The 71,184-nt window shown below is 43.5% G+C and overlaps 2 protein-coding genes and 1 pseudogene across 6 annotated transcripts; all 3 read left to right on the top strand.

Moving 5' to 3' along the window:
• The first annotated feature begins 12,236 nt into the window (after positions 1–12,236).
• On the top strand, positions 12,237–19,859 carry Cyp11b2l1 (cytochrome P450, family 11, subfamily b, polypeptide 2 like 1). Its single transcript, NM_001420024.1, is given in 9 exon segments — positions 12,237–13,408; positions 13,779–13,934; positions 15,296–15,495; positions 15,610–15,813; positions 16,086–16,237; positions 17,538–17,704; positions 17,941–18,019; positions 18,107–18,295; positions 18,545–19,859. Coding segments are annotated over 9 exon segments (1,500 nt in total). The 5' UTR covers positions 12,237–13,169; the 3' UTR covers positions 18,659–19,859.
• A 17,205-nt stretch (positions 19,860–37,064) lies between these two features.
• Positions 37,065–41,136, top strand: Cyp11b1-ps1 (cytochrome P450, family 11, subfamily b, polypeptide 1, pseudogene 1; annotated as a pseudogene). The gene is made up of 8 exons (XR_015624421.1): positions 37,065–37,397; positions 37,776–37,932; positions 38,510–38,679; positions 38,925–39,104; positions 39,834–40,000; positions 40,237–40,315; positions 40,403–40,591; positions 40,951–41,136. The product of XR_015624421.1 is annotated as a cytochrome P450, family 11, subfamily b, polypeptide 1, pseudogene 1 (transcript).
• A 6,351-nt stretch (positions 41,137–47,487) lies between these two features.
• Positions 47,488–70,943, top strand: Gml (glycosylphosphatidylinositol anchored molecule like). 4 transcript variants are annotated; one of them, XM_087556508.1, is made up of 4 exons: positions 47,488–47,617; positions 50,999–51,154; positions 51,749–51,856; positions 54,414–54,851. In XM_087556508.1, exons 2-4 carry the CDS (start codon positions 51,034–51,036, stop codon positions 54,707–54,709), a joined length of 525 nt encoding a protein of 174 aa, XP_087412634.1. In that variant the 5' UTR covers positions 47,488–47,617; positions 50,999–51,033; the 3' UTR covers positions 54,710–54,851.
• Positions 70,944–71,184: the final 241 nt, after the last annotated feature.

The raw sequence follows: 71,184 nt of genomic DNA, 5'->3' as shown, positions 1-71,184 counted from the left end.
GAGTTCTTTGTATATTTTGGGTATAAGCCCTCTATCAGTTGTAGGATTGGTAAAGATCTTTTCCTAATCTGTTGGTTGCCGTTTTGTCCTGACAACAGTATCCTTTGCCTAACAGAAGCTGTGCAGTTTCATGAGATCCCCTTTGTCCATTCTTGATCTTAGAGCATAAGCCATTGGTGTTTCGTTCAGGAAATTTTCTCCAGTGCCCATGTGTTTGAGATTCTTCCCAACTTTTTCTCCTATTAGTTTGATTGTATCTGGTTTGATGTGGAGGTCCTTGATCCACTTGGACTTAAGGTTTGTACAGGGTAACAAGAATGGATCGATCTGTATTCTTCTACATACTGACCTCCAGTTGAACCAGCACCATTTGCTGAAAATGCTCTTTTTCCATTGGATGGTTTTGGCTCATTTGTCAAAAATCAAGTGACCATAGGTGTGTGGGTTCATTTCTGGGTCTTCAATTCTAGTCCACTGGTCTATCTGTCTTTCTCTGTACCAATACTGTACAGTTTTTTATCACTATTTCTCTGCAATCCTGCTTGAGTTCAGGGATAAAGATTCCCCCGGAAGTCTTTTTATTGTTGAGGATAGTTTTAGCTATCCTGGGTTTTTTTCTTATTCCAGATGAAAATTTGCGAGTTGTTCTGTCTAACGCTATGAAGAATTGGGTTGGAATTTTGATGGGGATTGCATTGAATCTGCAGATCGCTTTTGCTAAAATGGCCATTTTTACTATATTAAATCTGCCAATCCATGACCATGGGAGATCTTTCCATCTTCTGAGATCTTCTTCAGTTTCTTTCTTCAGAGGCTTGAAGTTCTTATCCAACAGATCTTTTACTTGCTTGGTTAAAATTACACAGATGTATTTAATATTATTTGGGACTATCGTAAAGGGTGTCATTTCCCTAATTTCTTTCTCGGCTTGTTTCTCTTTTGTGTAGAGGAAGGCTACGGATTTATTTGAGTTAATTTTATACCCAGCCACTTTGCTGAAGGTGTTCATCAGGTTTAATAGTTCTCTGGTGGCACTTTTGAGATCACTTAAGTATACAATCATATCATCTGCAAATTGTGATATTTTGACTTCTTCCTTTCCAATCTGTATCCCTTTGATCTCCTTCTGCTGTCTGATTGCTCTGGCTAGAACTTTGAGAACGATATTGAATAAGTAGCCTTGTGCAGTCCCGGATTTTAGTGAGATTGTTTCAAGTTTCTCTCCATTTAGTTTAATGTTAGCTGCTGGTTTGCTGTATATGGCTTTTACAATGTTTAGGTATGGGCCTTGAATTCCTGTTCTTTCCAGGACTTTTATCATGAAGGGGTGTTGAACTTTGTCAACTGCTTTCATGGCATCTAATGGTATGATCATGTGGTTTTTATCTTTTGGTTTGTTTATATAGTGGATTACGCTGATGGTTTTCCGTATATTAAACCCTCCCTGCATCTCTTGAATGAAGCCTACTTGATCATAATGGATGATTGTTTTGATGTGCTCTTGGATTCAGTTTGCAAGAATTTTATTGAGAATCTTTGCGTCAATATTCATAAGGGAAAGTGGTCTGAAGTTCTCTTTCTTTGTTGGGTCTTTGTGTGCTTTAGGTATAAGAGTAATTATGGCTTCATAGAAGGAATTCAGTAGCGCTCCATCTGTTTCAATTTCGTGGAATAGTTTGGATAATATTGGTATGAGGTCTTCTATAACAGTCTGATAGAATTCTGCACTGAACTCATCTGGACCTGGGCTCTTTTTGGTTGGGAGACTTTTAATGGCTGCTTCTATTTCTTTAGGATTTATGGGGTTGTTTAAATGGTTTATTTTTTCCTGATTTAACTTTGGTGCCTGGTATCTGTATAGGAAATTGTCCATTTCCTCCAGATTTTCAAGTATTGTTGAATATAAGCTTTTGTAGTAGGATCTGATAATTTTTTGAATTTCCTCTGGCTCTGTTGTTAAGTCTCCATTTCCATTTCTGATTTTGTTAATTTGGACACACTCTCTGTGTCTTCTGGTTAATCTGGCTAAGGGTTTATCTATCTTGTTGATTTTCTCAAAGAACCAGCTTTTGGTTCCGTTGATTCTTTGTATAGTGCTTTTTGTTTCTACTTGGTTGATTTCAGCTCTGAGTTTGATTATTTCCTGCCTTCTACTCCTTCTGGGTGTGTTTGCTTCTTTTTGTTCTAGAGCTTTTAGGTGTGCTGTCAAGCTGTTGATATATGCTCTCTCCTGTTTCTTTCTGCAGGCACTCAGAGCTATGAATTTTCCTCTTAGCACAGCTTTCATTGTGTCCAATAAGTTTGGATATGTTGTACCTTCATTTTCATTAAATTTTAAGAAGTCTTTAATTTCTTTCTTTATTTCTTCCTTGACCAGGTTATCATTGAATAGAGCATTATTTAACTTCCATGTATATGTGGGCATTCTTTCCTTATTGTTATTGAAGACCAGCTTTAGCCCATGGTGATCTGATAGGATGCATGGGATTATTTCTATCTTTCTGTATCTGTTATGGCGAGTCCTATTTTATGACCAATTATATGGTCAATTTTGGAGAATGTACCATGAGGTGCTGAGAAGAAGGTATATCTGTTTTAGGATAGAATGTTCTATAAATAACTGTTAATTCCATTTGGTTCATGACTTCTCTTAGTCTTTCTATGTCTCTGTTTAATTTCCATTTCCATGATGTGTGCATTGATGAGAGTGGGTTGTTGAAATCTCCTATTAATATTGTGTGAGGTGCAATGTGTGCTTTGAGCTTTAGTAAAGTTTCTTTTATGTATGTAGTTGCCCTTTTATTTGGAGCATAGATATTTAGGATTGAGAGTTCATCTTGGTGAATTTTTCCTTTGATGAATATGAAGTCCTTCCTTATCTTTTTTGATGACTTATGGTTGAAAACCGATTTTATTTGATATTAGAATGGCTAGTCCAGCTTGCTTCTTCAGACCATTTCCTTGGAAAGTTGTTTTCCAGCCTTTTACTCTGAGGTAGTGTCTGTCTTTGTCTCTGAGGTATGTTTCCTGTAGGCAGCAAAATGATGGGTCCTCATTGTGTATCCAGTTTGTTAATCTGTGTCTTTTCATCGGGGAACTGAGTCCATTGATGTTGAGAGATATTAAGGAATAACAGTTGTTGCTTCCTGTTATATTCGTGTTTGAATGTGAGACTATGTTTGTGTTTGTCTTCTCTTTGTTTTGTTGCAAAATGATTAGTTTCTTTCTTTTTCTAGGGTGTAGCTTGCCTCCTTGTGTTGGGCTTTACCATTTATTATCCTATGTAGGGCTAGATTTGTAGAAAAATATTGTGGAAATTTGGTTTTGTCATGGAATATCTTGATTTCTCCATCTATGTTAATTGAGAATTTTGCTGGATAATGTAACCTGGGCTGACATTTGTGTTGTCTTAGGTTGTGTGACATCTGTTCAGGATCTTCTGGCTTTCATAGTCTCTGGTGAGAAGTCTGGTGTAATTCTGATAGGTATGCCTTTATATGTTACTTGACCTTTCCCCTTACTGCTGTTAATATTCTGTCTTTGTTTTGTGCATTTGGTGTTTTGACTATTATGTGATGGTAGTAGTGTCTTTTCTGGTCCAACCTATTTGGAGTTCTGTAGGCTTCTTGTATGTTTATGGGCATCTCTCTCTTTAGGTTAGGGAAGTTTTCTTCTATGATTTTGTTGAAGATATTTACTGGTCCTTTGAGTTGGGAGTCTTCACTCTTCTTCTATACCTACTATCCTTAGGTTTGATCTTCTCTTTATGTCCTGGATTTCCTGTATGTTTTCTGTTTTACATTATCTTTGACAGTTGTGTCGATGATTTCTATGGAATCTTCTGCTCCTGAGATTCTCTCTTCTATCTCTTGCATTCTGTTGGTGATGCTTGTATCTACGGCTCCTTGTCTCTTCCTTTGGTTTTCTATATCCAGGGTTGTCTCCCTTTGTGCTTTCTTTATTGCTTCTATTTCCATTTTTAATTCCTTCACCTGTTTGATTGTGTTTCCCTATAATTCTTTCAGGAATTTTTGCATTTCCTCTCTATAGGCTTCTGCTTGTTTATTTGTGTTTTCCTGAATTTCTCTAAGGAAGTTTTTTATGTCTTACTTGAAGTCCTCCATCACCATGATCAAATGTGATTTTAAATCTAGATCTTGCTTTTCTGGAGTGTTTGGATATTCAGTGTTTGCATTGGTGTGAGTATTGGGCTCTGATGATGCCATATAGTCTTGGTTTCTGTGGCTTGGCTTCCTGTGCTTGCCTTTTGCCATCATGTTGACTCTGGAGTTACCTTGTTCTGCTATTTCTGACAGAAGTTAGCCCATCCTATAGGCCTGTGTTTCAGGAGTGCTGTAGACCTGTTTTCATGTTCTCTTTCAGCCTTTTATGGGATCAGATTGTTTTGCTTTCAGGCATGTAGTCGTTCCTGTCTCCTGGTCTTCAGTTGTTCCTGTGGGTGTGTGTCCTCAGTCCACCAGGCAGGTCACTTGGAGCAGAAAAGTTGGTTTTACGTCTAGTCTCAGGTGTGGAGTCACTTCTCACAGCCAGGTTTCAGCTCTGCATGAGGGCAGCATCCAGAAGGGCCTGTCCCAACTTCGCTTGGGCCCCTGTGCACAGGGGGCCCAGATGGCACTAGGTGTTTTCCTCTAGAGTCAGAAATATGGGCAGAGAATAGTCTCCTCTGGCTTCCCAAGCATGTCTGTCTGTCTGAAGGTCTAGCTCTCCCTCCCATGGGATTTGGGTGCAGGGAGTTGTTTGACCGGGTCCCTTCAGATCCGGAGGGTGTCTGGACCCCAGCATTGATTCTATCTGATCCTGATTTAAGCTTGGTACCTGGTAGCTGTCTAGAAAATTGTCCATTTCCTACAGATTTTCCAGTTTTGTGTAATATAGCCTTTTGTAGTAGAATTTGATGATTTTTCAGATTTCTTCAGATTCTGTTTTTATGTCTCCCTTTTCATTTCTGATTTTGTTAATTTCAATAGCATCTCTGTGCCCTCTGGTTAGTCGGACTAAGGGTTTTGTTGATTATTTGTATAGTTCTTTTTGTTTCTACTTGGTTGATTTTAGTCATGAGTTTGATTATTTTCTGTTGTCTACTCCTCTTGGGAGTATTTGCTTCTTTTTGTTCTAGAGCCTTTAGGTATAATGTCAAGCTGCTAGAGTATGCTCTCTCCAGTTTCTTTTTGTAGGCACTCAGAGCTATGAGATTTCCTCTTAGCACTAATTTCATTGTGTCCCATAAGTTTGGGTATGTTTTACATTCATTGTTACTAAATTCTAAAATGTCTCAATTTCTTTATTACTTCCTTGACCAAGTTATTATTGAGTAGGGCATTGTTCAAATTCCATGTGTACGTTGGCTTTCTGTCACTTTTGTTGTTATTGAGCCTTAATCCATGGTGATCTGAAAGGATACTTGGGATTATTTCAATTTTCTTGTATCTGTTGAGGCCTGTTTAGTGACCGATTATATGGCCCATTTTGGAGAAGGTACCATGAGGTGCTGAAAAGGCATACTGTTTAGTTTTAGGATGAAACCTTCTATAGGTAACTGTTAAATCCATTTGGTTCATAACTTCCCTTAATTTATCTATGTCTCTGTTTAGTTTGTTTCCATCATCTGTTCATTTCTGAGAGTGGTGTCTTGAAGTCTCCCACTATTATTGTGTTCTTTGAGCTTTAATAAGGTTTATTTTTATCAATGTAGCTGGTCTTGCATTTGGAGCATAGATATTCAGGACTGAAAATTCATCTTGGTGGATTTTTCTTTGATGAATGTGAAGTGTCCTTCCTTATCATTTTGACAATTTTTGGTTGAAAGTTGATTTTATTCAACATTAGAATGGCTACTCCCGCATGTTTCTTGGGACCATTTGCTTGGAAATCTGTTTTTCAGCCTTTTACTCTGAGGTAGTGACTGTTTTTGACACTGGGGCATATTCCTGGTATGCAGCAAAATGCTGGTCCTCTTAACATATCCAGTATGTTTGTCTATGTCTTTTTATTGGGGAATTGAGTCCACTGATGTTAAGAGATATTAAAGAATAGTGATCATTGTTTCCTGCTATTTTTGTTGTTAGTGGTGGAATTATGTTTGTGTCACACTCTTCTTTTGAGTTTGTTACAAGAAGGTTACCTTCTTGCTTTTTCACCATATATTTCCCCTCCTTGTGTGGAGTTTTCCATCTATTATCCTTTGTAGGGCTGTATTTGCAGAAATGTAATTTGGTTTTGTCATGGAATATCTTGATTTCTCCATCTATGTTAATTGAGAATTTTGCTGGATATAACAGCCTGGGTCGTCATTTGTGTTTTCTTAGGGTTTTTTTACCTTTGCCCATGATCTTCTGGCTTTCATAGTCTCTGTTGAGAAGTCTGGTGTAATTCTGATAGGTCTGCCTATATACGTAACTTGCCTTTTTCATCTTACTGCTTTTAATATTCTTTCTTTTTTTGTGAATTTGGTGTTTGGACTATTATGTGACAGGAGTAATTTCTTTTCTGGTACAATCTATTTGGAGTTCTGTAGGCTTCTTGTATGTTTATGGTCATCTCTTTCTTTAGGTTAGGGAAGTTTTCTTCTAAAATTTTGTTGAAGATATTTACTGGCCCTTTAAGTTAGGAACTTCATTCTCTACTATACCTATTATCCTTAGGTTTGATCTTACCATTGTGTCCTGGATTTCCTATATGCTTAAGGCTAGGAGCTTTTTCCGTTTTACATTTTCTTTGACAATTATGTTAGTGTTTTCTATGGTATCTTCTGCACCTGAGATTCTCTCTTCCATGTCTTGTAGTCTGTTGATGATGCTTGCATCTATGTCTCCTGATCTCTTTCCTAGATTTTTCTATCTCCAGGGTTGTCTCCCTTTCTGATTTCTTTATTGTTTCTATGTCCATTTTCAGATCCTATATGGTATTGTTCAATTCCTTCACCTGTTTGGTTGTGTTTTCCTGTAATCCTTTAAGGGATTTTTGTGTTTCCTCTTGAAAGGCTTCTACTTGTTTACTGGTGTTGTCCTGTATTTCTTTAAGGGATTTATTTATGTCCTTCTTAAAGTCTTCTATCATCCTCATAAGTTTGATTTTAAACCCAAATCTTGTTTTTCTGGTGTGTTTAGATATCCAGTATTTATTGGTGGGAGAACTGGGCTCTGATGATGCCAAGTAGTCTTGGATTCTGTTGCTTAGTATCCTGGGCTTGGCTCTTGCCATCTGGTTGTCTCTGGTGTTAGCTGGTCTTGCTGTCTCTGACAAATCCTTGTTCCTCTTGTGAGCCTGTGTGTCAGCACTCCTGCAGATATGTTTTCTCCCAACAGTTTCTAGGTGCAGAGAGCTGTGTAACAGGGTCAGCTCTGGATGCAGGTGGAAGCGAGAAGGATCCTGTACCAAACTGCTCCTCAGTTCCTGTGACCAGAGGGCTCCAGGCGGGTTCCTCTTGGGCCAGGAATGTGAGCAGAAGTGGTGGTCTCCCCTGAGCCCTCGGGATTGTCTGTCCTTCAGAAAATTCAGTTCTCTTTCCCAAGGGATTTGGCTATAGAGAGCTGGGGGAATGGGTCACCTTCGGGCACAGGCAGAAACCCTACTTTTTAAAATTCTTTTTACATTCCAGGTGTTACCCACTCCTTGTCCACCCTCCTACAGTTCACATCCCATTCCTCCCCTCCACTGTCTCCAAGAGGAAGCCCCACCCTAGCCCTGCATCCCCACTCCCTGGGGACTCAGGTCCCTCAGGGGTTATGCTCATCGTCTCTGAGACCAGACCAGGCAGTCCTCTGCTGTATATGTGTCAGGGACCTTGCAACAGCTGGTTTATGCTGCCTGGTTGGTGCCTCGGTGTCTGAGAGATCTCAGGGATCCAGGTAAATTGAGCCTTCTGGTCTTCCTATGGAGTATTGTCCTCCTCAGTTTCTTCCAGCTGTTCCCTAATTCAACTACAGGGGGCCCTTGTTTCTGTCCATTGGTTGGGTATAAGAACCTGCATCTGTCTTCGTCAGCTGCTTGTTGAACAATGTTAGGCTCATGTCTGAAAGCACATAAAAGCATCAGTAATAGTGTCAGACTTAGAAGCCTCCCCTTGAGATGGCTCCCAAGTTAGGGTGGTTACTGGACCTCCTTTCCCTCATTCTCTTCTCCATTTTTGTCCTTGAAATTCTTTTAGACAGGAACAATTCTGGGTCAGAAGTTTTGACTGTGGGACCGCAACCACATACTTCCACTTGATGCCCTGTCTTTCGAATGGAAACTCTACAAGTTCCCTCTCCCCACTGTCTGGCGATTAAGCTCGGGTCACTCCCTTTGAGTGCTGAGAGTCTCTCCACTTCAAGGTCTCTGGTATATTCTAGAGGGCTCCCACCTCAAACCCATTCTTTCTGCTGGCTCACAAGCTTCTCTCCTGTTCCTGTCCCAACCCTCAGTACTCATCATATTCCCCCTTTCCCCTGCCCTTCCCTCTCCTACCCAGATCCTACCCTCCCTCCCTCTGCCTCCTCAAAATTAAATGAATGATTCCCTAAAAATGTTTTACACAAAAGCCAATGGTAGAAAAACCTTAGTAACCATTGGTTGGGTCCTTGGAATAAGGCAAGTGTTGCCCCAAGGCATACAATGTTAGTCAGCAGAGGGGATAGATTTACAGAACGTCGACCTGTGCTGTAGTGTATGTTGACAAATTGACAAACAGCAGACTAAGTTCACACTACAAAAACAGTTGTATGTGAATTAAGTGTGTGTGGTAGCCAATTCTCCTGTTATACTTTATTAGAAGATCTTATAAAAGCAACTTAATGGAGGGAAAACCATTTCCGTTCATGGCTTGAAAATTGTTTTAGCTTCATTTCTGTTGCTGTTATAAAATATTCTGACACACAAGAAAATGAAACTTAGGGCATACAGGATTTATTTTAGCTCAGAATTTCAGGTTGCAGTCCATCACTGTGGGGAAGTCAAGGCAGGAACTTCAAGCAGCTGGTAAATCACGAGAAAAAAAAAACAGATGCTATACTTAATTCACTTGTTTGCTTCGCTAGCTCATCTTGATTTATGCAGTTTTATACAGTGCAGGACTCTCTGCCTTGGTCATGGTTCTTCCCACAGTAGACTGGTTCTTCCCACATTATTGAACCTGAGAAAGACGTTCACCCATAGATTAGCCCACAAGCCAACTGAATTCAGAAAATCCCTCATTGAGATCCTCTTTATAGCTGACTGTAGATGTTGGCAAGTTGACAAAGCAACTCTCTCAAGGGCTAATGTTCACTGTGGTAGGGAAGACATAGAAACAGATGACACCATGGGGGCAGGAGCTCAAGGCTTGGCTCTTTACCTCTTTACATCTGGATGGAACAATAACTGAAAACATGCATAAGACACAGATGGTCCACGCTATAAATCTTAATACCTTTCCTTCACATAGCCTCTTTCTCTAGCGAGGCTTTACCCCCCCCCCAACATTCTACAACCTCCAAATCCAGAGCCATGAACTGAAGACCAAGTGTTCAAATACATGAGCCTGTGGAGACATTTAACAGCCAAACCATAACACTCTGTCCCTGTCTCTGAAAAAGCCCATAGCTCACAAATGAAATGTTTGCATTTCACTTTAAAAGTCCCTGCGACTCAGCAGTCACAGTGCTGTACAAAAGCTCAAAGTCTCTTCTGGGACCCAAGACCATCTCTTAATTGTGATCTCTTATGAAAATTAAGCACCAAGTGATACACTTCTCACGTACAAAGGTTCAGAGTAACTGTCCCTGTTCTGAAGGGAGATATTCGGGCTGCCTTAGTTTCATTTCTGTTGCTGTGATCAAATAGCCTGACCAAAAGCAACTTGAGAGGGAAAGTGTTTACTTGGCTCTCAATTCCTAGTTACAACTTTCCATTGAGGGAATGGACTTAGGGTAATCACATCATATCCACCATCAAGAGCTGACCCATGGACACGATTGTTCACTTGCTTTCTGTCAGCTTGATCTCTTCACAATTTTGGCTTCCTGCCAAGGGAGTATTACTGCCCACCGAAGTCTGGGCCTTCCTGTATCAATGAATTTAATCAAGACACATTCAGCCATAGATCTGCCCACAGGGCAATCACATGTGCACAAGACCTCATTGAGATCCTCTTCTCAAGTGGTTTCAGGGAGTGTCAAGTTGGCAATTATAGGTAAACACCACTGGGACGCAGTTAATGTAGATCAAGCCAAAGCAAGACTAGTATTCAGCAGGGTAAACATCAAATACTAAGTTGTATATTTGGTTGGCATCTTTAGCTCATGATGACATCACCTGGGCTTAGCGGGCCTGGCAAGCACCACTTCTCTAGGTCTATCGACTGTAGTACATGATCTCTACTGACCAGGCTCTACTCAGCACCTGTAGCTTTCCTTGACAGACCTTCACATTTCTGGTATCTCTTATATCCTGAGGTTGCCACTCTATTGTGGAATTCCTCCTCACTGTTTCCTGAACAGCTCACTCAAGAGTTTCATATTGTCTGGAATCAGCAACTTTTTGGAAACGTGGCACCGTCTCTTTTACCTTCATACTGGTACATGCTGCATGCCTACTAAATCAGCATCTTGCCAAAGTTCTGCTGCCAGCTTGAGGTAGAACCAAGGGTCCCTTTTATAGATGCTATAATAGTGTCTGAGCATCTCCCCGCATGGAAACTGGAAACTTTTCCCTAGATGATCTCCTGGAGAAGGATGCTCTGGGAACCCTCTGTAGAGTCCCGTTGGTTTGGAGTGAAAGCCTCCAAATGAGTTTGCATCTATCCCGAGTCTCAGAAAACACTGGACTTTTAAGCTCTCCAAGGGTTGGGTCTTAGCCTCTAAATGCTGCTCCTATTCTTCAAAAGCAAGAGTGAGGATTCTCCTGTGTGGATCTCTAACAGGCATGTGTGTTCTGACCAAATTAAACTTGTCTCCCCTGTGCGCGACATTAACTCCAATTATGCCCCTTTCTTTCATCAAAAACAAAATTTTCACATTTTTTCTTCTTCTCGTACTGGAACTCCAAGAGTAGTGAGCAACCTACCCAGCCTGGATGCTATGCAGTCTTGAAGTCGCTTCACTGGACAACTTAGTCTATTACTCTTGATTTGGTTACCTTCAAATTTCCAAGCCATGAGTAGAAATAGCCATATACTTCCTAGAACACATAATACAATAGCCTCTGACTTCAGTCACAGCAATACCATGGTCTTCTCCAGAGCCTCATTAGCTTGGACCTCATTACCCTTATACTAGAGAACATGAGACAGGTTTTATTTTAACATTCTGCAGGAGTGTTACTGTACCGGAAATATAAGAGTAACGGGCATCAAATTGTGCTTTCTATAGTCCCTAAACCAAAATCTATTCCTACTGTCTTTTATCCCAAAAGGGTAGTACACCAGAGAGTTATGAGCATCCCATGCTGGACCAGCATAGCCCGATACCCAATGTCCTGACCTCTGGGGCTGAAGATTCCCTCCCTCCCTTCTTGGCCTGCAACTCTTCAGTGCTAAGATGAACTTCGAGCAGCTACCCAGGCAGACAGCGGGCGCTAGCTAGGGACGTCAGGAAGCTAGCACCTCCCACTTATTTGTGATTCTCTGATGGGTTCTAAATGTATCTCGTCTTGCAAGCAGGCCATAAAGAGTCACTTCTTGTTTTAGTAGAGAAAACCCAGACACCAGAGTGGTTATGGTTGTGGCTTTAAGTGGGGAGATTGGGGAAGCGACAGAGTCAGGTCAGAAGACAAGAGTTGATGTCACTGGAGCTGAAGGGGAAATTGAGGCTTTCCTTCACAAGTCTGGAGAATGGCTCCATCAGAATCTTAAAGTAGGATGAGAGAGGCAGCTGTGACATGCAGGAGGTGGGGCTGAAGGGGGGAGTCGGAAAGGGAACCTTCAGAGACACCCCCTGAGCAAAAGAAAGGCCTGACTTCTAAAGGTTTCAGAGTGGAAATGGGAAATAGCACTGATGAACTCTGCCAAGGACCCAGATACTGGACAAGACGACAGATTGATCTTGCAGCTCTGAGGGAGAGGGTCAGGGCTTGCATGACTCCCGTCTTTTACTGGAGCTGAATGCTCTTCCAGAGTAGCAACGTTCTTTCTCCTCCCCAGGGTGAGAGTCCTCACATGCACATATTTACTTTTATTGTGGAGCCTTGACTGATTCATCCTGACTTAGAAATCACTAGCCATATACGGATGGTGGGATTTTCTAACTGTCCCGATTTATATTTAAGGGTCAGCTCCTATATTTTTTGAGGAACCCGTTTGCCTCAGGGGCATAGCTTAATCTGTCTGGGAGCAGGGTAGCTACACCATCTGTGATCTAATGGAGCCTTGCAGTAAGCAGCTTAAAACGTAGCAAGCAGCCAGGTCCACAAAGCAAGTTCCAGAACAGCCAGGGTCACACAGAAAGTCCTCGTCTGGCAAGAACAACAACAAAAATCTCTTCTTTATCAGAAACATCAGAACATCAGAAATGTGTTTGCAAATACCCATGTATACACATATGTGCTTGTGTGTGTGTGAGCAGGTGTGCACATGCGTGTGTACATGTGTACATTTGCTGTCGGAAAGCTCTGGTATCTGTCCCTCTCAGCTCTCACAATGCTGGGTTTAGACTCCCACACTAATGGCCTAGCTTTTTACAAGACTCTGAGAGATCTGGACTCAGGTTCTCATAGTTGACCAACTAAGTCATCCTCTTACCCTATGGCAAATGGAGTTCATTGTTATTTCTCAATTTGAAGAGAAATGAGAAATTCTAAAAGCCAACACTTAACCGTAAATCACGACAGTGAGTAAAGACCCACTCCCTAAATCTGGCTAGGGAATTTTAAACTAGGATGAATCATTCAAGGTTCCACAAAGGGAAAATATGTGCATCTGACGGCTCTCACCATGGGGGAGGAGAAAGAAGGCTCTGACCACCATTGGACTATTTTTGAGTGTTAAAGTAGAGTCTGCACCCTCCCACCCACCAGCAGGCATTGCAGAGGTAGGAAAAGGGAGAAAGCCTCTACCTCCAGAAGAACCATCAGCTCAGTATACATTTCTAGGGCAAGTCCAGGGACACATCCTGCAGTGACATTATCAGTCAGCGATTTATATCCTCAAGACAAGATAAAAGGCCACGGACTAAACACAGGAAGAGAGGAGGATGGCAATGGCTCTCAGGGTGACAGCAGATGTGTGGCTGGCAAGACCCTGGCAGTGCCTGCACAGGACGAGGGCACTGGGCACTACGGCAAAAGTGGCCCCCAAGACACTGAAGCCCTTTGAAGCCATACCACAATACTCCAGGAACAAGTGGCTGAAGATGATACAGATCCTGAGAGAGCAGGGCCAAGAGAACCTACACCTGGAGATGCACCAGGCCTTCCAAGAGCTGGGGCCCATTTTCAGGTAAGGGCTTTCCTTCCCCATAGCCAAGCACAGATATAGCTTGCTGTCCTCTGGTTGCCCAGGCTCTGCAGGGTAGGAGGTGCTGCATTCTCCTGTAGGCACCCGGCATTCCTTCTTTAGGAAGACAGGGAGGGAGAACAGGAGGTTCTGGGACTGACTCGTGGGCTCTCCACAGGGACAGAGAAAGGCACTTCTCACTGCTGAGAGGACAGAGTGCTGAAGTGGAGTGCAGACACTGGGAGAGTCCTCCTGTGGGGGAAGCAAGGGCTAGGAGAGGATGAGATGAGAGAGCACACTGACAGGGCTGGCTGTGCAGCGAGCTCAGGTGGAGGACACTCCACTTACAGCAGGGCTGTGTGCTTCACCGCAGGCACAGTGCAGGGGGAGCACAGATTGTGTCTGTGATGCTGCCTGAGGACGCTGAGAAGCTGCACCAGGTGGAGAGTATCCTCCCGCATCGGATGCCCCTGGAGCCGTGGGTGGCCCACAGAGAACTCCGTGGCCTGAGACGTGGTGTGTTCTTGCTGTGAGTGGACATTGGGAATGAGGAGGGAGGTGAGATTGGAGTCCTGAACACAGGATGCAGAACTGGCTGGGGTGGATATGAAGACCAGTCTCTGACAAGCATAAATTTGTAGTATGTCATGAGGTTTTGAGGGGTCTGGGGAGGAGGGAGATGGCCAAACAGCACTTGCTCTCAACATCCCTTTCCCAGTCTCCTTCCCTTAGGTCAAAACACTGCTCCAGGAAGGTGGGGGTAAAAGACCCCTGGATGAAGGTCACAGCCAGCTTCCTCCATAGCCTGATATCCAACAACATGGATTTGTTTCCCTAGGGGATGCTTTACTCACAGAGATTTGGGCTAGACGGTCCTGGGGACGAAGGGGTGGAGAGAGGGAGTTGGCAGCTCTTGTGGGCTCACAATCAAACATTAAATAAGGTGGTGAGAGAGGGGCTCCTATTGGCTTAGTCTGTGTGAACTGCAAAGGTGTCCTTCCTGCTGAGAATGAAAAAGGAGGTGATGGACAGCTACCCGAGACCACATAAAGAGCAGTGTTTTCTCAGTAATGGCTAGAGAGATGAGGACCTTGGAACCTTGTCTGAAATCACCCGGAAGCATGGAAATGCTCAAGAGGCACTGGGGACACGAATGTGCATGTGTCATATATGTTGTATACTTGGGGTACTTGACTTGTATTTTTTTGAAAGCGTGACCCTGTGACGTGTCCAGATATAGAACTTGACTCTCTAAAGGAATATGTATGGCTGCTCAGAGTACTAGGATGTTCACACATATTTTTGAGGTCACGTGTGGCTGCACACACAGATGTACATATGGTCACTGTAAATGGTTGCAGGCTTTAGCACACAAACGTACATGCTTCCTGCTTGTGGGGTTCAGTGTGCAAACTCCTGCCCACTGTTTACTGGAGAATCTTCATGGGAGTCCAGCAGCCTGGACCTCATTTTGTGGATGTTCTTAGTGGTCCTCTGCGGAGGTTTCTGCCCCAGGGAAGATGGGATCCCTTAGCTGAGTCAGGCACAACTGACGTCTCAGAGACCACACACTACAGCATGGCAGGGCCAGTGAGCTCAGCTAGGCTTCTCTTCTGTGGGGTGGTAGTGTAGGCCAGGTAGGCAGAGCTCTACAGCAGAGTCTCTTTTCTACCTTGCTATGGATGTGCTAATCAACTTCAGACTTAGTGATATCTGCCCCAACACAGGGAGGCTGCTTTGGAAGAAAGGAGTGGGGTCAGGACCTGCAGAGCCTGCCTCTGAGACCAACACTTCTTTTCCTGGATTTCTTTGAGAGTCAAGGAGATGGACATAGGCTTGGGGCCAGGTCTTCCCATGGAGGTGTCTGTAGCTCTGCTCTGTGTTCTGCAGAAATGGGGCAGACTGGCGCTTCAACCGACTGCAGCTGAATCCAAATATGCTGTCACCAAAAGCCATTCAATCTTTTGTCCCCTTTGTGGATGTGGTAGCAAGGGACTTTGTGGAAAACCTGAAGAAGAGAATGCTGGAGAATGTTCATGGAAGCATGTCTATAAACATTCAGTCCAATATGTTCAACTATACCATGGAAGGTATGTATGGGGAAGGCTCCAGCTTGAGAGAGGCAGGGACGGCAGAGGCCAGGAAGGAGGAAAAATATTGAGAGCAATGACTGCCTTGGTTCATTGATAATATTCTCTCTGCAGCCAGCCATTTTGTTATTTCCGGAGAGCGTCTGGGCCTCACAGGCCATGACCTGAAACCTGAGAGCGTGACATTCACTCATGCTCTGCACTCAATGTTCAAGTCCACCACACAGCTCATGTTCTTACCCAAGAGCTTGACTCGTTGGACAAGCACCCGGGTGTGGAAAGAACACTTTGATTCCTGGGATATCATCTCTGAGTATGGTAAGGACCCCTGCCTTGAGCTCAGCCACGGGCAGTGGACGATGGTCCCCTGATACCCCGTTCACTAACTTCAAGAGCTGTGGCTGCTCTTGGAGGAATTAGAGACAAAGGGAGTCAGGAACCCTTTGTGTGGTTCCACTGTGACTTTAGGATTGCCTAACCCAGCAATGGTAGAACAGCACCAGGAAGACTGAGGTTCTGGGGATACAACATCTGGGGGATGAAGCAGAGGTTTATCCCAGGATTATGACTCCACGTTTCCTCTTCCGCAGTCACAAAATGTATCAAGAATGTGTATCGCGAACTGGCAGAGGGTCGCCAACAGTCCTGGAGTGTCATATCCGAGATGGTAGCACAGAGTACTCTGTCAATGGATGCCATCCATGCCAACTCAATGGAACTTATTGCTGGAAGTGTTGACACGGTCAGGATCCCAGGGTGCATGAATCCTACAATGACACCCCAGAGTGTTCCCCAAAGCGCAGTCACTCACAGTTCCTCCCTCCCCAGGGCCATCTAATACGATTCCTCTATTGTGTTTGTTTGCTGTGATGCTAGTAAAATGTCTGAGCAAAAGGAAAGGGGTGACCTGACTAGATAGTGTGTAGACAAGGCCTGCATATCCAAGATCCAGGCACAAGTTAGGTGACAGGCAGCAGCTTACCCCTCATGTCCCCCAATGCATGAGCATGCTGTGGGCCAGGAAGGCTCAGGGTCCTCTCTATTGGACTGTAGAGCAGGCCTCCAGGTCAGTGTGTACTCGAGGCCGATCAAAGGAAAGACAAAACCAAAGGAGTGATAAGCACTCAGGGTAACCAGTGGAGCAGAAGGGAGAATATGGCTGTGCAATTTAGTAAGGAATGTGGGCCCAGGTCAGTTTTCCTGCCTGTCCTTGGGTCTAGGCTGTGCTAAGCTTTTTGATTAGGAACAGAGGCCTCAAGTTCTAGAGAAGAAAGAATAAGGACAGAAGCGACTGTGCTCCTACCATGGAGTAGTACTTGAGAGAGGATGAAGACCAGCCTAAGGCCTTGGGAATGAGAAGCCAGAGGCATGGGAACAGTGCAAAAAGGGACCAGGGAGCCCATGAAAGGGAGTCTGACAAGTGAGAATTGTATGCCTACACTCCAGGGCAGCAAGCTACCTGAAGCAGGGACACACGGCCAGATGAGGCCAACAAGAATCTGGGCCCCATAAGGAAGGGCCATGTACCATGTCCAATGCCAATCAGGCAGCATAAACCCAGGTTGATATGTTCAGTGTACAGCATAGAAACCTAATGGTGACTTGAGAGAGAGAGAGAGAGAGAGAGAGAGAGAGAGAGAGAGAGAGAGAGAGAGAGGGAGGGAGAGCTCTCAGAGACTGTTTTGTGGATCTAGAGGCTCAGGGCTTACACAGGTCAGGAGGGGTCAATGTGAAATGTTGTGACCAATTAGAGATATGGACCATAAGGGCAATTCCAAGGGGCATATGGAAGGCCAAGTCCCTCTTAATGGGCACCAGATCAGGTCTAAATCACAAAAACTCTGAAGTTGCTGAGGTGTTGGTGGGGAATACCATGTGAGGGATTTTTTCCCCTCAGGATGTAGGGCAAGGAGTTCAGGTGAATATTAGAGTGGGTCAGAGTCCCACTTTGCTATGCCCATGCTCTTTCCTCAGGGGAGGGCATCTTTGTAGTAGCAATGCCCTTTGTGAGGCTGTCTGAGATTGCTCTCTGGCTCCTGCAGACAGCAATCTCCTTGGTAATGACCCTTTTTGAGCTGGCTCGGAACCCAGATGTTCAGCAGGCCCTGCGGCAGGAGAGCCTAGCAGCTGAGGCCAGCATCGTTGCTAATCCCCAGAAGGCCATGTCAGACCTGCCCTTGCTGCGGGCTGCCCTTAAAGAGACCTTGAGGTAGGTGCTGACTGCCCTTCCTTCCCTGCTGTCCAGTATTCTCTATTATCTGGGGCAGAAGACTGCCATGTTCTCTACACTCCTTCCTGTGGTTGGTGCCGTTGTTCCTCTGGAGGTTGGCTGAGCTCCACAGAAGTCTGAGCCACACCTCTCAAGGATCTGAGGGAGGAAGGTGCAGATGTGGGCAGGAGAAGCCCTCATTTCTGAGGCCTTTGCTGCTTCTCCTTCATCTCCAGGCTCTACCCTGTTGGTAGCTTTGTAGAGAGAATCGTACACTCAGACCTGGTGCTTCAGAACTATCATGTCCCTGCTGGGGTGAGTGATCTTCATGCCCTTACCAACTGCCCTTCCCTCTATCTCCTCAAAAAAGCAGCTGAACTTACCCTTGGCCTCTGCCCACAGACATTCGTCATAATTTATCTGTACTCCATGGGCCGAAACCCTGCAGTGTTCCCAAGGCCTGAGCGCTACATGCCTCAGCGCTGGCTGGAGAGGAAAAGGAGTTTCCAGCATCTGGCCTTCGGCTTTGGGGTGCGCCAGTGCCTGGGGCGGCGCCTGGCAGAGGTGGAGATGCTGCTCCTGCTTCACCATGTGAGCACCTCTGGGTGGGCCTGTGAGTTTCAGGGTGCTGATGGGCAGTATTTGGAACAAAAGCATAGGCCTTCAGGCGTCTATTTGGTCTTCCTGTGTTTGGTGAACTCTCTAGAGCAGGACTGGACCCTCAGACCTCCACAGGAAGTACTAGTTTCAGCATGGTGGCTGCACTAAACAATTTAGCAGTAGATGGGCCAGTGCTCTGCCCTGCTGAGGAGGCCATAAGGACCCCCCTTTGTGTTCCAGATGCTGAAAACCTTCCAAGTGGAGACACTGAGACAAGAGGATATGCAGATGGTTTTTCGCTTTCTTTTGATGCCCAGCTCTAGTCCTTTCCTTACTTTCCGGCCTGTGAGCTAGTCACCTTACATCTGGGGCCCTAGTCAGTCCACCAGCCTACCTCTGTCCTGACACCCAAGGTCACACTTCTCTGCCAGCAGAATTTTTTGTGGGGAGGAGGTCACACTGTCATCATTCAACACAACTGTACACAGTTTACAGCTGAAGACCTCCAGCATCAGGTACAAGCAAGGCCAGGGAAGAGATTAGGACTATCTTCAGGGCAATAGGTAGTCTCTCCTGAGCGGTCTTCCCCATTCTTTCCAACGGTCACTCCAGGTGGCCACGGCCTTTAAAGGGTCTCAGAGTAAAGCCAGAAGTCAACTCCTCCTTATGTCCTCATTATTATGACATGACCCACAAAAACATTTTCACACACAGATGGGAATTTTTGGGCAAAAGATACATAGATGATAGATAGATATATGATATATTACATATGATAGATGATAGATAGATAGATGATAGATAGATAGATAGATAGATAGATAGATAGATAGATAGATAGATAGATAGATGATGGATGACCAGTCATTTATGTCTGTGTTTTGTTTGAAGCCTTTCACAGTGGAGCTGGCACATACGAGCTGGTGAGTCTACAGTGTTTTAAGAGTAGACACAGCTGCACTTGCTAAGGACTGGGTGGTTGTGGTATCAGAGATGCAGGCAGGAGGACCTGCTGGAACCCAGATACTGTGTGAAGTCCCCACAGGGACAGTGGTCTTCCATGAGGTCAAGGTGTTTCCTGACTTCTGCCAGTGCATGCTGCTTGGGCAAAGGTAATTCTCTTGACTTGTGAAAGTGGCCCAGATCATAAGATTTTTTCAGGTCTCCTTTCAGCTGCAAGTCGGTAGGGCGAAAAGTTTTGGCCAAGAACAACCACTTCACAGGGTCTCCTGTGCTCAGCACTAAAGCACAAATCTACTGGAGATGTGTGTGCCAAGTTCCAAGGTCTTAGACCTTTGAGTGTGAGGCAGTATAGAGTCGGGGCCTTTAATGATATAATTCGTGTGAAATGAGATTACTGGGTTGTGCCTACTCCAATGCCCAGAGAGCACCCAAGAAGAGAGTGAGGTGCCAGGTCACAGAGACAGACCCAAGTGGAAGACAGGAAGTCAGACTTCTGTAAGTGGAGGAAAGCAGTTGGAACTCCTACAGTCTTGGCTCCATCACTCAATCACTTCCCTGGCTGTGAAAAATAAACTTGAGTTGTTGAAGTCCCGGTTTGAAGTCTTTTGCCATGATGGTCTGTTTTATGGGGGTATAGCTCAGCGGAAGGAAGCCTGGTCTTCACTGTTGTGTTCTTGATGGGGCTGTAGGATCCAGGACTCAGCTCTTCCATTTCCTGAGACCACAATATGAGCTCCCTCCTCTGCCTGTCCCCCGCTTAGAACATGCTGTCTCAAGGCAACAGGCCTATTGCTATATTGATTAATTCTTCAAGATTAATACCTTTTAAGTCAGTATGCAAAGCATTGACTGCATTGTGATGTCCTCATACGTGGTTGACCTCAGTCTCCACTGTGAGATGCGGCTCTATACCTGGGAAAACCCCAGAGACTTCACACAGCTCTGAGCTGATCGTTGCTTCTAGGAGTCTGACAAGAAGAGTGTGCATCGATTCTTAACTTCCTCAGGCAAAAATCACAATGACTTTTCACTCACAGTCATTCACAATACCCCTTAGCAATACAGTAGCCAGGGAAATGAAAACTGACAACAGTGAAGATTACATAAAAAGTTAAAGAGAAACCAAGGTCAGTGATCTGCATGTAGATTTCTCTCCGGGTGTTGATTTCGTTCCTCACTGGGTTTACAATGTTGTGTTTTCATTTCCTTCCAGGTTAGACATTTTCTGACTTCCCAGCTCCTACATTTAATTATTGGGGTCAAGTGTGCTTTGAATATGTCATTTGTGTTTTAGCAATTCTATCCTCACCTGCAGCATTCACTCCTATCCTTATTCTCTGTGTCTATAAAGAGGCTTCCGTAGACATTAGTGTTCTTGATCTTGGAATTTTCATCAGCTGAAGATGTCATCCACAAATATTTAGTATAAATCTCCTGGCCCATGAATTTCATGAAACAGCATATACAAGCTACTATGTCAACTGATATGCATGCCATGTGGTAGGGGAGGAGAAAGCAAAATGAATCATTTCCCTTCCTCCCTTGTCATCTGGGCACTGATCCATGGTTCAGTGACCATAACCAGTCACTTCAATCTCATAGTTCTCCATAGGAACCAGACAACACAAATTGAATTCACAAACAAAAGTATAGTAAACTAAAAACACCTATAGGATCACAGGGAACCGACCAAAGGCTGTAGAGACAATCTAGAGACTTGAAGAAAAATAGAAGCAAACCACATGCCCTATATCCTCACATAAGACACATCAACACACACACACACAGTCACATACATACATACATACACACACACATACACACACACACACGCACACACACACATGCACGCGCGCACGCACATACACACACACATGCACGCGCGCACGCACACACACACACACACACACACACACACACACACACACACCTCTTCCAAAGTATGACAGCCTCTAAAGGCAGCACAGTCAACTGGGGACCCAGTGTTCAATCAACTCAATTAGCAGGAAAACAAAGGAGAGAGTTAGCAAATGGGAGAAAGGTCTGAACAGATAGTCTTAAGAGAAAACACACAAGTCAGAGAGGGGACATAAAGGACATTCAACCCTACTAGTCATCCAGACTCAACCAACTGTGAGAAACATCTGATGTTGGAAGAATGGCAAATGAAAAAATGATAATAGACCAGAAACACCGAGAAGGGAGGGAGGAGGTAAGAGGAACCTCTGAACACAGTTGGTGGGAAACCAAATTGTCACTGGCACAAGGAAGAGCAGGAGGACCTCAGAAAGTAAGCCCATGGCTTGCTCTCTCAATCATGTGTCTCACAGTTTACACCCAAAGGAAACAAACTCTTTATATCAAAGGGAGCTCTTTCTCCACCATAATTGTAGCATAGTCACAGAGCGAAGATGCTCAATCAAACTCGTCAGTAGAGAAAATAATCCAAGCCAGACAATAGGTGACACAAGCCTTTAGTCCCAGCCCTCAGGAGGCAGAAGCAGGAAGATCTCTGTGGGTTTGAGGCCAGCCTGGTCTACAAAGTGACTTCCAGGACAACCGGAGCTGTTACACATAGAAAACCTGTCTCAAGAAACCAACCAACCAAACTGACCAGGCAACAAATAAATAAGTAAATAAATAGATAAATAATAAAGTGGTCCACACATTAGGGAATACTACGTACCCTGAGCAAAGAGGGAAGGAAGCATAGCAATTGTGTCAACTGGAAGGACCTAGGGGGTGTTATATTAGGTAAAGCGAGTGAAGCACAGGGAAACTAAGAGTGGGCAGGTGAGTTGAAGAAAGCTACACTTAAAATAGCAAAAGGTAGAGGACTTGAGAGCTTAGCAGTTAAAGAGCACTGACTGCTCTCCCAGAGGTCCTGAGTTCAATTCCTAGCAACCCCATGGTGGCTCACAACCATCTGTAATGGGATCTGATGCCCCCTTCAACTCTGTCTGAAGACAGCTACAGGGTACTCATGTACATAAGATGAATAAATAATTTTTAAATCCTTTTTAAATATTGATATTTTTAGTTTACATTTCAAATGTTATCCCCTATCCCCCACCTAACCACCTACCACATCCTGCCTCCCTGCCCTGACATTCCCCTACACTGTGGGGTCCAGCCTTGGCAGGACCAAGGGCTTCTCCTCCCTTTGGTACCCAACAAGGCAATCCTCTGCTACATACACAGCTGGGGCCATGGGTCTGTTCATGTATAGTCTTTGGATGGTGGCTTAGTCCCTGGGACCTCTGCTTGGTTGGTATTGTTGTTCTTATTGCAAACCCCTTCAGCTCCTCCAATCCTTTCTCTAACTAAACTAGTGGTTGAGCTTCTCAGTTCAATGGTAGGCTGAGAGCATTCGCCTCAGTATTTGTTATACTCTAGCAGAGCCTCTCAGGCAACAGCTATAGCAGGTTCCTCTCAGCATGCACTTCTTGGCATCAGCAATATTATCTGGGTTTGGTGGCTGTATGTATATGAGCTGGATTCCCAGGTGGGGCAGGCTCTGAATGGCCATTCCTTCAGTCTCTTCTCCAAACTTTGTCTCCATACCTTCTTCTATGAATTTTTCTTCACCTTTCTAAGAAGGACTGAAGCACTCACACTTTGGTCATTGGTGTATGGAGTGTATGTCTGGTAATCCAAGCTTTGGGGCTAATATCCACTTATCAGTGAGTGCATACCATGTGTGTTTTTCTGTGATTGAGTTACCTCACTCAGGATGATATTTTCCTGTTCCATCTATTTGCCTATGAATATCATAAAATCATTGTTTTTGATAGCTGAGTAGTACTCCATTATGCAGATATACCACATTTTCTGTATCCATTCCTCTGCTGAAGGACATCTGAGTTCTTTCTAACTTCTGGCTGTTATAAAGAAGTCTGCTATGAACATAGTGGAGCATGTGTCCTTGTTATATGTTAGAACGTATTTGGGTATATGCCCAGGTGTTGTATACCTAGGTCCTCAAGTAGTACTATGTCCAATATTCTGAGGAAACTCCAGACGGATTTCCACAATGGTTACAGAACCTTGCAATCCCACCCAAAATGGAGGGATGTTCCTCTTTCTCCACATCCTTGTCAGCATCTGTTGTCACCTGAGTTTTTGATCTTAGCCATTCTGACTGGTGTGAGGTGGAATTTCACCACTGTTTTGATATGCATTTCCCTGATGACTAAGGATGTTGGACATTTCTTTAGGTACATCTGATACTCCTCAGCTGAGAATTCTTTGTTTAGCTCTGTATCCCATTTTGTGATAGGGTTATTTGATTCTCTGGAGTCTAACTTCTTGAGTTCTTTGTATATTTTGGATATTCGCCCTCTACCAGATGTAGGATTGGTAAACATCTTTCCCAATCTATTGGTTGCTGTTTTGTCCTAATGACAGTGTCCTTTGCCTTACAGAAGCTTTGCAATTTTATGAGGTCCCATTTGTCCATTCTTCATCTTAGAGCATGGTGTTCTAAAACATTGGTGTGCTCTTCAGGAAATTTTCCCTGTGCTCATGTGTTTGAGGCTCTTCCCCACTTTTTCTTCTATTAGTTTGAGTGTATTGGTTTCATGTGGAGGTCCTTGGTCCCCTTGGACTTGAGCTTTGTACAGGGCAATAAAAATGGATCAATTTGTGTTCTTCTCCATGCTGATCTCCAATTCAATCAACACAATTTGCTGAAAATGCTATGGTTTTAGCTCCTTTGTCAAAGATCAAGTGAACAAAAGTGTATGTATTCATTTCTGGATCTTCAATTCTATTCCATTGAGCTACCTGTCTGTCTCTGTACCAATACCATGCAGTTTTTATCACTGTTGCTCTGTAATACATTTTGTGGTCAGGAATGGTGACTCCCCCAGAAGTTCTTTTATTGTTGAGGATAGTTTTCACTATCCTGGGTTTTTGTTATTCCAAATGTATTTGCAAATTGCTCTTTCTAACTCTATGTAGAATTGAATTTGAATATTGATAGAATCACATCAAATCTGTAGATTGCTCTCTACCGTATGGCCATTTTAATTATATTAATCCTGCCAACCCATGAGCATGGGAGATCTTGCCATCTTCTGAGATCTTCTTCAATTTCTTTTTTCAGAGACTTGAAGTCCTTGTCATACAGATCTTTTACTTGCTAGGTTAGAGTCACACCATATTATTTGTGACTATCGTGAAGGGTGTCATTTACCTAAATTCTTTCTCAGCCAATTTATCATTTGAGTAGCGGAAAGCAACTGATTTGAGTTAATTTTATGTCCAGCCATTTTGCTGAAGTTCATTATCAGCCTTAGGAGTTCTCTGGTGGAAATTTTGGGACCACATAAGTATACTATCATATCATCTGCAAATAGTAATATTTTGAGTTCTTTCTTTCAAATATGTATCTCTTTGACTTCCTTTCGTTGTCTGATTGTTCTGGTTACGACTTTGAGTGCTACCTTGCATAAGTAAGGAGAGGGTGGGCAACCTTGTCTAGTCCCTGATTTTAGTGGGATTGCTTCAAGATTTTCTCTATTTAGTTTGATGTTAGTTACTGGTTTGCTATATATTGCTTTTACTATGTTTAGGTATGGACCTTGAATTCATGATCTTTCCAAGACTTTTACCATGAAGGGGTGTTGAATTTTGTCAAATGCTATCTCAGGATCTAATGAGATGATCATGTGATTTTTCCTTTGAGTTTGTTCATATAGTGGATTACATGGATGGATTTCCATATATTGAACCATCCCTGAATCTTTGGGATGAAGCCTGTTTGATCATGATAGATGATCATTTTGATGTATTCTTGGACTTGTTTTGCAAAATTTTTATTGACTATTTTTGCATCAATATTCATAAGGGAAATGGATCTGAAGTTCTCTTTCTGTGTTGGGTATTTGTGTGGTTTTGTACTAAGCATAATTGTGGCTTCATAGAAGGTATTGGGAAATGTTCCTTGTGTTTCTATTTTGTGGAGTAGTTCGGACAATGTTGCTATGATGTCTTCTATTAAGGTCTGAGAGAATTCTACGCTAAACCCTTCTGGTCCTGGACTTTTAGGTTGGGAGACTTTTAATGATTGCTTCTACTTCTTGAGGGGTTATAGGACTGTTTAGATGGTTTATCTGATCCTGATTTATTCCTCCATATTTATTACCTTTGATATTTCTTATTTACATTTCAATTGCTATTCCCTTTCCCAGTTTCCGGTCCAACATCCCCCTATCCCCTCCACCTCTGCTTCTATATGGGTGTTCCTCTCCCCATTCTCCCCCCATTACCAACCTCCCCCCAACAATCATGTTCACTGGGGGTTCAGTTGTGGCAGGTCCAAGGGCTTCCCCTTCCACTGGTGCTCTTACTAGGCTATTCATTGCTACCTATGCAGTTGGAGCCCCAGGTCAGTCCATGTATAGTCTTTGGGTAGTGGCTTAGTCCCTGGAAGATCTGGTTGGTTGGCATTGTTCATATGGGGTCCCAAACCCCTTCATGCTCTTTCAGTCCTTTCTCTGATTCCTTCAACGGGGGACTCATTCTCAGTTCAGTGGTTTCCTGCTGGCATTTGCCTACGTATTTGCCTTATTCTGGCTGTATCTCTCAGGAGAGATCTACATACGGTTCCTGTCAGCCTGCACTTCTTTGCTTCATCCATCTTATCTAATTTAGTGGCTGGATATGTATGGGCCACATGTGGGGCAGGCTCTGAATGGATGTTCCTTCAGCCTCTGTTCTAAACTTTCTTCTCTATTTCCTCCCAAGGGTATTCTTGTTCCCCTATTAAAGAAGGAGTAAAGCATTTCCATTTTGGTCATCCTTCTTGAGTTTTATGTGTTCTGTGCATCTAGGGTAATTTGAGCATTTGGGCTAATATCCACTTATCAATGAGTGCATACGGTATTTGTTTTTCTGTGATTGGGTTACCTCACTCCGGATGATATTTTCCAGTACCATCCGTTTGCCTATGAATTTCATAAAGTCATTGTTTTTGATGGCTGAGTAGTATTCCATTGTGTAGATATATCACATTTTCTGTATCCATTTCTCTGTCAAAGGGCATCTGGGTTCTTTCCAGATTCTGGCTATTATAAATAAGACTGCTATGAACATAATGGAGCACATGTCTTCATTATATGTTGGAGCATCTTTTGGGTATATGCACAAGAGTGGTATAGCTGTGTCCTCAGGTAGTTCAATGTCCAATTTTCTGAGGAACCTTCAGACTGATTTCCAGAATGGTTGTACGAGTCTGCAATCCCACCAACAATGGAGGAGTGTTCCTCATTCTCCATCCACATCCTCGCCAGCATCTGCTGTCGCCGGAGTTCTTGAACTTAGCCATTCTGACCGGTGTGGGGTGGAATCTCAGCGTTGTTTTCATTTGCATTTCCCTTATGACTAAAGATGTTGAACATTTCTTTAGGTGTTTCTCAGCTATACGGCATTCCTCAGCTGTGAATTCTTTGTTTAGCTCTGAACCCCATTTTTTAATAGGGTTATTTGACTCCCTGTAGTCTAACTTCGTGAGTTCTTTGTATATTTTGGATATAAGCCCTCTATCAGTTGTAGGTTGGCAAAAATCTTTTCCTAATCTGTGGGTTGCTGTTTTGTCCTAACAACAGTGTCCTTTGCCTAACAGAAGCTTTGCAGTTTTATGATATCCCCTTTGTCCATTCTTGATCTTAGAGCATAAGCCATTGGTGTTTCGTTCAGGAAATTTTTTCCAGTGCCCATGTGTTGGAGATTCTTTCCCACTTTTTCTTCTATTAGTTTGAGTGTATCTGGTTCGATGTGGAGGTCCTTGATCCACTTGGACTTAAGCTTTGTACAGGGTAACAAGAATGGATCGATCTGTATTCTTCTATTATGCTGACCTCCAGTTGAACCAGCACCATTTGCTGAAAATGCTCTTTTTCCATTGGATGGTTTTGGCTCATTTGTCAAAAATCAAGTAACCATAGGTGTGTGGGTTCATTTCTGGGTCTTCAATTCTATTCCATTGGTCTATCTGTCTTTCTCTGTACCAGTACTGTACAGTTTTTATCACTATTTCTCTGCAATACTGCTTGAGTTCAGGGATAAGGATTCCCCCAGAAGTCTTTTTATTGTTGAGGATAGTTTTAGCTATCCTGGGTTTTTTCTTATTCCAGATGAATTTTTCTTATTCCAGATGAATAAGCACACACTTCATAGAGTTGCAAGTCTAACTCTATGAAGAATTGGGTTGGAATTTTTGATGGGGATTGCATTGAATCTGCAGATCGCTTTTGCTAAAATGGCCATTTCTACTATATTAATTCTGCCAATCCATGAGCATGGGAGATCTTTCCATCTTCTGAGATCTTCTTCAGTTTCTTTCTTCAGAGGCTTGAAGTCTTATCCTACAGATCTTTTACTTGCTTGGTTAAAATTACACCGATGTATTTAATATTATTTGGGACTGTTATGAAGGATATCATTTCCCTAATTTCTTTCTTGGCTTTTTCTCTTTTCTGTAGAGGAAGGCTACGGATTTATTTGAGTTAATTTTATACCCAGCCACTTTACTGAAGGTGTTCATCAGGTTTAATAGTTCTCTGGTGGTACTTTTGGGATCACTTAAGTATACAATCATATCATCTGCAAATTGTGATATTTTGACTTCTTCCTTTCCAATCTGTATCCCTTTGATCTCCTTCTGTTGTCTGATTGCTCTGGCTAGAACTTCGAGAACTATATTGAATAAGTAGCCTTGTGTAGTCCCATATTTTAGTGAGATTTCAAGTTTCTCTCCATTTAGTTTAATGGTAGCTGATGGTTTGCTGTATATGGCTTTTACAATGTTTAGGTATGGGCTTTAAATTTCTGTTCTTCCCAAGACTTTTATCATCAAGGGGTGTTGAACTTTGTCAACAGCTTTCTCAGCATCTAATGGAATGATCATGTGGTTTTGTTCTTTCAGTTTGTTTATATAATGGATCACGTTGATGGTTTTCCGTATATTAAACCATCCCTGCATCCCTGGAATGAAGCCTACTTGATCATGGTGGATGATTGTTTTGATGTGCTCTTGGATTCAGTTTGCAAGAATTTTATTGAGTATCTTTGCATCGATATTCATAAGGGAAATTGATCTGAAGTTCTCTTTCTTTGTTGAGTCTTTGTGTGGTTTAGGTATAAGAGTAATTGTGGTTTCATAGAAGGAATTCGGCAGCACTGCATCTGTTTCAATTTTGTGCAATAGTTTGGATAATATTGGTATGAGGTCTTCTATGAGGGTCTCATACAATTCTGCACTAAACCTCTCTGGACCTGGGCTCTTCTTGGTTGGGAGACCTTTAATGACTGCTTCTATTTCTTTAGGAGTTATGGGGTTGTTTAAATGGTTTATCTGTTTCTGATTTAACTTCAGTACCTGGTATCTGTCTAGGAAATTGTCCATTTCCTGCAGATTTTCAAGTTTTGTTGAATATAGGCTTTTGTAGTAGGATCTGATGATTTTTTGAATTTCCTCTTATTCTGTAGGTATGTCTCCCTTTTCATTTCTGATTGTGTTAATTTGGACACACTCTCTGTGTCCTCTCGTTAGTCTGGCTAAGGGTTTATCTATCTTGTTACTTTTCTCAAAGAACCAACTTTTGGTTCTCTTGATTCTTTGTATAGTCCTTTTTGTTTCTACTTGGTTGATTTCAGCTCTGAGTTTGATTCCTGCCTTCTACTCCTCCTGGGTGTATTTGCTTCTTTTTGTTCTAGAGCTTTTAGGTGTACTGTCAAGCTGCTGATATATGCTCTCTCCTGTTTCTTTCTGCAGGCACTCAGAGCTATGAGTTTTCCTCTTAGCACAGCTTTCATTGTGTCCCAGAAGTTTGGGTATGTTGTACGTTCATTTTCATTGAATTTTAAGAAGTCTTTAATTCCTTTCTTTATTTCTTCCTTGACCAGGTTATCATTGAGTAGAGCATTATGCAACTTCCATGTATATGTGGACGTTCTTTCCTTATTGTTATTGAAGATCAGCTTTAGCCCATGGTGGTTTGATAGGATGCATGGGATTATTTCTATCTTTCTGTATCTGTTGAGGCCTGTTTCATGACCAATTACATGGAGAAAAGTACCATGAGGTGGTTAGAAGAATGTATATCCTTTTGTTTTAGGATAGAATGTTCTATAAATATCTGTTAATTCCATTTGGTTCATGACTTCTCTTAGTCTGTCTATGTCTCTGTTTAATTTCTGTTTACATGAGCTATGCATTGATGAGAGTGGGTTGTTGAAATGTCCTACTATTATTGTGTGAGGTGCAATGTGTGCTTTGAACTTTAGTAAGGTTTCTTTTATGTATGTAGTTGCCCTTTTATTTCGAGCATAGATATTTAGGCTTGAGAGTTCATCTTGGTGGATTTTTCCTTTGATGAATAAGTAGTGTTCTTGCTTATCTTTTTTGATGACTTTTGGTTGAAAATCGATTTTATTCAATATTAGAATGGCTAATCCAGCTTGCTTCTTTAGACCATTTCCTTGGAAAGTTGTTTTCCAGCCTTTCACTGTGAGGTAGTGTCTGTCTTTGTCTCTGAGGTGTGTTTCCTGTAGGCAGCAAAATGATTAGTCCTCATTGTGTGTCCAGTTTGTTAATCTGTGTCGTTTCAATAGTCCACTGATGTTGAGAGATATTAAGGAATAACGATTGTTGCTTCCTGTTGTATTCGTGTTTGGATGTGAGACTATGTTTGTGTTTGTCTTCTCTTTGTTTTGTTGCAAAATGATTAGTTTCTTTCTTTTTCTAGGGTGTAGCTTGCCTCCTTGTGTTGGGCTTTACCATTTATTATCCTATGTAGGGCTAGATTTGTAGAAAAATATTGTGGAAATTTGGTTTTGTCATGGAATATCTTGATTTCTCCATCTATGTTAATTGAGAATTTTGCTGGATAATGTAACCTGGGCTGACATTTGTGTTGTCTTAGGTTGTGTGACATCTGTTCAGGATCTTCTGGCTTTCATAGTCTCTGGTGAGAAGTCTGGTGTAATTCTGATAGGTATGCCTTTATATGTTACTTGACCTTTCCCCTTACTGCTGTTAATATTCTGTCTTTGTTTTGTGCATTTGGTGTTTTGACTATTATGTGATGGTAGTAGTGTCTTTTCTGGTCCAACCTATTTGGAGTTCTGTAGGCTTCTTGTATGTTTATGGGCATCTCTCTCTTTAGGTTAGGGAAGTTTTCTTCTATGATTTTGTTGAAGATATTTACTGGTCCTTTGAGTTGGGAGTCTTCACTCTTTCTTCTATACCTACTATCCTTAGGTTTGATCTTCTCTTTATGTCCTGGATTTCCTGTATGCTTTAGGCTAGGAGCTTTTTCCGTTTTACATTATCTTTTACAGTTATGTCAGTGTTTTCTATGGTATCTTCTGCACCTAAGATTCTCTCTTCCATGTCTTGTAGTCTGTTGATGATGCTTGCATCTATGTCTCCTGATCTCTTTCCTAGATTTTTCTATCTCCAGGGTTGTCTCCCTTTGTGATTTCTTTATTGTTTCTATGTCCATTTTCAGATCCTATATGGTTTTGTTCAATTCCTTCACCTGTTTGGTTGTGTTTTCCTGTAAATCTTTTTTTTTTTTTGGTTCTTTTTTTTTTCGGAGCTGGGGACCGAACCCAGGGCCTTGCACTTCCTAGGTAAGCGCTCTACCACTGAGCTAAATCCCCAGCCCCTTCCTGTAATTCTTTAAGGGATTTTTGTGTTTCCTCTTGAAAGGCTTCTACTTGTTTACTGGTGTTGTCCTGTATTTCTTTAAGGGAGTTATTTATGTCCTTCTTAAAGTCGTCCATCATCCTCATAAGTTTGATTTTAAACCCAAATCTGGTTTTTCTGGTGTGTTTAGATATCCAGTATTTATTGGTGGGAGAACTGGGCTCTGACGATGCCAAGTAGTCCTGGATTCTGTTGCTGAGTATCCTGGGCTTGGCTCTTGCCATCTGGTTGTCTCTGGTGTTAGCTGGTCTTGCTGTCTCTGACAAATCCTTGTTCCTCTTGTGAGCCTGTGTGTCAGCACTCCTGCAGACATGTTTTCTCCCAACAGTTTCTGGGTGCAGAGAGCTGTGTAACAGGGTCAGCTGTGGGTGCAGGTGGAAGCCAGAAGGATCCTGTACCAGACTGCTCCTCAGTTCCTGTGACCAGAGGGCTCCAGGCGGGTTCCTCTTGGGCCAGGAATGTGAGCAGAAGTGGTGGTCTTCCCTGAGCCCTCAGGATTGTCTGTCCATCTGAAAATTCAGTTCTCTTTCCCAAGGGATTTGGCTATAGAGAGCTGTGGGACCGGGTCACCTTCGGGCACAGGCAGAAACCCTACCTTTTTTTTTTTTTTTTTTACATTCCAGGTGTTACCCACTCCTTGTCCACCCTCCTACAGTTCACATCTAATTCCTCCCCTCCACTGTCTCCAAGAGGATGCCCCACCCTTGCCCTGCATCCCCACTCCCTGGGGCCTCAGGTCCCTCAGGGGTTATGCTCATCGTCTCTGAGACCAGACCAGGCAGTCCTCTGCTGTATATGTGTCAGGGACCTTGCAACAGCTGGTTTATGCTGCCTGGTTGGTGCCTCGGTGTCTGAGAGATCTCAGGGATCCAGGTAAATTGAGCCTTCTTGTCTTCCTATGGAGTACTGTCCTCCTCAGTTTCTTCCAGCCTTTCCCTAATTCAACTACAGGGGGCCCAGGTTTCTGTCCTTGGTTGGGTATAAGAACCTGCATCTGTCTTCGTCAGCTGCTTGTTGAACAATGCTAGGCTCATGTCTGAAAGCACATAAAAGCATCAGTAATAGTGTCAGGCTTAGAAACCTCCCTTTGAGATTGCTCCCAAGTTAGGGTGGTTACTGGACCTCCTTTCCCTCATTCTCTTCCCCATTTTTGTCCTTGAAGTTCTTTTAGACAGGAACAATTCTGGGTCAGAAGTTTTGACTGTGGGACCGCAACCACATACTTCCACTTGATGCCCTGTTTTTCGAATGGAAACTCTACAAGTTCCCTCTCCCCACTGTTGGGCAATTATGCTCAGGTCACTCCCTTTGAGTGCTGAGAGTCTCTCCACTTCAAGGTCTCTGGTATATTCTAGAGGGCTCCCACCTCAAACCCATTCTTTCTGCTGGCTCTCGGAGCTTCTCTCCTGTTCCTGTCCCAACCCTCAATACTCATCATATTACCCCTTCCCCCTGCCCTTCCCTCTCCTACCCAGATCCTTCCCTCCCTCCCTCTGCCTCCTCAAAATTAAATGAATGATTCCTTAAAAATGTTTTACACAAAAGCCAATGGTAGAAAAACCTTAGTAACCATTGGTTGGGTCCTTGGGATAAGGCAAGTGTTGCCCGAAGGCATACAATGTTAGTCAGCAGAGAGGATAGATTTACAGAATGTTGACCTGTGCTGTAGTGTATTTTGACAAATTGACAAACAGCAGACTAAGTTCACACTACAAAAACAGTTGTATGTGAATTAAGTGTGTGTGGTAGCCAATTCTCTTGTTATACTTTATTAGAAGATCTTATAAAAGCAACTTAATGGAGGGAAAACCATTTCTGTTCATGGCTTGAAAATTGTTTTAGCTTCATTTCTGTTGCTGTTATAAAATATTCTGACATACAAGAAAATGAAACTTAGGGCATAGAGGGTTTATTTTAGCTCAGAATTTCAGGTTGCAGTCCATCACTGTGGGGAAGTCAAGGCAGGAACTTCAAGCAGCTGGTAAATCACGAGGGAAAAAAAACAGATGCTATACTTAATTCACTTGTTTGCTTCGCTAGCTCATCTTGATTTTTGCAGTTTTATACAGTGCAGGACTCTCTGCCTTGGTCATGGTTCTTCCCACAGTAGACTGGTTCTTCCCACATTATTGAACCTGAGAAAGACGTTCACCCATAGATTAGCCCACAAGCCAACTGAATTCAGAAAATCCCTCATTGAGATCCTCTTTATAGCTGACTGTAGATGTTGGCAAGTTGACAAACCAACTCTCTCAAGGGCTAATGTTCACTGTGGTAGGGAAGACATAGAAACAGATGACACCATGGGGGCAGGAGCTCAAGGCTTGGCTCTTTACCTCTTTACATCTGGATGGAACAATAACTGAAAACATGCATAAGACACAGATGGTCCACGCTATAAATCTTAATACCTTTCCTTCACATAGCCTCTTTCTCTAGCGAGGCTTTACCCCCCCCCCAACATTCTACAACCTCCAAATCCAGAGCCATGAACTGAAGACCAAGTGTTCAAATACATGAGCCTGTGGAGACATTTAACAGCCAAACCATAACACTCTGTCCCTGTCTCTGAAAAAGCCCATAGCTCACAAATGAAATGTTTGCATTTCACTTTAAAAGTCCCTGCGACTCAGCAGTCACAGTGCTGTACAAAAGCTCAAAGTCTCTTCTGGGACCCAAGACCATCTCTTAATTGTGATCTCTTATGAAAATTAAGCACCAAGTGATACACTTCTCACGTACAAAGGTTCAGAGTAACTGTCCCTGTTCTGAAGGGAGATATTCGGGCTGCCTTAGTTTCATTTCTGTTGCTGTGATCAAATAGCCTGACCAAAAGCAACTTGAGAGGGAAAGTGTTTACTTGGCTCTCAATTCCTAGTTACAACTTTCCATTGAGGGAATGGACTTAGGGTAATCACATCATATCCACCATCAAGAGCTGACCCATGGACACGATTGTTCACTTGCTTTCTGTCAGCTTGATCTCTTCACAATTTTGGCTTCCTGCCTAGGGAGTAGTACTGCCCACAGAGGGCTGGGCCTTCCTGTATCAATCAATTTAATGAAGACACATTCACCCATAGATCTGCCCACAGGGTAATCACTCATGTACAAGACCTCATTGAGACCCTCTTCTCAAGTGGTTTCAGGGAGTGTCAAGTTGGCAATTACAGGTAACCACCACAGGGACACAGTTAATGAAGATCAAGCCAAAGCAAGACTAGTGTTCAGCAGGGTAAACATCAAATACTAAGTTGTATATTTGGTTGGCATCTTTAGCTCATGATGGCATCACCTGGGCTTAGCGGGCCTGGCAAGCCCCACTTCTCTAGGTCTATAGACTGTAGTACATGATCTCTACTGACCAGGCTCTACTCAGCACCTGTAGCTTTCCTTGACAGACCTTCACATTTCTGGTATCTCTTATATCCTGAGGTTGCCACTCTATTGTGGGATTCCTCCTCACTGTTTCCTGAACAGCTCACTCAAGAGTTTCATATTGTCTGGAACCAGCAACTTTTTGGAAATGTGGCACCGTCTCTTTTACCTTCATACTGGTACATGCTGCATGCCTACTAAATCAGCATCTTGCCAAAGTTCTGCTGCCAACTTGAGGTAGAACCAAGGGTCCCTTTTATAGATGCTATAATAGTGTCTGAGCATCTCCCCGCATGGAAACGGGAAACTTTTCCCTAGATGATCTCCCAGAGAAGGATGCTCTGGGAACCCTCTGTAGAGTCCCGTTGGTTTGGAGTGAAAGCCTCCAAATGAGTTTGCATCTATCCTGAGTCTCAGTAAAAACTGGACTTTTAAGCTCTCCAAGGGTTGGGTCTTAGCCTCTAAATGCTGCTCCTATTCTTCAAAAGCAAGAGTGAGGATTCTCCTGTGTGGATCTCTAACAGGCATGCGTGTTTTGACCAAATTAAACTTGTCTCCCCTGTGTGCAACATTAACTCCAATTATGCCCCTTTCTTTCATCAAAAAACAAATTTTCACATTTTTTTCTTCTTCTCATAGTAGAACTCCAAGAGTAGTGAGCAACCTACCCAGCCTGGATGCTATGCTGTCTTGGAGTCGCTTCACTGAACAACTTAGTCTATTACTCTTGATTTGGTTACCTTCAAATTTCCAAGCCATGAGTAGAAATAGCTATATGCTTCCTAAACTACATAATACAATAGCCTCTGACTTCAGTCACAGCAAGACATTGGTCTTCTCCAGAGCCTCATTAGCTTGGACCTCATTACCCTTATACTAGAGAACATGAGACAGGTTTTATTTTAAGGTTCTGCAGGAGTGCTACCATACAGAAAATACAAGAGTAACGGGCATCAAATTGTGCTTTCTATAGTCCCTAAACCAAAATCTATTCCTACTGTCTTTTATCCCAAAAGGGTAGTACACCAGAGAGTTATGAGCATCCCATGCTGGACCAGCATAGCCCGATACCCAATGTCCTGACCTCTGGGGCTGAAGATTCCCTCCCTCCCTTCTTGGCCTGCAACTCTTCAGTGCTAAGATGAACTGCGAGCAGCTACCCAGGCAGACAGCGGGCGCTAGCTAGGGACGTCAGGAAGCTAGCACCTCCCACTTGTTTGTGATTCTCTGATGGGTTCTAAATGTATCTCGTCTTGCAAGCAGGCCATAAAGAGTCACTTCTTGTTTTAGTAGAGAAAACCCAGACACCAGAGTGGCTATGGTTGTGGCTTTAAGTGGGGAGATTGGGGAAGCGACAGAGTCAGGTCAGAAGACAAGAGCTGATGTCACTGGAGCTGAAGGGGAAATTGAGGCTTTCCTTCACAAGTCTGGAGAATGGCTCCATCAGAATCTTAAAGTAGGATAAGAGAGGCAGCTGTGAAATGCAGGAGGTGGGACTGCAGGGGGGAGTCTGAAAGGGAACCTTCAGAGACACCCCCTGAGCAAAAGAAAGGCCTGACTTCTAAAGGTTTCAGAGTGGAAATGGGAAATAGCACTGATGAACTCTGCCAAGGACCCAGATACTGGACAAGACGACAGATTGATCTTGCAGCTCTGAGGGAGAGGGACAGGGCTTGCACGACTCCCGTCTTTTACTGGAGCTGAATGCTCTTCCAGAGTAGCAACGTTCTTTCTCCTCCCCAGGGTGAGAGTCCTCACATGCACATATTTACTTTTATTGTGGAGCCTTGACTGATTCATCCTGACTTAGAAATCACTAGCCATATACGGATGGTGGGATTTTCTAACTGTCCCGATTTACATTTAAGGGTCAGCTCCTATATTTTTTGAGGAACCCGTTTGCCTCAGGGGCATAGCTTAATGTGTCTGGGAGCAGGGTAGCTACACCATCTGTGATCTAATGGAGCCTTGCAGTAAGCAGCTTAAAACGTAGCAAGCAGCCAGGTCCACAAAGCAAGTTCCAGAACAGCCAGGGTCACACAGAAAGTCCTCGTCTGGCAAGAACAACAACAAAAATCTCTTCTTTATCAGAAACATCAGAACATCAGAAATGTGTTGGCAAATACCCATGTATACACATATGTGCTTGTGTGTGTGTGAGCAGGTGTGCACATGCGTGTGTACATGTGTACATTTGCTGTCGGAAAGCTCTGGTATCTGTCCCTCTCGGCTCTCACAATGCTGGGCTTAGACTCCCACACTAATGGCCTAGCTTTTTACAAGACTCTGAGAGATCTGGACTCAGGTTCTCATAGTTGACCAACTAAGTCATCCTCTTACCCTATGGCAAATGGAGTTCATTGTTATTTCTCAATTTGAAGAGAAATGAGAAATTCTAAAAGCCAACACTTAACCGTAAATCACGACAGTGAGTAAAGACCCACTCCCTAAATCTGGCTAGGGAATTTTAAACTAGGATGAATCATTCAAGGTTCCACAAAGGGAAAATATGTGCATCTGACGGCTCTCACCATGGGGGAGGAGAAAGAAGGCTCTGACCACCATTGGACTATTTTTGAGTGTTAAAGTAGAGTCTGCACCCTCCCACCCACCAGCAGGCATTGCAGAGGTAGGAAAAGGGAGAAAGCCTCTACCTCCAGAAGAACCATCAGCTCAGTATACATTTCTAGGGCAAGTCCAGGGACACATCCTGCAGTGACATTATCAGTCAGCGATTTATATCCTCAAGACAAGATAAAAGGCCACGGACTAAACACAGGAAGAGAGGAGGATGGCAATGGCTCTCAGGGTGACAGCAGATGTGTGGCTGGCAAGACCCTGGCAGTGCCTGCACAGGACGAGGGCACTGGGCACTACGGCAAAAGTGGCCCCCAAGACACTGAAGCCCTTTGAAGCCATACCACAATACTCCAGGAACAAGTGGCTGAAGATGATACAGATCCTGAGGGAGCAGGGCCAAGAGAACCTACACCTGGAGATGCACCAGGCCTTCCAAGAGCTGGGGCCCATTTTCAGGTAAGGGCTTTCCTTCCCCATAGCCAAGCACAGACATAGCTTGCTGTCCTCTGGTTGGCCAGGCTCTGCAGGGTACGAGGTGCTGCATTCTCCAGTAGGCACCAGGCATTCCATCATTAGGAAGACAGGGAGGGAGAACAGGAGGTTCTGGGACTGACTCGTGGTCTCACCACAGGGACAGAGAAAGGCACTGGTCACTGCTGAGAGGACAGAGTGCTGAAGTGCTGAAGTGGAGTGCAGACACTGGGAGAGTCCTCCTGTGGGGGAAGCAAGGGCTAGGAGAGGATGAGATGAGAGAGCACACTGACAGGGCTGGCTGTGCAGCGAGCTCAGGTGGAGGACACTCCACTTACAGCAGGGCTGTGTGCTTCACCACAGGCACAGTGCAGGGGGAGCACAGATTGTGTCTGTGATGCTGCCTGAGGACGCTGAGAAGCTGCACCAGGTGGAGAGTATCCTCCCGCATCGGATGCCCCTGGAGCCGTGGGTGGCCCACAGGGAACTCCGTGGCCTGAGACGTGGTGTGTTCTTGCTGTGAGTGGACATTGGGAATGAGGAGGGAGGTGAGATTGGAGTCCTGAACACAGGATGCAGAACTGGCTGGGGTGGATATGAAGACCAGTCTCTGACAAGCATAAATTTGTAGTATGTCATGAGGTTTTGAGGGGTCTGGGGAGGAGGGAGATGGCCAAACAGCACTTGCTCTCAACATCCCTTTCCCAGTCTCCTTCCCTTAGGTCAAAACACTGCTCCAGGAAGGTGGGGGTAAAAGACCCCTGGATGAAGGTCACAGCCAGCTTCCTCCATAGCCTGATATCCAACAACATGGATTTGTTTCCCTAGGGGATGCTTTACTCACAGAGATTTGGGCTAGACGGTCCTGGGGACGAAGGGGTGGAGAGAGGGAGTTGGCAGCTCTTGTGGGCTCACAATCAAACATTAAATAAGGTGGTGAGAGAGGGGCTCCTATTGGCTTAGTCTGTGTGAACTGCAAAGGTGTCCTTCCTGCTGAGAATGAAAAAGGAGGTGATGGACAGCTACCCGAGACCACATAAAGAGCAGTATTTTCTCAGTAATGGCTAGAGAGATGAGGACCTTGGAACCTTGTCTGAAATCACCTGGAAGGCCATGACCTGAACCCTGAGAGCCTGAAGTTCACTCACGCTCTGCACTCAATGTTCACGTCCACCACACAGCTCATCCTCTTACCCAAGAGCTTGACTCGTTGGACAAGCACCCAGGTGTGGAAAGGACACTTTGAGTCCTGGGATATCATCTCTGAGTATGGTAAGGACCCCTGCCTTGAGCTCGGCCACGGGCAGTGGACAATGGTCCCTTGATACCCCGTTCACTAACTTCAAGAGCTGTGGCTGCTCTGAGGAATTAGAGACAAAGGGAGTCAGGAACCCTTCGTGTGGTTCCACTGTGACTTTAGGATTGCCTAACTCAACAATGGTAGAACAGCACCAGGAAGACTGAGGTTCTGGGGATACAACATCTGGGGGATGAAGCAGAGGTTTATCCCAGGATTATGACTCCACGTTTCCTCTTTCGCAGTCACAAATGTATCAAGAATGTGTATCGAGAACTGGCAGAGGGTCGCCAAAAGTCCTGGAGTGTCATATCAGAAATGGTAGCACAGAGTACTCTGTCAATGGATGCCATCCATGCCAACTCAATGGAAATTATTGCTGAAGTGTTGACACGGTCAGGATCCCAGAGAGCATGAATCTCACACTGATAACCCTAGAGTGTTCCCTAAAGCACAGTCACTCACAGTTCCTCCCACTACAGGGCCATCCAGAGAAGCCAGAGGCATGGGAATAGAGCAAAAAGGGAACAGAGAGCCCATGAAAGGGAGTCTAAAAAGTCAGAATTGTATGCCTACACTCCAGGGCAGCAAGCTCCCTGAAGCAGGGACACATGGTCAGATGAGGCCAACAAGAATCTGGGCCCCATAAGGAAGGGCCATGTACCATGTCCAATGCCAATCAGGCAGCATAAACCCAGGTTGATATGTTCAGTGTACAGCATAGAAACCTACTGGTGACTTCAGAGGAGAGGAGAGGAGAGAGGGGGGGGGGCGCTCAGCTCAGGGCTTACACAGGTCAGGAGGGGTCAATGTGAAATGTTGTGACCAATTAGAGATATGGACCATAAGGGCAATTCCAAGGGGCATATGGAAGGCCAAGTCCCTCTTCATGGGCACCAGATCAGGTCTAAATCACAAAAACTCTGAAGTTGCTGAGGTGCTGGCGGGGAATACCATGTGAGGGATTTTTTTCCCTCAGGATTTAGGGCAAGGAGTTCAGGTGAATATTAGAGTGGGTCAGAGTCCCACTTTGCTATGCCCATGCACTTTCCCCAGGGGAGGGCATCTTTGTAGTAGCAATGCCCTTTGGGAGGCTGTCTGAGATTGCTCTCTGGCTCCTGCAGACAGCAATCTCCTTGGTAATGACCCTTTTTGAGCTGGCTCGGAACCCAGATGTTCAGCAGGCCCTGCAGCAGGAGAGCCTGGCAGCTGAGGCCAGCATCGCTGCTAATCCCCAGAAGGCCATATCAGACCTGCCCTTGCTGCGGGCTGCCCTTAAAGAGACCTTGAGGTAGGTGCTGACTGCCCTTCCTTCCCTGCTGTTCAGTATTCTCTATTATCTGGGGCAGAGGACGGCCATGTTCTCTACTCTCCTTCCTGTGGTTGGTGCCGTTGTTCCTCTGGAGGTTGGCTGAGCTCCACAGAAGTCTGAGCCACACCTCTCAAGGATCTGAGGGAGGAAGGTGCAGATGTGGGCAGGAGAAGCCCTCATTTCTGAGGCCTCTGCTGCTTCTCCTTCATCTCTAGGCTCTACCCTGTTGGTAGCTATTTGGAGAGAATCCTAAACTCAGACCTGGTGCTTCAGAACTATCATGTCCCTGCTGGGGTGAGTGATCTTCATGCCCTTACCAATTGCCCTTCCCTCTATTACCTCAAAAAAGCAGCTGAACTTACCCTTGGCCTCTGCCCACAGACATTCGTCATAATTTATCTGTACTCCATGGGCCGAAACCCTGCAGTGTTCCCAAGGCCTGAGCGCTACATGCCTCAGCGCTGGCTGGAGAGGAAAAGGAGTTTCCAGCATCTGGCCTTTGGCTTTGGGGTGCGCCAGTGCCTGGGGCGGCGCCTGGCAGAGGTGGAGATGCTGCTCCTGCTTCACCATGTGAGCACCTCTGGGCGGGGTTTTTGGGATGGGGTGGGGTGACTAAAACAGTTCTTCTGGATTCATATGAGCCTGGCGTGCCTGGGTCACCAGTGAAGGCACCCAGTGGTGGATGGCGGGGAAGGGAGCTTAAGAATAAAGTCGAATAGGATGGAACTTGCAAAGTAGTGGGCAAGCTACTACTAGAGAGAACCTAGAGAGGTCCTTAGTGGTGGCTTAGTAGGTGCATATGATCCCCAAGGTGCTTTCCTTTGCAGCATGGGGGCAGTATTGGCCAGCTCAGCAGAAGATGGGCCAAGGTTTTGCTCTGGTTTGCCAAGGAGACCAAATGCAGCCCCAGTGCCCCCTTTGTCTTCCAGATGCCGAAATCCTTCCAGGTGGAGACACAAGAGAAAGAGGATGTGCAGATGGCCTATCGATTCATTTTAATGCCCAGTTCCATTCCCCTCCTCACTTTCAGGCCTGTCAGCTAGTCACACAACCTTTTTCTTTTGGTGTTTCAAGATGTCAGTATCCTCCTCCTCTTCTGATGACATTACTCTTTTCTTCCTTAAGGCACTACGCTGTGGTCATGCTTAGCCTCTTGTCTAGGATCTGACAGGTTGTGATTCAAGGCCAAGGAATGGCTCTGGATGATTGCTGTCCCTTTCCTGTCACCTCCCAACCTCCTCACGTGGTCATCCAAGTGAGCCCATATGCTGGCTTCCTCTCTGGTTTTAATCACCCCTGCCACTCTCTCCCTGACACCTCTCCTAAAATTTCTTTGTTTGAATGTTGTACAAGAGGAACCCAACATCAGAAAGGACATCTTATGTCAGCAGTGAAAGCCCATGACCACTCATTACTCATTGTCATATGTGAGGAAAGACAGAATTGACCGTGCAACTAATGTGTATGTTGCACTCCTCAGATGCCATGTGGTACTGCTCAGACCTCACTGGAACATTTAGTGCTCAGTGATCATTGTCCAGTCCACACTATGTCCCAACCCAGGGGATGCTGTGGAGTGCCAAGGGCCTCAGGTGTGGCAGAACAAGCTGTAGATTTGGGGTGGCAACATATGGGCCAGAAATTTGCTAGTGAATTTCATAATGGCTTTTGTCCACATCTTCTCTGGTCAACAGATAAAACATACCACAAGAGATACTCACTTGGGACATTTGGAACATCAGCATGTAATGCCTTTCAGCCCTCATGTTTTGGACTACATACACCACTGGCCAAAGCACAGTGCACCATGCAGCGAGAGGATGTCCCTTGTGTTACAATCATACCTAGGCACTGTCTTTGCCTCATTGTTTGTTAACTACCCTGATAAAATATAAACTATGTCTCTTACATACAATAGAAACAGGTCTGTTTTTTACATTGAAAGAATCAATCCACTCATCAATCAATCAAAATCCAACTGATGAATTAGTTGAAAATGCTTATAACGTTCAGTATAGGGTTTTAAAGTCCTCAATATAAAAATAACTTTAAGGGCTGGAGAGTTGGCTTAGTGGTTAAGAGCATTTGCTGCTCTTGCAGAGGACATGGCTCTGGGTGTCCAGCAACTAGGCAAAGCACCTTATAACTGTCTGTACCTCTTGCCCTTAAGGATATGACAAACCTTCTGAACTTCTTGGACACCCATCACAAACATCTAAATAAATAGCAAAGAGAAGGAGAGAAAATATCAACACCCTTGGTAAAACAATAAAAAAAATCCATGAACAGATAACAGAGAGAGAGAGAGAGAGAGAGAGACAGAGAGAGACAGAGAGAGACAGAGAGACAGAGAGACAGAGAGAGACAGAGACAGAGACAGAGAGAGACAGAGAGAGAGAGAGAGAGAGAGACTGGTCCTTTTTGTAGTGTTCTCTCCCAGACATGAAAACAGGCCACTCAGGAGAAAACACCAGATGAGTCTACATCCACTGATGTGCTTCAGAACACCGGAGCAGATACCTAATGTGTCGGTCCGAGCACTCAGGAGAGAAGAATCCAATGACATACACTGACATACACCACAAGAGTTATCTTAAGTTGGATCCTAGAAGCAAAACTAATAGAAGTCACTGGAAAAACGAGTGAAGATAACTGTGTTCTATGATTCAATTAGTATCATTGTATAAAAGGGTATTGAGAGCACACACATTTGTGCACACATGCAAAGACACAATTGGGTGCTGGGTGTCTGCCTATATCATTCTCCACTTTATTTATTGAGACAAGGTCTCTCACTGAGCCCAAATTACATTCCCAATCAGTGAGTGCCAGGGATCCAACCAACCCACATTCAGCTTGTATGCAGGTGCTAGGGATCCAAACTCAGGACCTCATGATAGCCCGGCAGGCATTCAGCAAACTGTGCCATCTCCTCGGCATATCAAAATTCATCTTTCTGTATTGATAAACACCATGTAACATTACGTGAGATGTCAGCTCCAGAGAAAATTAGCAAGAAATGATAGGGAAATGCAGCTCTTGAGTAACTCTCAAATGACTTCCAAGTGCGTAAGAAGAAACACACGCATGGGCTATGTCCTCATCACAGATTAGTAATATGAGCCACATGTTTATAAAAGGGGAGAGTGGGTCAATAAACTATGGTTTGTCCTCATGTGGCTAGTCTCCTCAGCTTCTCCCTGTGGGTAGCAAGATGAGGTAGGACACAGAGGACAAAGCTTCCCCTTGTTCTTGCTTTTCTCTCAGTTTTACATTCCCAATCAGAAACCTGAGGGAAATGAGAGACGGCTCAGCAATTAAGATCACTGGCTGCTCTACCACAGGACATGGATTCGGCTCCTAGTATCCACAGAGCAGCTCAAAAATATCTGTGACTCCAGTTCCAAGTGATCAACACCCAATTTTGAAAACTCTAGCCACTGAATACACGTGGATCACAGACATACATGCAGACAAACCATCTACACCTATAAAATAAGAGAAGTTTAAAAATAAAATATGTATGTACAAACATACATATACATAGGCACAGGACAACTCCACGCTCAGAGCACTTTATAATTGCAGCAGTGTCCAGGTTTTATGACACAACTTACTGTTTAAAACGCCTACCAAATATAATGACCTCCGTGTGACAATCAGACACAGCTTAGACAAAACCCCACAGCTTTAAATATGTAAATCTCAACTTGTGCACTTCATAACTCACCATCTCAAAGGCTTTTAAGTCAGAGTTCGTTGATGTTACTACAGGAAAGTTAAAATTACCTGTACTAAGTTAGCGTGTGTCGACTCATAACTACTGGTGGCATGAACCGGACAATCCTGTCATTGTTTTTTAAACATTTGACCCTTTTAAATTAATTTTAATACAATGAGACCTAGTGACATTAGCAAATGAACATATGGACCAATTAAAAGGAAGTTGCACCCTAACTACAGTCTTCAAGATAGGGCCATATGAGAGACGTTAAAAAATGTTGGATCACGAATCATCTTGTTACCAAGAAAGGTACAAAACCTGCCTGTGATAACCCTGCACTTGTTGATCAATTAAAAATTTTTGAAAACAAGTTGTATGAATAAAACCATTAAATTATTTAAAAAAATAAAACTCAAAAAGTCAGTACTGAAACACCTAATGTACTTATTTTAAAATTTGTTTGTTTGGGGGTTTTTTTGTTTGTTTGTTTGTTTTCATTTTGTTTTTCAACACAGGGTTTCTCTGTGTAGCCCTAGCTGTCCTGGAACTCACGCAGTAGACCAGCCTGGCCTCGAACTCAGAGATCTGCCTGCTTCTGTTTCCCTAGTGCTGCGATTAAACATTACATACTGCCCACCTGGCAAATGGTTTATGAGCTTAGAACTGATCATGTCTTATCATCCATATTAACTTTTTAAAGCATAAAATATAAATAGTAAACATAAAACAATAAATCACATATCATGTGTTGAATACTGGCGAGCAGACAGAGGACAGTTGATAAAATTTACTTACTTTGTAGTATGGATAAAATTCCAGAAGAGAAACTGTGTCAACAAAGATGATTAAAACTGTCATTGGTACTAAAGAAAGGACCCAATGGGAGAGGACGCAATGGTTAAGAGCATGGGTTGATGTTCCAGAGGACCTAGGTTCAAATCCCAGCACTTTCTGACCTCCATTGGCATTGTACACACATGGTGTACAGACATACATGCAGGCAAACTACCCATACACATAAAAATAAAACAACCAACACACACACACACGCGCGCACACACACACACACACACACACACACACACACACACACACACACAACAATACAAACGACCCTCCACTTGTGTAGAGTTTGAATGTTGCAGTTCCAGAGACAGATTACTTTATCTTGACCCTAAAAGAACAGAACTTTGACCACCTTTGTGTCTGAATTACTATCCTGTGATGAATAGACAGAAACTTTGGAATCCATTAACTTAGCAAACCAACACAAAAACCTAAAATGTTATCAGAGAGCATCGTGGCCCAACAGCAATGCTTCTTCCCCCATACAGATATATGCACCTCCATGCTGCGCACATCTAGATATTTTAAGCTTGCCTTAATTTATGACTTCCTTTGCTGTGTTAAACTATAAAGCCATCATGAAACAACTTCCATGATGAAACATGAAATTTGGGATGACCTCAGGATGTCTTCCAAGGATATGGTCACCAAAATGGCTCCAAAATAAAGCTTTATTCTCTTTAACATGAGAGCTATGGTTTTTTTCCAGTTGAATGTGGTTTTTTTTTATTTTGGCAGCAAGAAGACCAATATTCTTTAAAAAAACTTAAAATGTAATGATTAAGAGACCTTACCTGGACCTGGGAGAGGTAGACTTGTTTTCATGTAATCACAGCTCTTCAACTTTTTATTTTTTATTTTTCCTGGTAAAATCACCACTCCATCAATTATGTATGTGTATATATATATATATATATATATATATATATATATATATATAAGATAGGATACATCATAAGAATGTGATGACAGATTCTAACAGCTGCTAAGGCCACAAGGAAAGCATTCACAACTCGCAGGTATGACAGGCAGCTTACAGTGACACTGCCTGTGGCCCCTAGCTAATAGACTTAATAGACTTACATGTGCCAGGACTTGTCACTTGGGAAAGTGAGTTTACATACAAGTAGATATTAGTGGCTGCCAGGAGACATCAAGTAGAAGCTGAAAACTAGCAGGTGATCTTCCTGAGATGGTTCTGCCTTGGACATTCAAAGTTAATTTAATTATTTAATTAGAATTGCTTCTCTAGGCAAAGTTGAGAAGGATTCCATTTTAGGAAAGATTCCTGTTAATTTGCATTTATATCATTAGGTGTTATACCAACACTGGAGCAGATCTCTACAGAACAATGAAGATGTACCGTCTTATAGTGGTGCTGTATAGACAAATAGATGATTTCTTCATTCTTGATGATGATCCTATAAGAATTCCTAAAGTTATATTAGTAATTATTAAGCTCTTTTATAATAGGACTGCTATTAAACCTTTTCTGGTGTCAAAACAGCAAGGAGATCTCTGCCAGTCTTCAGTGTCATGCGTTGATTGTTCCTGAGATAGCAAGCAGGCACCTACAACTTAGAGCACATGCCAAGAGGTTGTAACAATTAACCAAAGGTCACAAAAAGGGAACAGACTATTTACTACAGGTGCAAGAACAGATGACTGGCTGGTTTTAACTATACAAAACTTCAGTGATGACTTGGTTATAGTCATTAACTCTCTGTGAATCGGTAGAGCTCGTGAGAGGTGATGAATGTTTAGCCAGAAAATTACTCTTAATGGATATGCATGTAAGCATTCCCTGTTGTAAACGTCTCATTCACTTTATGATTGGAATTTATGCTTGAACTTCTGGTGAACTTTTTTAAAAATAAAGGAGAGAGGAGGGTTTCCTTGGAAAGACCATGTTATCTATTCTCCTAGAAAATGTAAAGAAAAAACTAGGAAACATTACATTGGAGAGGGCATAACATTGATAGCACGTGAGAGCATAGTTTTAGGAGTAAGGCAATGGGAGCAAGGACATTATTACATCAGAGCAGGAGACGAGAGCAAAATTAGAGGGAGAATGCAGAGTGGAATAACTTAGGAATTATAAGGCAACCTAAAAAATTAAGGGAGCTACCTGCAGCACGCAGAGGCAAGAGCGAAAAGAAAGCTGCAGAGAGAGCAGGAGCAGGCAGGCTTCTCCTTACATGGGAAGGAGCACAGTGGGTCTTTTCTTAATAACAAGGCAGTCTCGATCTTACTAAAAAGAACAAAGTTTTCTTCTTGCAGACCTGGGTTTAATTCATTTAGCAATAAAAGGGTAGAAACTCTTTCTCTATGCAGTAAAGATTGGAGTTTGTTTGTAATCCAGAATGAGGGAGTTCTTTAGGCACAGGTGCTTGGTCTTTTGCTTCAATACGTGTGGCGAGTGTGGATATGTGAGTTAAACATATAATTATGAGATAGCATGAAGCTAGTTTGAATTAAATTCATATAGGTGTATGCATGAATCTGTACATGTAAATTCATAATATATGTGAGTTTAATCCCTATTTGCTTGTGTAACATTTTTTCTTCTTGGAAGCTTGGAGAATCTTCTCCTGCTTCAATCGAAGTTTATTGCTGTAAAGTTTCCCCTAACCTGACAAGCAAGAGGCATCTGATAGAAAGGGGAAAGACTCCAGGATTAATCCTTCACCTTATTCCCTGCGGTTTTAGAGTTTTAACTCCCTTGGTGCACTTTATTTGGGGTTCTGAGCGTCTCTAGTAACCCATTCGAGCTCCAACGGTCTTTTAGTGCACTTCCGCAGAGGCTCTGACTCGGTCTTGGTTCCCTTAATCCATGTTCCGACCCTCAAGGTTCCCAGGTTCTTCCCTCAGGGTTCAGGCACTTGCTTGGTGTTCTATAGGAACCTTGAGGCGCTGGGAGTCGGAACCTGGAATAAGGGAACCAAGACCGAGTCAGAGCCTCTGCGGAAGTGCACTAAAAGACCGTTGGAGCTCGAGTGAATTACTAGAGACGCTCAAACCCCAAGGTAAGTGCTCCAAAGGAGTTAAAACTCTGAAGGAGAGGTGCCAAGGGGACACAAAAGCAGATCCCAAGACTAAGTTAGAGTCCTGAGGTAGGTGCGCCAGGAGATGTCTTAAGAGAGTCTTAAAGGGAGCACCAGAAAAGATGGTTGGAGCCCAGAGGCAAGATTGAAAAAGGAGGATCTGAACCCTGAGGGTAGGGAGTTAGTTACCGTGAAGGAAGGGCATCGAAGAAAGGGATAGAGTCTTGGGGGGTAGCAAAAAAGATTAGGAGGCACTGAGATAGGGCATTAAGAGAAGGAGAGAGAGGGGTTGGGGATTAAGCTCAGCGGTAGAGCACTTGCCTAGAGGCCCTGGGTTCGATCCCCAGCCCCCCAAAAAAAGAAAAAAAGAGAAGGAGACAGACAGAGAGAGGCAGACAGAATGACAGACAGAAAGACAGAGACAAAAGAGACAGAGTCAGAGAGAGACAGAGACAGAGACAGAGAGAGACTTAAATGAAATGCACCAAGATGGATTTGGAACCCTAATAGAGTCATGAGGGTTGGAGAGTTTGAACCCTAAGGAAAGATCGTTCAGAAGCTTGGGACCAAAAAGGAGGGACACCAAAAGAAGTGTAGAGCTTGAGAGAGGCACCAAGAGATGTTGGGTTGAGGGGGGGCCACTGAAGGAAAGGTACCAAGAGAAAGTTGGAGCTTTGGAAGTAGGGTTCCTGTCCTGGCCAGTTGTCCCATCCTGCAGAACAGCAAACAAGGGTGCAGAGGGTACCTGGAAAAGAATGGGGGACAAGAGACGCTAAGAAGGATGCCAAGACAAGAGTCTGATCAAGGTGACAATTTTATTTTTTCTCAAGGCTGAATTTATACCTTAACAGGGGTAACAGAGAGGGGGGGGAGTGGGAAACATTTACACAGGCCAAGGACACAGATTATGTCAACAGGATGTTGGTTTTTCAAAAAGGTTACAGGTTTGTCATATCATTAGTCAGTAGGATGTTGATTTCTCAGAAAGGTTACAGGTCATATCATTGGCTCTGATGTCAGATGTATTTCTCAGCAGGTCACAACTTTGTCATATCATTATTCATCCTGACCACCAGATTTGTATTAGTCTACTGCAGCTGGCTGGGGATTTTCCATGAACCCAGTCATACTTAACCCTAACTATACTATTAACATCAATAATGGAGGGTTTTAAGGGCATTGCTCCCAACAGGTTCCCAGAGATTTGAAGTACAGAAAAAGGGGCCCAAGAGAGACTTGGAACCCTGAGAAAAGGTACGGGAGAGTCAGAGATCATCTAAAAGGGACCGAGAGAGGTTCACAGAGATAGTAGGAGCCTTGAAGTACACTAAGAAATGGTCGCAGCCCTGAGGAAGAGATGATATGGGAGGTGGGAAACCTGAGGAGATGGTACTCAGAGTCAGCACCAAGAAAAGGTCAGAGCCCTGCATGAGAAGTACCAAAAGAGGTCCAGAACACTGAAGGTAGGGTCCCTAGGTTGGAGTTCTGAAGTAAGGGTACAAAGAGGGAGCTGCATCCCTGAGTGGAGGGAGGTAGAAGTCTGGAGGGAAGGGCTTCAGGAAGGGACCTGAACTTAGGAAGGAGAGAAGGATGCCAAGAGACGGTCATAAGCCCTGACTGAAATGGTCCTAGAGAGTTTCTGAACACTGAGGGAAGGGTGCCAAGAGAAGGTTGTAAGTCTGAGGAGGATCCCAAGAGTCTTGAGAGGAGTGCATGCAGAGGGGGTTCATTCAAAAAGAGGATTGGAACCTTAAGGGAAGTGTACCAAGAGAGAACTGGAATGTGGAAGATGGGTGTGGGGCCCAAGAGCCTAGACATAAGGACCACAAGAGGAGTTTTGATCACTGAAGGAGGGGTCCAAGATAGTTAGATCCCCGAGGGAAGGACCTGGGCCCCAAGAGAGTTGGAGCATTGGGAAGGGATGGAAGGTCTGAGGGAAGGACATAAGGTGGGTGTGAGAACTTTAAGAGGAAGGTGTCAAGAGAGGATGGGAGACTCTTGAAAAGGCACCATGTAGGGTTCAGAACCCTGAAGAAGGGTCACAAAGAGAGAGGTTAATGAGGGAAGAGAGCCAAGAAAGGCTCAGAGCCCCAAGAATCCCAAAAGGTCAGATACTTAGAGGAAAGCTGCTCAAGAGATGTCCTGAAGCCCAAGGGAATGGTGTCAAGAGAGTGTGAAGCCTGCGGGAAGGGTGTCAGGAGCTGCTTAGAGCTCTGAAGGAAGGGCTCTAAGAGTGGGTCTCAGCACAGAGGGAAGGAGCAAGAATGGGCTGAATTTTTAAAGGAGGGGCACCAAGAGAGGGTCAGAATCCAAGGAAAGGGGAGAGAGGGAGAGGGAGAGGGAGGGAGGGAGGGAGGGAGAGAGAAAGAGAGAGAGAGAGAGAGAGAGAGAGAGAGAGAGAGAGAGAGAGAGAGAGAGAGAGAGAGAGCTAGCTGCAAGAAAGGGTTGGGGCTCTGAAGGAGTGGTGACAAGAGTTGGTAAGAAGCTTGAAAGAAGGGTAGAACTGTAGTACTGAGTTCAGAGGCCTGAGGAAAGGGCACGAAGAGATGGTCAGTGATGACCAGAGCCTAGGAGCAGAGCTCCAATAGAAAGTAGCCTTAGAGCAGAGGCACCCAGGTAGTGTCCCTGAGGGAGCAGCACCAACAGAGGACAGGGCTTGAGGGGTGACCACAATCAGAGTCAGAGCCCTGCAGGAAGAATGCCTGGTGAGAAGTTTCAGTCTTGGGTGAATCACTCAGATTGGTGGTCAGAGTTGTGAGTGAGGGGGAATGGTGCTCCAGTGCTTGAAGCCTGAAAGAAGGAGAGTAGGCACAGAGAGAGACTTTTTATGGGGGACAGTCTTCAGGATGGTCTCCAGAAGGAGGACGTTGGCCCTCTTCCTCAGAAAGAGCCTTCTATAACATTCTCGTGAGTACAAACAAGCCCAGTGGGGCCAGCGACTGAGAGGGGCTATCAGAGTTTGAGTAACTAGCCTGGAAGATTCCAGAAGAGTACATTAGATTCCAATTAAGCAGCCAAGTACCAGTTATGAGAGAATAAGCTCCAGCCCAGTGGGGCAGCTCCATGAAGAAACCTCAGAGGAGACAGTAGGATGAGTCTAGATCGGGGAAGTGGGAAGATGAGGAAAGGTTTCTAACATGGGGAGGATGTGGACTACGTTCATGGGAGCAAGAAGATCTAGAAGGGGGAAGCTGTCAGAGCCACCAGGACAGAGCAGGGTGGAATAGGCAAGGACCTGAAGCTCCTGTGGTAGAAGCATGAGAGCAGGCTGTCGAGGTGGAGGCCATGGGCACTCCTCAGTTCATTGCTGCTGGGGATGTGGACCTGGAGCAAGGAGCCTGACCCTCACTGATGGGGACATAGTTCTCTTCACTTTCAGGTTCACCTGCCTGTTGGAAATGATGCTCCCCTTCTTCTTGCTAATTCTCCTGAGTCTCCCATGGGTGGATACTACTGTCAACAATACCAGTGGGTTCGGCAACAGTACTAGTGACTTGGAAGATCCAAACAAAGCTAGATGTAAGTATGATCCAAAGACTCCCAGGGTGTCAGATGTAAGGAGAAACCACTTAGAGTGAACTAGGGTTATAAGAAGACTTGTTTGGAATTGGGCTCACCAGAACTAAGTGGCACGGGTATTGTGTTAACTTGGGACTCCAAGATACTCCTGAGAGTCAACAGGGTTGAGTGGACCGAAGGCTCCCACAGAGAGCTGCTGACCAGGAGACCCAAGAGAGCATCTGGCCACAGCACTGCCCCAGCAGGGACAGCAGATGCAGAGTCCAGAGAAGCCCCGGAGGATTGTGGTGTTCTCGGTGGCCACCGTTCCACAGAGGGATAGACTTGTTTGAAGAGGACAGCTGTTTTATATGTGACTTGCCTTTCAGAACAAGGAAAGGTCTGTGGTGGGCTCGTTGCTATCCTGGGAGCTGGCCTAGCCCTGCCTTTAGACCATGCCAGGATCTGAGCTCTGCAGGCCTTGGGGTGTGTGTGGCTTGTGTAGAGAACTATACTGGGGAGCAGCCGTGAGGGGATGTGGGGTGAGTGAAAGGGAGTTTAATGGCCAAAAGGCTTCTTGGGGTAAAAGTCCAACACTGGTTTTCCCTTCTTCAGGGGTTGCTCATTTGACGTGCAAACGGTGCACAGTCACTAACAGCTTCTCGTGTTCACCTACTCGTGAATGTCCGGTAAATATCAGACGCTGCCTAACAATCGCTATACGTAAGTATCTGCATTTTGGTCACTTAGAGTGATAAGTCTCTCTGTTCCCTCTTAGGGGGTAGGGTCAGTCTCTTCTCTCTGGAGGCAGATCCACCACTCTTTCTGTAGCTCCTCCAACTGAGAGCCTGTTCACAGGCACTGGGTTCAGCCCACCGATTGGGCGGTGTGCATCAGCTCATGGCGCCAAGAGCCGGTGGTTGGTGGTAGACTGACAGTCAGCATGCCCTGGATATCCAGGGAATGAGACTACTCTGGCCCCTTCCAGGCCTCTGTCCCTGATGGCCTCTCTATGCAGGTGGGCAGACATTCCAGTTCAGCTTTTGTAATCTTTGCCAGCGTGTGTTGATTCCTGGTCTTGGACAGTCATATCCTGTATTAGTTACTTTTGTATTGCTCTGATACAACAGCATGCCCAGGACAATTTCTAAAATAATTGGGCTTTTAATTGGGCTTATGTTTTCAGAGGGTCAGAGTCTATAATGGTGGAGGGAAGGCACGGTGGCAAGAACAGCTGAGAGCTCACACCCAGATCAGCAACTGAGAGATAACTAACTTCAAAAGGTGCTATGCTTTTGAACTCTCAAAGCCTGTCCCCAAGTGACACACCTATGTCAATAAGGCCATACCTTCTAATCCTTCCCAAACAGTTCTACTAAGGAGAGGGGGAGGGTTGCGGGGCGGGATGGGGGACAAATATTCAAACATATGAGCCTATGGGGGCCATTCTCATTCTAACCACCATACCCCCCCAGCTAGTCAGGTTCAAGCAATGAGGTGCCTCGATTCCTCAGGGTGACTCCTGCCTTTTGAGATGGCAAAGCTAGGGCTGGATCGGGGCACACATAAATAAATAAAGGCAAAACAAATATCGCTTAAATGAGCAGTGATCCTTTGTGGAGGTGTCAGGAATGGTTGCAATGGAGATGTAACTACTGTCAGTACACGTACATCAAGTAACATGGATGAACACAGCCACTGGGCTGGTGAATGCCCAGGCAAAGGGGCAGTAATTCTAAAAGGCAGTCCATCCAGCAGTTCTGAAGTTTCAATTGTAGGTGTCTCCTGCCACACCACAGAGTCTAAACTCACAATGGCTCTAGATCGAGGATGGTAGAACTTGGTCTGGAAAGGAGCAGATAGCAACGGTCTTAGTGCTTGTGCCTCTGTCTGGGATGAAGTCGCTCTGGATAACACATTGCTGACTTGTCCAAGGGTGGTTTGTTCCCAGGGGTTGGTGAGGGACTGGATTGCCCCCTCCCCTGCCTTTACTTTGTCCACATCTGCAACAGATGATCTGATAACATCTTTAACAAGTGGGAATCACCATATGAATCCACCAAGAGAGAAATGGGCAGGTGACACACTTCCCATGGGCTCACAGAATGGATGGGCCTCACAAATGGAGCTCGGTGGAGTCCTATCTCCATGGCAGTACCATGGTGCTGTAAATTGTTGTGTGGGAAGGAACTGCCAGCTCCCTGACAGGAAAGAACCTTTCTAGACAGTCCACTAGCCGACAAGGAAGCCACCCTGGGACAAGGAAACATCAGGAGTTGGGTGATCTGCAAAGAGAGGACTTATCAAAGCCAGGAGAGAGCCGTGACAGAGAGCTGAAGTCCAACTGCCCATAAACACAGTTTGTGTGTGAGAGACGGATATTTGGTTTATGATCCATAACGAAGCCCTTCTGATGTCCGGCAGAAGACAAGACTCAGGGCTGTGAATGGTAGACTTTGGGATGAGTTCCACAGCACAGGAACTGAATCATGGCTGCAGACTACAAGGGGAACAAGCAGCATCAGTAGCAGCAGGGGACAGCATCGACAGCAGGGGCAGCAGGGGCAGCAGCAGCAGCAGCAGCAGCAGCAGCAGCAAGGCCTCAAGCCTTCAGCCCAGGGGTGTGGTCAGTGGGGCTCATGTCAGACAAGCTTAGTGGGCTGAAGCCACTGGAGATAGTGGTCTTGTTCTCCATTGAGCCTTGCTTGGAATGGGCCATATAATCTGTGGTAGAAAATGTGTCAGTCATCAGGGGCCCCCATGATTTGTACATAGGTGCCAAAGCTTGGGAAACCAGGTTGACAGATGGAGCTTCTGGTCATTGTTTCATTCTAGACTTGGGGAGTGCTCAGGGGAACGGCAGAGCTCAAACTGAAGAGGACATTTCCTTTGCCTCCCTGAGTGTACTGAGGCTAAGAAGTCAACTGGGGAGGGACAGGGACAGGGACAGATGTAAAGATGGTAGTGTGCACAGAAAGAAAGGTAAGTATGGGCGTTGGTACCGAGCAGTCGGGCCATCTTGCTTCCTAGCAGTTTTTTGTTTTTTTTGTTTTTTGTTTTTTATTTTTTTATTTTGTTTTTTGGGTTTTTTTTGGTTTTTTTTGTTGTTGTTTTTTTTTGTTTTTTTTTTTTTTTTTTTTTTTTTTTTTTTTTTTTTTTTTTTTTTTTTTTTTTTGGTTAGGCAGATGTCTGGTATGAAGCTAGTTGTATGGCCGACTGTGGTGGTGAGTGTACAGCAAACCTGTGAAGGTGGTAATTCTCCTGATGGCTTCTTTTGTAGGTGTGACCACTCGGGAGCTCCTTGTCTACAAGGAGTGCACAAGGGATTGCTCCTTTGTGTACAAACAGCATGTGCCTCCAGAATTCCCTAGAATGCTTAAAACCACCAATAGCTTTTACTTTGCCCTGTGCTGTGCGGGCGTACTTTGCAATGATGGAGGACCCAGTAATGTAGAGAGGGACTTGTTAACTGACACGGCGATCGAGGAAGAGAACATTTCGAGAGCTGCGCGTCTGGGGCAGTTCAGCCTTCTCCTGTGCCTTGCCTCAATTCTCTCCAGCAGCAAGCTGACCTGAGAGCCGCTCTTTGGGGTATACTCATCTTTCCACAGTTGAAAGCAACTTTGTACTTGCTGCTTACATGTGAAGCAGAAACAGTGTCCAGGGCATCTTTTGGTCCCATTCATCGCTTTCCTGTAGGAAAGTAATAAAGGTGTTGCTTGTTGAAAATGCCGCTGGCCATTGTCTTCCTGCTGTGCTGGAGCACTTAGCCTCGGCTCTCTGTTCAGACTAGCTCATTCCTACTCCACAACCTTAGGAGTTTCTTCATGGCATCATGGTGTGTGTTGTTTCAGCAGCCTTTAAACACTGTGGGCTAAATACTCATCACATGGGTTGGTCCAAAGCATCTGAAAACCTGGGCGAGTGAGTGTTTTGAACGAACGGCAGAAATGTTCTGAGGCTAGTCAGTATGTGGGCTGATAAGGCAGGAACTCAGCGGAGCTTGGATGACCTCATCCTTTCACCGGTCCATTCATTCCTCTGGTCATAGTAGGAGGGAAGAGAGACGCTGCCTGGCAATGAGTGGCACCTGGGCCTCGGGCCCTGATAGTAGCATCTGTGATTTCCCCAGTCTTTTGGGACAAATTCCGGAACAACTGCTTTGTCTCTCCCACACCACTTGCTTTTGCTGAAGTGACAGGATGTTCCCCCATTGCTAACCCCTGGCGGTTTCTACTAATGTCCAAAATTGTATTGCACTTCTATTTTTATGTGGATATGTGCACACATATGGCCCTGTGCATCTGGGGTGGGGTCTTTTCATGTCTCAAATGCTCAGCAACTATGCACATGTTCGCACACAAGCTGTGGAGTGTGGCAGAGAGAGACAGAGGATCAGTGACGTAGAGGAAGAGATTTGCCTTAAGGAATAATAGGCTAGATGGAGTGTCTAGGTGGCGGTGTCCAGACGGCAATCTCATCTGAAGTTTCTCACCAGACCCTCACCAGACTGCACTGAAGATACCCACATTCAGGAAATCCACTGATATAAAGGTCAGACACATTTCCAAGATACCATTGCAAGAGCATTTACACTGAGGGCACCTCCATGCTTAGGGAACATACCACAGTGAACATATACATGCACTGTCATTTTTCTCACTGAGTACCTTGGTGGCCTCTAAGTCTGGCTTCTGGCTTCTTGCTTGCTTGCTTTCTTTCTCTCTTTCTTTCTCTCTTTCTTTTTTCTTTCTTTCGTTTTTCTTTCTTTTTTCATTTCTTCCTTTCTGTTTTTGAATAGTACATGTGTGCTCTCCATGCCTGTTTTGTGGTATTGTAGTCATTATATGATTGCTTTGTTAGATACAAATTACATAACACACACTCACTCATGTAGTTCATCAAATTCAGGTGTTTTGTACAGTGTCTATATGGACGTCTCCTTTACCGTCATAGTCATTTCTCGAATGTTTTTTCCTCCAGATGAATTCAGGGCCATTTGTGACTCCTGTTCTGACTCACCCAGGCTGTCCTTACCCAGTCACCAGCCTGTCTGATTGTACTTTCTGTCTCTATACATTTTTATTTTCTGAACATTGCTAAAAATTGAACTTTCATCAAGTTTTGTGGTACCTGATATATATGAACATAACTGCATTTATACATATACATGTGTACATATAATTGTCTTTGAACTTGCATCACGTTTTCAAGTCTCACCTGTTGGAGGTGTAGCCGGTCATAGGGACAGGCCTGGCTGTTCTTCTTTCTTCTTGGTTCCTCTTGAGGCAGGATGGTGGTGAGAATTGGTCTTAAGATATATTTAGGGTGTTTGGACCATAAGAAAATATTTACCTATCTTAAATCTAAGTCACTCATCTACTCTAGTTGATCTGCCTGAGTTCCCTTGAGACCAGAACCTGCAGTTTCTGGCATTAGCATCTCACCACAAAACCGCAGGGAATAATGAAGGATTAATCCTGGAGTCTTTCCCCTTTCTATCAGATGCCTCTTGCTTGTCAGGTTAGGGGAAACTTTACAGCAATAAACTTCGATTGAAGCAGGAGAAGATTCTCCAAGCTTCCAAGAAGAAAAAATGTTACACAAGCAAATAGGGATTAAACTCACATATATTATGAATTTACATGTACAGATTCATGCATACACCTATATGAATTTAATTCAAACTAGCTTCATGCTATCTCATAATTATATGTTTAACTCACATATCCACACTCGCCACACGTATTGAAGCAAAAGACCAAGCACCTGTGCCTAAAGAACTCCCTCATTCTGGATTACAAACAAACTCCAATCTTTACTGCATAGAGAAAGAGTTTCTACCCTTTTATTGCTAAATGAATTAAACCCAGGTCTGCAAGAAGAAAACTTTGTTCTTTTTAGTAAGATCGAGACTGCCTTGTTATTAAGAAAAGACCCACTGTGCTCCTTCCCATGTAAGGAGAAGCCTGCCTGCTCCTGCTCTCTCTGCAGCTTTCTTTTCGCTCTTGCCTCTGCGTGCTGCAGGTAGCTCCCTTAATTTTTTAGGTTGCCTTATAATTCCTAAGTTATTCCACTCTGCATTCTCCCTCTAATTTTGCTCTCGTCTCCTGCTCTGATGTAATAATGTCCTTGCTCCCATTGCCTTACTCCTAAAACTATGCTCTCACGTGCTATCAATGTTATGCCCTCTCCAATGTAATGTTTCCTAGTTTTTTCTTTACATTTTCTAGGAGAATAGATAACATGGTCTTTCCAAGGAAACCCTCCTCTCTCCTTTATTTTTAAAAAAGTTCACCAGAAGTTCAAGCATAAATTCCAATCATAAAGTGAATGAGACGTTTACAACAGGGAATGCTTACATGCATATCCATTAAGAGTAATTTTCTGGCTAAACATTCATCACCTCTCACGAGCTCTACCGATTCACAGAGAGTTAATGACTATAACCAAGTCATCACTGAAGTTTTGTATAGTTAAAACCAGCCAGTCATCTGTTCTTGCACCTGTAGTAAATAGTCTGTTCCCTTTTTGTGACCTTTGGTTAATTGTTACAACCTCTTGGCATGTGCTCTAAGTTGTAGGTGCCTGCTTGCTATCTCAGGAACAATCAACGCATGACACTGAAGACTGGCAGAGATCTCCTTGCTGTTTTGACACCAGAAAAGGTTTAATAGCAGTCCTATTATAAAAGAGCTTAATAATTACTAATATAACTTTAGGAATTCTTATAGGATCGTCATCAAGAATGAAGAAATCATCTATTTGTCTATACAGCACCACTATAAGACGGTACATCTTCATTGTTCTGTAGAGATCTGCTCCAGTGTTGGTATAACACCTAATGATATAAATGCAAATTAACAGGAATCTTTCCTAAAATGGAATCCTTCTCAACTTTGCCTAGAGAAGCAATTCTAATTAAATAATTAAATTAACTTTGAATGTCCAAGGCAGAGCCATCTCAGGAAGATCACCTGCTAGTTTTCAGCTTCTACTTGATGTCTCCTGGCAGCCACTAATATCTACTTGTATGTAAACTCACTTTCCCAAGTGACAAGTCCTGGCACATAGAGTCTATTAAGTCTATTAGCTAGGGGCCACAGGCGGTGTCACTGTAAGCTGCCTGTCATACCTGCGAGTGGGGGCAGGCTCTTCTGGGTATGCACTTGTGGTCTCAGCAGCTCCTGGAGTCTAAGATCACATTTTTATATTCCCAGCCTTTTGTTTATAGAAAAAGTGGTGGACGTATTGGTTTCACAGAAAAGCGTAAAGCTTTGTCTTCATAGGACCCCTTTCACCCTTCCCAGACGTTCTGGTGTTTTCTTGTTTGCATTTAATCCCAGTGAAAGTTTTTCATTCTTGAGTTCTTCTTTTCCCCTTTTCTCTTTCACTAATGACTTGTTTTATCTCCATGAGTTTACTTTCTTGGGTATTTTTGATTGCTTCCAGTTTTAAGTTTTATGGCATTCTTGTCTGATATTATATTTGGTGTTATTTTAATCTTTCTGAATTAGTTAAAATTGGTTTTTTTTCCCAACATGTGGTTTGTTTTAGAGAAACTCTGTATGCTGCTGTGTAGAATGCTGTGGGGTGTGTGTGTGTGTGTGTGTGTGTGTGTGTGTGTGTGTGTTGTGTGTTGTGTGTGTGTGTGTGTGTGTGTGTGTAATATATAGTAGATATTTGTAAGACCCATTTTATGTATAGTACCTTTTAATTCTAATGTTTTTCTGCTTATTTTTGTCTAGATGATCGGTTGAAGATGGTGGTGTACTGAAATCATATATCATTATTATTATTATTGTTATTATTATTACTAATCTGTGTCTTTAATTCCAGCACTACAGTTTTTGTCAAATTGGGTGTAGCGGAGTATGGTGCATGCATAGTTACAGTAGCAATGTCTTGTTTGTTAACTGTCCAGTGGTTATAGTCACATGCCCTTCGTCTCTTCAGATTAGTTTCAGTTTGAAGTCTGTTTTGTCAGATATTAGGATAGCAGGGCTTTCTTCCTTCCTGGTCCCATTGGGTTGGAGTCCTTTCATGCATCTGCTCACTCTAATGACATATTTATGTTTCAAACTAGAATGTATTTCTTGTAGACAACAGATTTTTGTTTTTGAATCCTTTCAGCTAGCCTATGTCTTTTTTTTTTCTTTTTTAGAAGTTCTTCTAATTCTTGAGGCTAAGAGGTAGTTCAGGGTCAAGGAGCCCTTCTTGCTGCACATCCCATTGTGGGAAGAAAAGGGGAAGTGTATAAATGGGAAAGAGAAGGAAGAAGGAAAGTCCCTCTTTTTATCCAGAGCTCATGATATGGTATTAGTTGCTGAGGGAGTACTTCTCATGATCCACCCAACTCTTTTTTTTGTTTAATTATTAACTTGAGTATTTCTTATTTACATTTCGAGTGTTATTCCCTTTCCCAGTTTCCAGGCCAACATCCTCCCCCTAACCCCTCCCCTCCCCTTCTTATAGTGTTCCCCTCCCCATCCTCCCCCCATTGCCGCCCTCCCCCCAACAATCACGTTCACTGGGGTTAGCAGGACCCAGGGCTTCCCCTTCCACTGGTGCTCTTACTAGGATATTAAATGCTACCTATGAGGTCAGAGTCCAGGGTCAGTCCATGTATAGTCTTTAGATAGTGGCTTAGTCCCTGGAAGCTCTGGTTGCTTGGCATTGTTGTTCATATGGGGTCTCGAGCCCCTTCAAGCTCTTCCAGTTCTTTCTCTGATTCCTTCAACGGGGGTCATGTTCTCAGTTCAGTGGTTTGCTGCTGGCATTTGCCTCTGTATTTGCTGCATTCTAGCTGTGTCTCTCAGGAGAGATCTAGATCCAGCTCCTGTCTGCCTGCACTTCTTTGCTTCATCCATCTTGTCTAATTGGGTGGCTGTATATGTATGGGCCACATGTGGGGCAGGCTCTGAATGGGTGTTCCTTCTGTCTCTGTTTTAATCTTTGCCTCTCTAACCCCTGCCAAGGGTATTCTTGTTCCCCTTTTAAAGAAGGAGTGAAGCGTTCACATTTTGATCATCCGTCTTGAGTTTCATGTGTTCTAGGCATCTAGGGTAATTCAAGCATTTGGGCTAATAGCCACTTATCAATGAGTGCTTACCATGTGTGTTTTTCTGTGATTGGGTTACCTCACTCAGGATGATATTTTCCAGTTCCAACCCTTTGCCTATGAATTTCATAAAGGCATTGTTTTTGATAGCTGAGTAATATTCCATTGTGTAGATGTACCACATTTTCGGTATCCATTCCTCAGTTGAAGGGCATCTGGGTTCTTTCCAGCTTCTGGCTATTATAAATAAGGCTGCTATGAACATAGTGGACCACGTGTCTTTTTTATATGTTGGGGCATCTTTTGGGTATATGCCCAAGAGAGGTATAGCTGGATCCTGAGGCAGTTCAATGTCCAATTTTCTGAGGAACCTCCAGACTGATTTCCAGAATGGTTGTACCAGTCTGCAATCCGACCAACAATGGAGGAGTGTTCCTCTTTCTCCACATCCTCGCCAGCATTTGCTGTCACCTGAGTTTTTGATCTTAGCCATTGTGACTGGTGTGAGGTAAAACCTCAGGGTTGTTTTGATTTGCATTTCCCTTATGACTAAAGATGTTGAACATTTCTTTAGGTGTTTCTCAGCTATTCGGCATTCCTCAGCTGTGAATTCTTTGTTTAGCTCTGAACCCCATCTTTTAATAGGGTTATTTGTCTCCCTGCGGTCTAACTTCTTGAGTTCTTTGTATATTTTGGATATAAGGCCTCTATCTGTTGTAGGATTGGTAAAGATCTTTTCCCAATCTGTTGGTTGCTGTTTTCTCCTAACCACAGTGTCCTTTGCCTTACAGAAGCTTTGCAGTTTTATGAGATCCCATTTGTTGATTCTTGATCTTAGAGCATAAGCCATTGGTATTTTGTTCAGGAAATTTTATCCAGTGCCCATGTGTTCGAGATGCTGCCCTAGTTTTTCTTCTATTAGTTTGAGTGTATCTGGTTTGATGTGGAGGTCCTTGATCCACTTGGACTTAAGCTTTGTTCAGGGTGATAAGCATGGATCAATCTGCATTCTTCTACACGTTGACCTCCAGTTGAACCAGCACCATTTGCTGAAAATGCTATCTTTTTTCCATTTGATGGTTTTGGTTCCTTTGTCAAAAATCAAGTGACCATAGGTGCGTGGGTTCATTTCTGGATCTTCAATTCTATTCCATTGGTCTATCTGTCTGTCTCTTTACTAATATCATGCAGTTTTTATCACTATTGCTCTGTAATACTGCTTGAGTTCAGGGATAGTGATTCCCCCTGAAGTTCTTTTATTGTTGAGGATAGATTTAGCTATCCTGGGTTTTTTGTTATTCCAGATGAATTTGCAAATTGTTCTGTCTAACTCTTTGAAGAAATGGATTGGTATTTTGATGGGGATTGCATTGAATCTGTAGATCGCTTTTGGTAAAATGGCTATTTTTACTATATTAATCCTGCCAATCCATGAGCATGGGAGATCTTTCCATCTTCTGAGGACTTCTTCAATTTCTTTCTTCGGAGGCTTGAAGTTCTTATCATACAGATCATTCACTTGCTTGGTTAAAATCACACCGAGGTATGTTATATTATTTGGGACTATTATGAAGGGTGTCATTTCCCTAACTTCTTTCTCGGCTTGTATCTCTTTTGTGTAGAGGAAGGCTACTGAATTATTTGAGTTAATTTATACCCAGGCACTTTTTATCAGGTTTAGTAGTTCTCTGGTGGAACTTTTGGGATCACTTAAATATACTATCATATCATCGGCAAATACTGATATTTGTCTTCTTCTTTTCCAATCTCTATCCCTTTGATCTCCTTTTGTTGTCTGATTGCTCTGGCTAGAACTTCAAGAACTATATTGAATAAGCAGGGAGAGAGTGGGCAGCCTTGTCTAGTCGCTGATTTTACTGGGATTGCTTCAAGTTTCTCTACATTTAGTTTAATGTTAGCAACTGGTTTGCTGTATATAGCTTTTACTATGTTTAGGTATGGGCCTTGAATTCCTATTCTTTCCAGGACTTTTATCATGAAGGGGTGTTGAATTTTGTCAAATGCTTTCTCAGCATCTAATGAAATGATCGTGTGGTTTTGTTCTTTTAGTTTGTTTATATAATGGATCATGTTGATGGTTTTCCATATATAAAACCATCCCTGCATGCCTGGGATGAAGCCTACTTGATCATGGTGGATGATTGTTTTCATGTGCTCTTGGATTCGGTTTGCCAGAATATTATTGAGCATTTTTGCGTCGATATTCATAAGGGAAATTGGTCTGAAGTTCTCTTTCTTTGTTGGGTCTTTGTGTGGTTTAGGTATAAGAGTAATTGTGGCTTCATAGAAGGAATTCCGTAGTGCCCCATCTGTTTCAAATTTGTGGAAGAGTTTGGATAGTATTGGTATGAGGTCTTCTATGAAGGTCTGATAGAATTCTGCACTGAACCCCTCTGGACCTGGGCTGTTTTTGGTTGGAAGACCTTTAATGACTGCTTCTATTTCTTTAGGAGTTATGGAGTTGTTTAAATGGTTTATCTGTTTCTGATTTAACTTCAGTACCTGGTATCTGTCTAGGAAATTGTCCATTTCCTGCAGATTTCCAAGTTTTGTTGAATATAGGCTTTTGTAGTAGGATCTGATGATTTTTTGAATTTCCTCTGATTCTGTAGGTATGTCTCCCTTTTCATTTCTGATTGTGTTAATTTGGACACACTCTCTGTGTCCTCTCGTTAGTCTGGCTAAGGGTTTATCTATCTTGTTAATTTTCTCTAAGAACCAACTTTTGGTTCTGTTGATTCTTTGTATAGTCCTTTTTGTTTCTACTTGGTTGAGTTTGATTATTTCCTGCCTTCTACTCCTCCTGGGTGTATTTGCTTCTTTTTGTTCTAGAGCTTTTAGGTGTGTTGTCAAGCTGCTGATATATGCTCTCTCCTGTTTCTTTCTGCAGGCACTCAGAGCTATGAGTTTTCCTCTTAGCACAGCTTTCATTGTGTCCCATAAATTTGAGTATGTTGTACCTTCATTTTCATTAAATTTTAAGAAGTCTTTAATTTCTATCTTTATTTCTTCCTTGACCAGGTTATCATTGAGTAGAGCATTATGCAACTTCCATGTATATGTGGACATTCTTTCCTTATTGTTATTGTTATTGGGCCGTGGTGGTCCGATAGCACGCATGGGATTATTTCTATCTTTATGTACCTGTTGAGGCCCGTTTTTTGACCAATTATATGGTCAATTTTGGAGAAAGTACCATGAGCACCTGAGAAGAATGTATATCCTTTTCCTTTAGGATAGAATGTTCTATAAATATCTGTTAAGTCCATTTGGTTCATGACTTCTCTTAGTCTGTCTACATCTCTGTTTAATTTCTGTTTCCATGATCTGTCCATTGATGAGAGTGGGGTGTTGAAATCTCCTACTATTATTGTGTGAGGTGCAATGTGTGTTTTGAGCTTTAGTAAGGTTTCTTTTACTTATGTAGGTGCCCTTGTATTTGGGGCATAGATATATAGGATTGAGAGTTCATCTTGGTGGATTTTTCCTTTGATGAATATGAAGTGTCCTTCCTTATCTTTTTTGATGAATTTTAGTTGAAAATTGATTTTATTTGATATTGGAATGGCTACTCCAGCTTGCTTCTTCAGACCATTTGCTTGGAAAGGTGTTTTCCAGCCTTTCACTGTGAGGTAGTGTCTGTCTTTGTCTCTGAGGTGTGTTTCCTGTAGGCAGCAGAATGCAGGGTCCTCAATGTGTATCCAGTTTGTTAATCTATGTCTTTTTATTGGGGAGTTGAGGCCATTGATGTTGAGAGATATTAAGGAATAGTGATTATTGCTTCCTGTTTTATTCATATTTGGATGTGAGGTTATGTTTGTGTGCTTTTCTTCTCTTTGTTTTGTTGCCAAGACGATTAGTTTCTTGCTTCTTCTAGGGTGTAGCTTGCCTCCTTATGTTGGGCTTTACCATTCATTATCCTTTGTAGTGCTGGATTTGTAGAAAGATATTGTGTAAATTTGGTTTTGTCATGGAATATGTTGGTTTCTCCATCTATGTTAATTGAGAGTTTTGCAGGATACAGTAACCTGGGCTGGCATTTGTGTTCTCTTAGGGTCTGTATGACATCTCTCCAGGATCTTCTGGCTTTCATAGTCTCTGGCGAAAAGTCTGGTCTGATTCTGATAGGTCATTTCTTTATATGTTACTTGACCTTTTTCCCTTACTGCTTTTAATATTCTTTCTTTGTTTTGTGCATTTGTTGTTTTGACTATTATGTGACGGGAGGAATTTCTTTTCTGGTCCAATCTATTTGGAGTTCTGTATGCTTCTTGTATGCTTATGGGCATCTCTTTCTTTAGGTTAGGGAAGTTTTCTTCTATGATTTTGTTGAAGATATTTACTGGTCCTTTGAGCTGGGAGTCTTCACTCTCTTCTATACCTATTATCCTTAGGTTTGATCTTCTCATTGAGTCCTGGATTTCCTGTATGTTTTGGACCAGTAGCTTTTCCCGCTTTACATTATCTTTGACAGTTGAGTCGATGATTTCTATGGAATCTTCTGCTCCTGAGATTCTCTCTTCTATCTCTTGTATTCTGTTGGTGAAGCTTGTATCTACGGCTCCTTGTCTCTTCTTTTGGTTTTCTATATCCAGGGTTGTTTCCATGTGTTCTTTCTTGATTTACTTCTATTTCCATTTTTAATTCTTTCAACTGTTTGATTGTGTTTTCCTGGAATTCTTTCAGGAATTTTTGTGATTCCTCTCTGTAGGCTTCTACTTGTTTATTTATGTTTTCCTGTGTTTCTCTAAGGGAGTTCATCATGTCTTTCTTGAAGCCCTCCAGCATTATGATCAAATATGATTTTGAAACTAGATCTTGCTTTTCTGATGTGTTTGGATATTCCGCATTTGCTTTGGTGGGAGAATTGGGCTCCGATGATGCCATGTAGTCTTGGTTTCTGTTGCTTGGGGTCCTGCGCTTGCCTCTCGCCATCAGATTATCTCTAGTGTTACTTAGTTCTGCTATTTCTGACAGTGGCTAGACTGTCCTATAAGCCTGTGTGTCAGGAGTGCTGTAGACCTGTTTTCCTGTTTTCTTTCAGCCAGTTATGGGAACACAGTGTTCTGTTTTCAGGCGTGTAGTTTTTCCTATCTACAGGTCTTCAGCTGTTCCTGTGGGCCTGTGTCTTGAGTTCACCAGGCAGGTTGCTAGGAGCATGAAGGTTTGTCTTACCTGTGGTCCCGAGGCTCAAGTTTGCTCGTGGGGTGTTGCTTATGAGTTCTCTGCGGGGGCAGCAACCAGGAAGATCTGCGCCGCCCTTTCCTGGAGCTTCCGTGCACCAGGGTTCCAGATGGCATTTGGTGTTTTCCTCTGGAATCAGTAATGTGGGCAGAGTGTAGTCTCTTCTTCCAGGCGTGTCTGCCTCTCTGAAGGTTTAGCTCTCCCTCCCACGGGATTTGGGTGCAGAGAACTATTTATCTGGTCGGTCCCTTCAGTTTCTGGCGGTGTCTCAGACGCAGGGGACCTGCTGCTCCTGTGCCCTTATCCAAGGGAACCCAGAGGCCGTATACAATTTCCTCTTGGGCCAGGGATGTGGGCAGGGGTGGGCAGTGTTGGTGGTCTCTTTTGCTCTGCAGTCTCAGGAGTGTCCACCTGTCCAGGCGGTGAGCTCTAGCCTATGTCTTTTGCTCAGTAAATGAGGCCACTCACATTTAAAACCATGACTGAAAGCCAGTGTTGCTGCAGCCACTGTGTTGTTGACTTACATGGTGCTGTTGACATTCCTGGTGGCATTTTGAGGTTCAGTAATTATAGCTTTACTGTCTTTCTACAGTCTCTTGGTTATACTCACTCTTTTCTTCAGCTTGAAATATTGCCTCTCGTGTGTTCCTTTAGTTTGATCTTGTATCTAATTTTTTAGGCTGTTTATATCCTGGAAGTTTTGCTCTTTCTCCTCCTTCAATTATGGTAGATGGCTTTACTGATCAGGTACATGACTATAGGTTGCCATCCATGGTCTTTTAGGCAGGACTGGGAATGCATCGCCCCAGGCTCCTCTGGCTCTCACCACCACAGTGCAAACTCAGTTGTTAAACTTCAGTATGTTTCTATGTTCTGTGCACTTCATGTTTAGACTCTGATATACTGTGGGAGTTTTCTTTTCTAGTGTGCTTTGTTGGGAATCCTGTGTGTTTCTTGTTGTCTTTATGGATATGCCTTTCTTTAGTTTCCGGAAGTTTTTTTCTACTACCCTGTTGAAGATCTACTTATGCCCCTGATCCTCTAGTCTTTCACCTTATCTAGTCCTATAATTGAAGGTTTGGTCTTTTTACCATGTCCCAAATTTCATGTGTGTGGTTCTCTCTCTCTCTCTCTCTCTCTCTCTCTCTCTCTCTCTCTCTCTCTCTCTCTCATATCCTTTGTTTCATTTATTTAGATCCTCTACATTATTTTCAAGCCCTGATATTCTATCTTCTAATTGATTTGTTCTATTTTTAAGGCTCCACCTCTTGACTTTCTTGGGTTATTGGGATATTAAATTACATATTCATTTCAGTTTGAGCTCTCCTTAATCTTTCTACCTCTTTGTTGAATTTTTTTTCAATTCCTGGACTATCTTTGTCATTTTCACCAGTCTTATGTTTGTATTTTCTTGAGATTCACCCAAGTGTTTATTCCCTTTAAGTTCATTAAGCTGTTTCTTTGTGGCTTTTTAAAGCTCCTTGAAATCTTTGACAATGTTAGGATTTCTCTCTCAAATTCTGTATATTGGGCTTCATATAGGTAATTTTCATTGTCAAACATTTCTATAGTACTGGTGGGTTTTATGGGGAAGATACTGCTCTGATTTTTCATATTTTCTATATTTTTACCATGAAGTTTGAACATGGGCACTTTCTTCAGTCTTGTGTTGGACAGAATGGCTTAGTCCAGAACACAGGATATGTGAACCAGGTTGAGCCTTAAGTTTGGGTAAAACTTAGGCAGAATGAAGCCAAGTAGACACAGGGATGTTTAATATACACCTTTGTCCCAGCCTGGAGTTTTGAGGGTAAATTTGAGGGTTATGAAGTGGGCATGGAGGAGAAGATCAGGAGGATTCACCCAGTTAGATTTTGGTGCAAGATGGACAGCATCTGGTTGCTCAGAGAGGCTGAAGTAGAGTGTAAGAAGGGCCTATATGTTGAGCGTGGGTGGAATGTGTCCTGGTCCAGGCCCAAGCAGAAGTGATCAGACTAAGCCAGGGCACGGGATGAGGGACCCAGACTAGCTCTGGGGAGGGGGAGGAGATTGTGTAGAGATAAGGAGCAGGTGGATTCACCTCTCTTCATTCTGGTGCAATACATTCAGGAACTGGCTGCACAGAAAGAATGGAAAATATGACAGTCTTGTACATTTAAAAAATCTTTATTTTATGTGTATGGGTATTTTGGTTGCATGTATGCTCTTGTAAATATAATACAGTGTACATGAAAATATATCGCCCAGGGAAGCCTGAAGAAGGTATCAGATCCTTTGAAACTAGAGTTATATTTATGATCCACAGTGAGAGTGCTGGGACTAGAATCTGGATCCTCTGAAAGAGCAGCTAGTGCTCTTAACTTCTGAACCACTTTTCCAAGCTAAATATAGACACGTTTTAAGAGAAAAAGATTTTTTTTTTTGCTGGAAAAAAAGCCCACATGAAGACTTATTAAAATGTGCAGATATTAATTTAAATATAACTTCTGTTTACAATATATTTGTAATAGTTAATTTCTGTTATGCACCATGAGTCATCATTTCTTTATGAAGAGATATAAGAATTCCAAGTATTCTGTGTATTTATTTGTAAAAGAGCTTTAAGAGGTGGGATGCTTTTTTACATAAAAGGCGTTTTCATTTAGAAATTGCAAAAAGTAGTTAGTTCCTAGGGTTAAAATCCTCTTATGCTGAGATATAAGTAACATTGACCCTGTTGAAACAACAAGGTGTCTTTTTTGAAGTTTTCATGAACTCTTCACAATGTTTACACAACACTGAGGTTTGGTCTTGCTATACCTATTGTAATACTAAGTGTGGGTTCCCAAGATCTGCAGTCTGCATGTAGACATTATGTGACCCCCGAATCCCCCCCACCCCGAGTTATTTCTGATTGGTAAATAAAGATGCCAACAGCTAATAGCTGGGAAGAAGAGACAGGTGGGGTTTAGGATTCCTGGGCTTGGGGTTGGAGGAGAACCATGAGGAGCGAGAAGAAGGCAAATGAAGCAGAAGCCACCATGGGGTTAGGTGAGTTCAAGAAAGCACAGCCCTGAGGGCTGGCCAATTGAATTTAAGAGTAGCCCAGATAAAACATAGTAAGTAATAATTTGGGGTTATCTATAGAAAAATAGATTCTAATAACATAGAGGATAGATATCGGCTCAGCTTTGATGCTTCCTAATGCATATTATAAATATAAAGGTGGTGTGTGTGTCTTTTATCCAGAAACTAAATTGTCAAAGGTGGGGTAGAAACCCTGAGTTAGGATTAAAAATTTCTACAACAACAAAAATTGACATCAGTGTCTCATTTCACTAAAATAGACATTTGCAACTGGGGTTTAGATTTCTCCAACACTAGCTGTGTTTTCTTCTTGGATAAATCTTCCAGTTGTTAAGCCAACACTGAATAGCAAAAAAAAATAACAAAAGAAATTATTCCTTCTTGACAGACTCCTACTGAATTATTCAATGATGTGCCGAGACTCAGCCATCTCCCTATGCTTTTCCCAATGAAAAGACCAACTGGAGATCATCTTCAGCTGTCTACAGTAGATGAGTATTTAGTGTCCAGTGGTCTTATGGAGAAGCTGGCCACTGGATGTGCTGTTTTCCTGAGGTTGGCCTTAGAAGCAAATGCAGAAGAAATGAATGGGTGATTCCAGGGAAAGGAAATGGACCACATGGATGGGTGCTGCTATTGAGACTGGGCATGCAGTACATGTGGGTCCAGGTAGTAAGACCTATAAATTGGACAATCCAGGAGGCCACTATATTCATTACTTTTTTTTACCGTTATAAAACACCATGTCCAAAGCAACTTATATAAGAGTTTTCTTTTGGTCGTACAGTTCTAGAGGGTTAGGATTCATGATGGTGGAGTGGAGGCAGCAGGTGACATGTCTGGAGCAGCAGCTGTGAGCTCACATCTTGAACTACAAACAGAAAGCAAGAATCACATTGAGGGAGGCAATGAAGCTTTTGAAGTCTTAAACCCAGCCCCAGTGACAGACCTCCACTAAAAAGGTTACGTCATCTAATCCTTCCCAAACAGTACCACCAACTGGGAACCAAGTATTCAAATGCAAGAGACTGTTGGAAGACATCTCATTCAAACCACCACACATGATGTTTCAACTTGCCCAACTTAGCTTGGTGACCTAAGACACAGTGTCACTTATTCTTTTGTGGAGTGAAAAGCCCGTAGCTGGAAGAACTTTGGAGTTCATTGGAAGGACCATCATGAGGAGGAGCTCCACCACCCATAGAGCTACAACATCCCCTTTTCTGACTCCTCTAGAATGGGCCTGCTGGATGGGAGGATGGCAAGAAACCTCCACATTTGCTTCTGTGATTAAAAAGCACATGACTCTTCTAGGACAACGCCTCAGTGTCAGGCTACAGACAGGGCTCAGAGATGGGGCGTCTCAGGAACAAAGTACCTGTTTTCTCCTGCTATCTGCTCTTGGTGGCTTTGTGGGCTGGGCTCAGTCCAACTTTACTCTAGGAAGGTGATCTTTCCTTAGGGACCTGGGGACCAAAGCAAGTCCAAGCCAAGTCTGGTGCAGGTACTCTGTACTTGTTCCTCTGGCTGCCTTTCTTCTCTTATGGTGTCCAACTGTTGGTAAGAGTTTTACCATGATTAATGGGAAGAAACCAGGTTGCTTCCATCTATCCATGATAAATTAATAGTAAAAAGTAGACAGCAAGATAGATAGATAGATAGATAGATAGATAGATAGATAGATAGATAGATAGATATGGGGTGGTTAATATGGCCACATTGGGCAGAGGGATAATGAGATTCGTTAACCTAGTCTAATAAACCTTCAAGGTCCTGAAGTTAAGGTTCACGTGGAGGCCTGCGTTATGCTTCTCTAAGCAGTCCCAGTCAAGGTATAGCTCTGTCCATCACTGTCTGGGCCCCAATATCTCCACTAAGGCAGTCTGACAAGTTGTTGGCACTGTGGGAAATCTCTTTTCTTGTAGGCAAATTCCTCCTTTGTTTTTTACCGGGCTTTAGAATTTTCTTGCTTTCCCAGCATGAGATTGCTGGTGGGCATTCCAGTTGTTCAGGAGTCAGCTGATTCAAGGGTCTGTTAATCAAAAGGAGAGACACAGGAATTTCTTCAAACTAGCTTTGTTCCTGTCAGGTAGGTTACCAGGGCAAGAAGAAGTTCAGTAAGCCACTCATGCTAGAGTGCGTCACAGGCTGTCTTCTAGGTCACGAGCAAACAGTCAATACAGATCATCCTTTTGATGTGGGGACACCCCAGTCCAGTTAGCTTGAAGCAGCTTAGAATCTCCATGCCTAGGGATGTGCTCTTTGTGATCTGGGAAGTGAGGACAACTGAAGGCTAAATGAAAGCAAGAGCAAGGGAAGCTTCAAATCCTGATGTCTATTACCTGCCTGACAATGGCCCTCGAAAGCACATGACTGTTACTGACACACAAGAATCAAATTAAATGGCCTAGATGACCTACAAGTAGCATCAACTACTCCTGCATCTTTTGACCTGTCTACTCAGGGAGGTGACAAAAAGAAAAAAGAAAAAGAAAAGCCTGAATACATCGACAGACCTGACAGCACACTCTCGTGACTGCACGCTGATGATTGTTGTAGAAATTTTTAATTCTGACCCAGGGTTTCTACCCCACCTTTGATCATTTAGTTCCTGGATAAAGGACACACACAACCTTTATAATTGCAATAAACCTTAAACAGTACAAGATACCTACACTCTATGTTATTAGAATCTACTTTCCTATCAAAACCCTGAATT

This window comes from Rattus norvegicus, chromosome 7 (genome assembly GCF_021556685.1).
Source record: "Rattus norvegicus strain SHRSP/BbbUtx chromosome 7, alternate assembly SHRSP_T2T, whole genome shotgun sequence".
Taxonomy (NCBI): Eukaryota; Metazoa; Chordata; class Mammalia; order Rodentia; family Muridae; genus Rattus; species Rattus norvegicus.
The sequence above is the reverse complement of the archived record's forward strand: the minus strand, read 5'-3'. Positions and strand labels throughout refer to the sequence as shown.

Bases quoted from the DNA above. Each gene is read 5' to 3' on its own strand.
- Gml (NM_001424472.1), top strand. From the start codon at position 51,034: ATGATGCTCCCCTTCTTCTTGCTAATTCTCCTGAGTCTCCCATGGGTG. The intron at 51,155-51,748 runs GTAAGTATGATC...TCCCTTCTTCAG, and splicing joins AGATCCAAACAAAGCTAGAT to GGGTTGCTCATTTGACGTGC. The intron at 51,857-54,413 runs GTAAGTATCTGC...CTTCTTTTGTAG, and splicing joins CTGCCTAACAATCGCTATAC to GTGTGACCACTCGGGAGCTC.